At 38.4% G+C, this 72,089-nt stretch overlaps 4 protein-coding genes across 6 annotated transcripts in view; 3 read left to right on the top strand and 1 right to left on the bottom strand.

Moving 5' to 3' along the window:
- The window catches only part of LOC131314483 (transcription factor MYB3-like), a 3,288-nt gene extending 1,252 nt beyond the window's left edge, over positions 1-2,036 (bottom strand). Inside the window, exon 1 of the mRNA XM_058343127.1 lies at positions 1,510-2,036. Coding sequence (XP_058199110.1) covers positions 1,510-1,639 — 130 coding nt within the window. The 5' untranslated portion in view covers positions 1,640-2,036. The remainder of the gene's footprint in view (positions 1-1,509) is intronic.
- Positions 2,037-14,488: 12,452 nt separating this feature from the next.
- On the top strand, positions 14,489-17,793 carry LOC131313717 (peptidyl-prolyl cis-trans isomerase FKBP13, chloroplastic). 2 transcript variants are annotated; one of them, XM_058342177.1, is made up of 5 exons: positions 14,489-15,393; positions 16,491-16,583; positions 17,202-17,262; positions 17,371-17,439; positions 17,533-17,793. In XM_058342177.1, exons 1-5 carry the CDS (start codon positions 14,998-15,000, stop codon positions 17,595-17,597), a joined length of 684 nt encoding a protein of 227 aa, XP_058198160.1. In that variant the 5' UTR covers positions 14,489-14,997; the 3' UTR covers positions 17,598-17,793. The 2 variants fall into 2 exon arrangements, with proteins under 2 accessions (XP_058198160.1, XP_058198161.1); XM_058342178.1 differs by lacking the exon at positions 16,491-16,583 and having other exon boundaries at positions 14,926-15,393.
- A 20,634-nt stretch (positions 17,794-38,427) lies between these two features.
- On the top strand, positions 38,428-41,564 carry LOC131313749 (uncharacterized). The gene is made up of 2 exons (XM_058342246.1): positions 38,428-38,840; positions 41,131-41,564. The coding sequence occupies exons 1-2, from the start codon at positions 38,609-38,611 to the stop codon at positions 41,271-41,273; spliced, it is 375 nt and encodes a 124-aa protein (XP_058198229.1). The 5' UTR covers positions 38,428-38,608; the 3' UTR covers positions 41,274-41,564.
- A 3,613-nt stretch (positions 41,565-45,177) lies between these two features.
- On the top strand, positions 45,178-56,073 carry LOC131313558 (protein PLASTID TRANSCRIPTIONALLY ACTIVE 14). Of its 2 annotated transcripts, XM_058341930.1 has the most exons (13): positions 45,178-45,432; positions 45,824-46,015; positions 46,383-46,520; positions 46,705-46,830; positions 46,955-47,083; positions 47,744-47,833; positions 47,929-48,079; positions 52,072-52,181; positions 53,068-53,139; positions 54,002-54,107; positions 54,217-54,414; positions 55,473-55,515; positions 55,648-56,073. In XM_058341930.1, exons 1-13 carry the CDS (start codon positions 45,376-45,378, stop codon positions 55,724-55,726), a joined length of 1,491 nt encoding a protein of 496 aa, XP_058197913.1. In that variant the 5' UTR covers positions 45,178-45,375; the 3' UTR covers positions 55,727-56,073. The 2 variants fall into 2 exon arrangements, with proteins under 2 accessions (XP_058197913.1, XP_058197914.1); XM_058341931.1 differs by lacking the exon at positions 46,383-46,520 and having other exon boundaries at positions 45,183-45,432.
- The last annotated feature ends 16,016 nt before the right edge of the window (positions 56,074-72,089 follow it).

Raw genomic sequence — 72,089 nt, 5'->3', positions numbered from 1 at the left:
GATCCTGAAAATGATGGTATTAGTGCTTAATTTGGAGACTGGTGTTTTTTTTTTATCAGATTGGAGACTGGTGTTTGATGAGCACTGTACATCAATGATCAAGCCATGCTTGGTGAAGATCCAAGAGTATTAATGTAGCAACAGGGCAACGCTCAAACATTTCGTATTTTTCCTCGTCATGAATAGTAAGAGCATTCCAACCCATCTCTCACATAATTTTCATTTTAGAGACTCAAAATAATATAAGCTTAGAGAATACAAATATACAATATTACCAACTCCAATCCACATTCTCCCTTTTAATCTCTAAATCTTCTCTCCCAAATTTTCTTCCAATTCTTTAAGTTTTAAATTTTAATCAACTAAATTCATATTAGACTCATTTTAAAGGTATTGTAGATATCTTCTCAATGGTACCAGTTTTTTAAGAATCGGATCTAGAATGTTGAGTTATATGTGTTTTACAAATATTTAACAAAACGTTAGAAGGATATTGTTGGCATCACAATTGGATATCAAAAGATAAAAGAGGTAAAATGGTGATTTTGGGGAAAAAAGGAGAAGAAGAAGAAGCAAGAAAGAAAGAAATGGAGATGGGTCTCCATTTAGTGGAAGAGCTTCCATATATGGAGAATGAGAATTGAGTCTCCAAAACTGATCCAAATGGAGTTGGTTTGGAGTCACAAAATTCTTCAAAATGGAGTTTTGGTTCTCCAGAAGGAAGATATAGAGATGGGTTGGAGGTGCTCTAAAACAACTATAACAACCGTGGAAATAGTCTAAGCCCATCATAGGTGATCACTACGTTTGATATAGGCCGGGTTTTCGAGTGTTTGTTTTTCTGATTTCTTATTGTGTTTTTTTTGTTTTGGGTTGCACATTTCTAACCATAAGTAGTTATGGAATTGGTGGTGGTTGTAGTTGCGGTACTGGTGGGTACTGACGGTGGCAAAGCATTTATATATATAGAATGTGATTTTAAAGGTATCCACGATAAATTAGCAAAAAAAATGATCGGAAAGGATTTCATCCGAGCAGTTTTTGTTTGAACCGTTAAATAAAAAACAAACAAAAATTACTTGGATAAAGCCCTTCTCGGTCATTTTTTTTGCTGATTTGGCTCAACTACACATAAAATCACGTTTTGAACACATTGAGCGGCTCAGATCATCAAAATTTGATTGAAAAAGAGAGGTCCGCATTTTATTAAGTTAAAATGGTCCTTACGAGAAGTAGACTGATATATATATATACACACACACACACAAAAGCTGTGGTGATGTTGGTAAGGCGCTGATCATATATATATATATATATATATATATATATATATTTATGTCCCATAATGTGTGGAAAAATCATTTTCCTCCTTCAATTAGCTACTTTCAATTGATGAATAGAGCATTTAGGAAACATATAGTATTAATTCCCACCGAAACAAATTAGAAAGAATGAATAGGAGGGGAGAGAGAGAGAGAGAGAGAGAGAGAGAGATTAATTGCAATTAACCTGCTAGTTTAGGAACAGAACTCCAACAGCCATGGCCATGGGTGGTGATGTGTTTGACGAGCCTCTCATCTTCTTCAGGAGACCACAACCCTCTCTTCACTTTTTGTTTGCTGCAGCAATGATGTCCCATCTCATCACTACTCAACTCCCCCAACTCATTCTCTCTCTATATATAATTGTGTCCTGGATCCTAATACTGGCTTTCTTTTCTTTTTCCCTAGCCTTTCTCCAACTAAACATAGAAAAGTACTAGTATTCCTCTTCTACGTACACAAGTCTTTCTAAGTTTTCTGCTTTTTCTCTACTTGTGACATAGATGAAGTGTACTTTATTTTATTGAGAGAGAGAGAGAGATGTGCTGGAATTTTAACTTGGGGTTTACTACTCATGAGAGAGGACCACAGGGGTCTCATTGAGTGTTTTGGCAGCTTCCAACATTGTCCTCAACCATTGCTCTAGCTCAACTTCATTGACACTCTTCTTTAATCAAAGAAAAGAAATCCACATCACAGATTTTGGACACAAAATATATATTTGTATACGACCCTTCAACAAGTAACATTCTTGTATCATTTGGGAGGAAAAGATTTGTTTAAGACAGACAAATCAAAGAATCCAACTAATTGAAAACAAGATTTTCCACACATGTGGACCCATTCCAAGTAGGAAATGGTCTTCTATAACACTTCACATCAGGAGAGAGTCATGAGACTGTACTTGCTGTAAAAGAGTAACGAGGACACCACCTTATACTCCGGTCCAAATCCAATTAAGGAGTCTTCGTCGCTTGGATACACTGCATGCATTTCTGTGTTGTCTGTACATACATACATACATACATACATATATATATATATATATATATGTATATATATATATATATATATATATGTACACACACTCGGGATCCAATGAGGGATCCCTCACGGCCTTACCGTGCGGGACTCCCCTTTTCCGGTCGAATTACGACGATCCGAGCCGCTCAAAGTGTGCAGAACATGATTTTAAAGGTACCCGTGAGAAATCAGCAAAAAAAATGATCGGGAAGCGTTTGATTCAAGCAGTTTTGTACTGAACCGTTCAATAAAAAACTGCTCAAATCAAGCCCTTCCCGGTTATTTTTTTTGCAGATTTTTGAACAGTACCCTTAAAATCATGTTCTGAACACATTGAGCGGCTCGGATCATCGAAATCTGATCGGGAGAGGCGAGAAATGGAAGGTCCACATATAAGATCCTCATTTTAAGATCCTTACTTGAAGATTTTTGTATGTATGTATATATATATATATATATATATATATATATATATAGATATGCATCTACATAAATTAAATACTACTTTTTTATAACCCAAGTATCTGAAGCAACTTAATTATCAATTATTGACTAATTTTAGGAGACCAATCTCACGGTTCAGCGGGGCTCCTTCTCCACCTCCCCTCCCCTCCCCCCTCTCATTTGTTTTTTCCTCTCGATCTCCCTCCTCATCCTTCTCTCCCCCCACCTGCTTTCTCCTCACTCTCATGTTCGTGTCTGCGGGTTGGGTTTGAGATCAGTGTGGTCTCCCTCTTGTGGTGGGTCGTCTGTCGCCGTGTGGTATCTCCGACTTGTCCTTTTTCTTGAAGTCTACAAATTTGGCGAGTAGGAGTTGGCAGTGTGGCTAATAATGATATCTGATCATATGGGGGAAATGATATCATTAAGGGTGGAAAATGGATGCTAACAAAAGGAAGGTCAGGGAAGACCTAATGATTTTGCACAATAATCCACATCATTTGTCGTTCGGTCTTGCTATTGTTTGCCCATTGAGCTGATGATAAGCACACTAGAAGACAAGAAAAGTACGTATTTTTGTGTTCTTTTTACAATCTTTAATACACATTTACACACTTATTATTGTCAGTTCATTGAGCTGATTTTAGAATTTTTCTTTGTTTAATTACTTACACCCAAACGGGATCGATGAATTATTATCATGGTAGGAATTTGTTGTTTTTATTTCTAAAATGTGTACTGACGCATGTTCTAGCTATATAGATTAGTATTTTTCTGTATGCAAATCCTTAATAATGTAGGAGTAATTCATTCTCCTACACCTCTCTCTCTCTCTCTCTCTCTCTCTCTCCAAATAGTCATTCATAGTATATATATATATAGACACACACATACATGCATGTATACTTATTTATTGAGGCAGATCACATGAAATATATACATTTTTTTTTCTAAAATGGTAGAAGATTTCATTTATATAAAAACGCATACAATCAAAGACTATCTCAAACAAAGACAGTTACAGGAGGTCAATATTATAAGTATATAACTTCAAAATCTCACAACAGCAACATCTCCTAAACAAAAGCAACCCGTCATTGAGAATGGCCGGCAAACCTTCGCAGCCACAATGGACACAAAAATCAAGCAACAGGCGGATTCCAGGAACCACAGAACGAAACCACATCAAAACCTACAGATATATTATTAGACCCAAATTTGGAGAGATAAGAAATATATATATATATATATATATATATATATATATATACACACACATATTGATCGAGAAGGGTGGCATATACTCCTACGTATTATATGATGTTTACTTTACTTCACTCAACGGTTGCTTGGGAGAGTCAATTTCTTGGTGTCAACGAAGTTCGTGATGATTGGGTGTGTCTCCTTTCATCATTTTCACTGTCCCATTACCAAGTTTTTTCTTTTCTCTTACAGCACCAACACTACTACTTTTTACAGAATTTTCTATCAGGTCCTCTTTGCTCCTCCTTTTTGTTTCTTTGGAGGAAATCTCGTGGAAAAGCAAAATCCACACACATAATGAATCAAACAAATCAGTCCATAACCAAATCATTGCCAAATGTCAATTTGATTTTCCCTCGCCGATTATCACGCGCTGGGATGGATGGATGATTATTAGTAGTAATTTTTATTCTCTTATACACATGACTGTTGATTTTCTAATTGGTAATGTTAATTACTTTATCCCACATTGCTCATCTAAATCATCCAAACTTAATTAATAAAATCTAGGGGTTACTCCATTTATTGCCAATTAATTATAGATTGGAATCCTCCAAGAAATCACTACAAAAAAAATCACATTGGGTGACGAATGAAAATCGTCACAAATTGCTTGTTTTTTGTCACAAATAATATAGGTGACGAAAAAAAATTTGTCGACTAAAGGTTGTCGAGGATTCCTACCTGGTGACGAAATCTATTTTTCGTCACCTATAGTGTCTTTTGATGACAAAATACTTCGTCATCAAAAAGTGAATAATTAGTGACGAAATTTTTTTCCTCGCTTATTGTGCTTTTTGATGACGAAATTTTTTGTCATAAATTATTCCTTTTGGCGACGAAAAAATTCGTCACTGATGAGTCTCATCGGTGACGAAAATTTTCGTTGCAAAAGACGTTTTCATATGGGAAAAAAAAAATCATTCTTTCTTGCTCCTGCTAGGTTTCGAACCCAAGTCTCTTGAGTTTTGTCGCGCAAGCTTTAACCAACTGCACCACACACACTTTTCAATAAATATTTGAAATATCTAATATATAACATATATGTTTAACATTAAAATATATTTTGAATGCAATTTTGAACCTTTAAACATTAAAATTAGTAATTTTGATAAACATGAAAGTTGTAGGCAATTGAGTTATTGTTCAAACACAATTTGAATTATCTCAATCGGAGTTTTTAGTAAAGAGTTATGTTCGAAATACATTTAGTGACAAAGCGCAATTAATAAATTTCGTCACGAAAGGTACCCATTTGATGACGAAATATATTTTTCGTCCCTGAAAGCGTTAAAATGGTGACGAAATTATTTTTCGTCACCAAAGTTAAGCATTTGGTGACGAAAAAAATATTTCGTTACTAAATTGGTCTCATTTAGTGACGAAATATATTTTTTGTCACCAAATGATTATCTTTGGCGACAAAAAATAATTTCGTCACCTTTTTTAAGCTTTTGGTGACGAAAAATGTATTTCGTCGCCAAATGGGTACTTTTGGTGACGAAAATATTTTTTTCGTCGCTAAACATGTATAATTGGTGACAAAATTATTTCGTCACGGAAGTTGTCAAAACGGTGACAAATTTATTTTTTCGTTGCCAAATATACTCATTTAGTGACAAAATTAAATTTCGTCGCCACTTTTTCGTCACCAATTTTCATTTTTCTTATAGTGAATCTAACATATGGCTTGGTGCTAGCTAGATAAATGACTTGACCTCTGAATTATTCAAATACATTGTTTGCAAGCTTTATGATTTTTAAAATACTATGTTTGAGAATGGATTGCATGAGATAATTTGATCTCAAATGAGCTTTAATTGAACTAATTTTTGGTCATAGCTTAATTTTGTATTTTGTTAGATACCCCTGGACGCATCAAGTAGTAGCCTGTAGTTTGTTCGAGTTTGGTTTGAAAACTTAATGGTACTTCAGAATATTTTGCAATTTTGATTTTTTTTAGGAACGACCCAGTATATCTTCGTCGAATTTTCAAGGAGCGAACATGAGCTCATTACTCGAGTAAATTTGTTCATTTACCAATCTTACCAGTAGCATTACTTTTACCACTTTTTCAACATGCTACAGGTGCATATGGATGTGTACATATTCGGACACACACGTGTCCAGATCGAACACTCAGATGTGTGTGGACTACACATGCATCAATTGTCTAGGACCCACGTGCATCGATCGGACAATTCTAGATACATGTGTGTCTAAATTTGTGTACATCCATCTTTGGCAATAGCAATATTACATGCTCTCTTTACTTTCATGTCCGAATTTCTATGTATCCGCTCGAGTGTATAGATCGATAGTATCAACATGAATTTAGCTTCACCTCTCCACTGTCTTATTATATATCCTTATTATATACTCCATATTTTAAGGGTTTTGATTGATTGATTTGCTTAGACATGTTAAAACTTGTATATGGATCTAATTTCAAAGGTTGAATATTTAATGCTATCATTGGCCGTGGATGAATTACATTGTTACAGTAATTAATATAGTAGGAGTAATTAATATTGTTATCCGCATGCTACCATAGAATATACACTACTATGAAGGCCCGTTGAATTGACACAGGAGGATTAATTGGACTATAAATTTAAGGAGGATTGGACTGTAAATCTAATTAAGGAGCCACCATCAGAATGGTGTGATTCTTCAATTGATAGAAAAAAATATTCTTCTATTGAAAAAACTAATCCCGCAAGATACTAAGATAAGTCCAATAACCTGAGGATGTGACATTAATTAGTAATCCTCTCTCATTATGAATGAATTACATATTTTATGACTATTCCTTCCGTTCATAATTGTTACTCCACTATAAGAAGTTGTGTAACTTTCGGATAATAAAAATAAAATAGTTCCGTTAGTAATTTTAAATTTTTTTCTCATTAGTTTCAATTAATTAATGATTGAGATCTTTAATTCAGTTTTAAATATTCTAAAAATCATGTACAAGATTATTTTATTTTTTGATTCGAAATTAAATTGTCCAGACTTTTCGTAGTGAGCTAACAATTTGGAACAGATGGTGTATTTAATTTTTCCATTCAGTTAAATCTAGCCTAAAGAGAAACTCGATCACTTGTATTGATAATCCTCACTCTATAAGTCCTGTTGACTAATAGTCGGATCAAGGGGCATAGGTTAAAAATAGATGCAGTACTATCCTTTTATTACCTAAAACTTTTGCAAAATTTCTCTGTTTCTTTCTCTCTCCATTATTATTTCTTTTTTGGCTCGGTGTTCTCTCGATCTCCATTATTATTCCTTAATTATCTTTATAGTCTGGGCCATGTCACTGTTGTTTTACAGGCCATAGTGGTAATAATATGCACAAGAGACTTGCATGATTTATCAAGTTTGTCAAAAATCACTTTGATTGACAGATTGTGTCCATCCATTCGCATCTTTCTGTTTGACTATTTTTTTCCTAGGGAATGAGTTTGGTTACCAAATAAGGATAGGTATCCTTCAACATCTGTGGCTTAAATTGAAGCATGCATGCCCTGTGAAACGCCACACGTACGTAGATCACTGGCCCATAACTTCTTAGAACCTGATAACACGATTCAAAGTGTTTAAGTCCCAAATTTTTTTAAGAGCAAAAAAGGATTTTAGTAATCTTTAAAAATAAATTACAAAGATTAAAAAGACCCTAAGCTCAGTCATCATGACCGAGCAAGAGCCTGCCGACAAAGAAGGCATCCTATCACTTCGGCGCGCAATCATATGCCATCCACGACCCACATCGGGGGGGGGGGGGGGGGGGGGGGGGCGGAGAAACAACCCAAGGTTTGCTGGGAGTCGACAAAGACATAAAACCACCACTACCAAAATCCAACCAAGGCAAACACTCCCAAAAGAAACACCTTCCACTTCCAAGATGACTAAGGATCAATCATCATGCTAAGCCTACATATTGGCCATTTCGTCATCTTACTAATAGCATCTTACGTACCCATGTAGACTTTCGATGTATTTGGAGTGTTAAAATTTCCCCCACTTTTATGGTCTCACGTCCTCGTGAGATTGGGCATTAATTTGAGTCACCATGCATGGTATTTAACGATCGAGCCTTTTTCCTGGTGGTCATACAAAGTCCCAAACCCCACTCGATCATGTACGTACATAGTTACTCTGATACCACCAAATAACTTGTCATAACCTAGCAAAAATACCCAAAAAATTTAAGTTTTTTTTTTTTTTTTGACATGGCCAAAAAATTTAAGTTGAAGTTACTAATAGCATCTTATGTAATTCACAAGGCCTTCTTTTTTGTGTGGATGGGTTTTTACACCATAACCTACTCACATCTGTGTCACTGACTCACCGGCTTGGCAAATGCTCAGAAGTATTGAATGTACGTAGTTTCTTTCACTATGATTGTTCTCATCATGTAATTATGTAGAGGATTAATGATATCGACTTTTTAAAATTTTATTACCCTATCTATATATAGTTTACGTGGCAGAATAGTATTATTATTTTGTGTTGACTAATATTCAATTCCTTAGTGATAATTTTCAAGCAAAAGACTAAAACAATTGAGTAGTACCCACCCCAATAGGAGTGTAAGATATATAGCTAGCTGTGAAATCGAATTAAGTTAATTCATCTAGAAGGGTGGAAGTTAAAGTCCTTATTGAGGCTTAACCCTTCCCAGGGGGTGAGATAGTGAGGTAGATTGTGTTAAAGAAGAAAGTCTCATAATATAATCATGATCAAATACGGTTCCCCCTATATATTAATGCTGCCGACGTTTCCATGATTATCTCTTTTACCATCTTTTTATTCTTCATTCAAAAAGCTACAAGCTTGATTATCCCCACTTATGATCAATCTCTCTCTCTCTCTCTCTCTCTCTCTCTCTCTCTCTCTCTCTCATAATGTTCATGTCATGAGATAACTTGAGTGCATAGGCTTTTTTCCGGAATACATTCAATATTCACTTGATTTTTGTTCGTACTTGTCTCCAATTGCGTATTATATATACCTCTAAATTAATGCATTTATGTAATTATATGACCACCATATGGGAGGAGTTCTCCTCAAGCTCTTCTATCTTGTCATAATTAACAATTTATAGTATGTATATATATAATTAAAAGTCCTACACGTGACACATCACAATGCATGTAATTTACTTCCTCTCGCTTTAGTTTTTTCCAAATTCTTAAAAAAGCTGAACATATGTCTTTTTAGAACTCAGGATCTCCGATCCAATTTACATGACTTACCTTGAATAAAACATAATTAAAGACCCAACAAAGAGCTGTCCCTAACTTTTTAGGGGCTTAAAACAAAAATTAAAAATGTGGCAGTTTTTTTTTTTGGACTATTATAAGGGGTAAAAAAAATAAGAGGGCCCTCTAAAATTCAAAAAAATAAAATAAAGCGGCCGCCACAACACAAGCTTTAGCTTAGAATCGGCTCGAACCCAACCCCGCCTCCTTCTAGAAGCTAGTGAGGAGTTCAATTAAGGCCTGAACAAAGTCATGGATAAATTGACCCCATAAATTTTAATTAAGAGCATTTGGGAGGTTTTGAACCTAAGATATTAGGAGAAAACAAATCTATATGTCCCAAGTCTTCGACCTAAAGCTTGGGACATACTATATATATATATTATTTTCCTTTCCTTTCCTTTTTATTTTTATGGGATGATGCCCTAGAAAGATGGAGAGCAATATATATGTGTATATGAAACACATGTACAGTGGCCTTCAATTGGACATGGAAATGACTGAATTCCTGCACATAGCTAATTCTTCGATTCATCCCACTCATTCTGATTTTGACATATATGCATAGATCGAGTGAGTTGGCAATCTAAGTGATTATGTCTTGTGAAAATTAGTATTTTTTAGAACCTCAATAGAAAACTTACGGCTCATATCCCCAACAATCTGCCACATTTTTTTACCCCGATCGAAAACAACCAATTAACTCTAGCCTTTAATTTGAGAATATATATGTGTGTGTGTGGACGAGCCAGGAAGTTTCCTTACAATTTGGATTGCAGCGTCGCAGGAATTAATTCCTGCTGCCTCAGACATGGCTATCTCCTGGAGTAGCTGTGAAATATTCCACGTGTCCCCAAAAAACAGTTGAAATTAAGTTCAGCATAACTTTTACTCCTTTCGAATTTTCTTAAATTGATTCTCTGGTCCCGGCCAGGATGATTTGTCTCTAACCGGACCAGGAAGAGAAATAGCACGTAAAATTATCGAACAACCTGAGGTGTAGATAGATTTCGTGCACATGGTACGTAAAACAGATTTAACGAGTGAGACATGATGACACACTTTTGTTATATCATTGTGAAAAAAGAAATGGCCCCATTCAAATAATTAAGTTGCGGTTTTTAAATTGTACAGGCCACCTGGTGCTCCGAAATTAATTACCTACTAATTTTTTTCCTATGGCATGCAAATGGGAGAAATGGAGAGGGCTTTATTTTAACTAAAATAAAGATCTCCTCATTTGAAGATGATTGTGTGTGTGTGTGTGTATATATTAATCTGTAATGTACGTGCAATGTTCTTTTTCTTTTTATGAGCAATGTACAATATATATATATATATATATACAGTAAGCTTCTAATAAGGGCGCCCTTACCGTATTACGGTAAGGGCTTCCCCTTTTCTTCTCTTTTCCGACCAAATTTTGATGATCCGAGCTGCTCAATGTGTTCAGAACGTGATTTTAAGGGTACCCGCGAGAAATCAGCAAAAAAAATGACCGGAAAGGGCTTGATTTGAGCAATTTTTATTTGAACCGTTCGATAAAATACAAACAAAAACTGCTCGGATCAAGCCCTTTTCGGTCTTTTTTTTTGCTAATTTCTCGCGAGTACCCTTAAAATCACGTTCTGAACACATTGAGCGGCTCGGATCATCACAAATTGGTCGGGAAAGGGACGTCCTTACCGTAATACGGTAAGGGCGCCCTTATTAGAAGTTTTGTATATATATATATATATTTATGTTCATTAATTAAATTAGCGAAGGAGGGATTACTTGAGTTAGAATATATATATATATATATATTTTTTTTTATGTTCATTAATTAAATTAGCGAAGGAGGGATTACTTGAGTTAGAAGGTTTTATATGGAGTATCTTTCATGTAGCGTATTGAATATGGCATTGGGTTTTTTTTAACACTTTGTTCTTACTTGTCTAACTGAATTACTCCTAACTAATTAAATGGTAGTACTCCACCTGACAATGATATATATATATATATATATATATATATATATAACAAAACCAGAATATAATTAAATGGAGTCGATCGGGTCATTTTCTGCCATTTTAGGAGTATTTAATTTGTCCTGTTGTGATCAACAAGTGTGTCTGTTTTTCTTTCTTCTCCCTCCGCATGCACGATGCAATTGTACGGATCACGTGCATGCTACCCTGCTCGATCTTGCGCGCAATTTTGTGTATATATATAATATATATGAGGAGAATAATTTTGTCAACATTACCCTCCCTAATATTTATTATCGTGCTTAATCTACACATACAAGTACGGCAAATTAAAGGGTGTGTAAGTGTGTCACTACCTTTTCTTTTCTTTTTCTTTTTTGTTCATTCGTGTTGTCCTTATCTTCACATTAAAAGGAAATGGTTTTCACGCTCTTCTTTTATCAGCTGGCTTGTACTTATTATTATTTTTATGTTTTTTTATTAAAAATACCGATTATTCTTACTTCTTAATTCGCTTTTCACCTATGCGTGAAAACTAATTATGTTATGTTACGTGAATAAAGACAAGAAAAAAGTGTAAATTTATATAAGAAAATGATAAGTACGAAAATCATTTGAACAAATATTGTTGAAACCGGTCGGAAAGCAATTTACCATGTAAATCCAACAATTACTACATATATAGGTATAGTCCATGGGATTAGACAAAGGGAATGGCACTTTACCATGGATTGGGAAGAATCCGGGGTGCACTACAACACCCTGTGGACACATACAGGTCATTGATCTTGATAATGAATGGTTAAAATATTATGACCGATAAGAATCATATATGGTCATAATTGATTTTTAATGTGGACCATTAGATTGATGAGATCGACGGTTGTGTGCTGCACTACACGGGATGCACTATAGCACCCTAGATCCCTTTACCATAGGTTTCATCCAAATTAAGCCAATCAAGTCTTGACAAGTGTAGATTTCTTGTGGTAGATCAAAACTTGGGCTGGCAATCAAAGCTTTTAATTAGAGAGAGATGATCATGTCTTGTGAGAATGATTAAATTTGCATTTCAAGCAAAATAAATTACAGCTCATGGCCCCAATATGTAGGTTAATGCCAATGCATGAATTGCATGGCGTACGGCCCTTGAGAGCTATACTAGCTAATTAAGTTACAAACCTAACTAAAACTGAAAAATTTAAGCTTGGTTTTTACTAGAAACAGACAGTCACATATAATTAATATAAGAAATATCTATGTTTTGAGCAAAGACAACTGTAGGCTGTGGGCTTACAAGTTTTACAAGATGATCAACTCCAATATTGTTTAATGTAGAAAACAAAAAGATATTGTCTGAATCCAACAACGTAAGAGATACTACTATTTTAGGAGGTGAAGTGTGCAAGTGAATATTGAAATTTGATCACGGTAATAAAACCTCTCTCTCTCTCTCTCTCTCTCTCTCTCTCTCTCTCTCTCTCTCTCTCTCTCTCTCTCTCTCTCTCTCTCTCCACACATATATATATAGGGGCTGGTTCTATTCACCCAAAAATTGACACAAGTGTAAGACCTATTTTGGAGTCCCACGCAAATGACGAAAACCGTTCAATTTGTTTAAAATGTATTTTAAAGATTTCTCGTAAAAAATCAACTCCAGATGTAAACTCCACACAAATGATCATATATATATATATATATATATATATATATATATATATATATATACAGTCATTTTCAAATAAGGTGGTCCTTATTTTAGTTAAAATAAGGACCTCTCCATTTCTCCCATTTTTTGTTTGAATTTTGATAATCCAAGCCGCTCAATGTGTTCAAAACGTGATTTTAAGGGTAACCGATAGGAATCGGCAAAAAAAAGACCGGAAAAGTCTTCATCTGAGCAGTTTTAATTTGAACCGTTTGATAAAAAATAAACAAAAACTGCTCGGATGAAGCCCTTCCCGATCTTTTTTTTTTTGCTGATTTCTCGCATGTACCCTTAAAATCACGCTCTGAACACATTGAGCGGCTCGGATCATCGAAATTCGATCAGAAAAGGGAGGTCCTTATTTTATTAAGTTAATATGGTCCTTAGGAGAAGGGGACTAATATATATATATATATATATGATCACAGCTATGAACACAAATGTCTGTGCACAAAACTAGAGACAGATGTATTCGCAGCCATTCAGTACTTACATGGGATTCACCCAATTAAGTTATTTTTTTGAACATTTATTACAAATGGTATAGGGTTGTGAAATTACTCGATCGGATAGGTGCATGCAATTTGGATCCTTCAGTACTAAAAATGATGATTTGGCAGGGTATTTTTCCTCTTATTATAGTATATCCTTAATTTTACCGTCCATATATGTACTTGCTTGCTTAACAACCCACAAGTAGAGGTTGGTGTACTTTCTTCTGAGATTTGCAACTGAAATTAACATGAGTTGAATTGGAAGGTTGCAGATCAAAAAAATTTGGAAGATTGGGCCAAACAAAGAAAGTGCAGTGGCCGGTTGACGACCCATCAAAAAAGCTACCACTTTAAACATGGGCTATTTTCGGCCCAAATTGTCTAGAATTAATTGGGCTCAGTTGGGTTTGACTAGCCCATCCACATTCCTAATTTATTTTGGGTTGGGGAAAATTTGTAAGGGAAAATGACGGTCAATGACGTGTTTTTGATAATTAATATCCGTAAGGATATTTTCAGTATTAACAAATGTTCATTATTAAAACACGTCCTAGGCCATTATTTTTCCAATTTGTCAATTTGTAAACTAACCAAGGTTCTGAATACTATTTTGGACAAGGTACCGATTTTTTTTTTGGAACGGTACGTACCGATACAAGTTAAATACTAGGTACCGTTTCAAATTTAGCGCCACTATTTTAATATATAGTTATAAATATATAATTTTCTGATACCATTCAATTTATCTTATGTGCGTGAAACAAAAAATAATAATTACACTTTCATAATATTATTTTAGTGTATTCGAAAATACCAATATAACTTAATTATTGAGTTCTGGCTTCCAACACACAGTATGTGATCTTTTTTTCAAAATAAAAAAACTTCCAACACAGTCAACCACGTGCACTTTTGAACGTGAGATTAAGTAAAGGGTAATTTTGTCATTGTGGAATTTAGGGCTCTCATTATTCTTCTCTACCTCATCCAGTTGGACCAGTTCCATTCTTCTTTGTTTTTTTCCCGCCGACATCTCTCTCTCATCAACAATGGAGAATAGATTTGGGTTTCTCTCTGTGATTTCGATCTGATCGATTCCTCACCCTCTCTCCTCTCCGATCAATCTTATTCTTCCACCAATAGTTTCTCAGTTGGTACTTGGTAGAGTGTCGCCGGAGACGTGGAAGACACCGTCAGCGGTGATTTTTGAAGTTAGATACAACAAATCCAATCCAGTCGGTGCAACATACCGGACGGAATCAACGGTACTTGCTTCTCGGCCGAAATTTCCCGAAATCGCCGTATTCTCCAATAAGCGCCGGTATTGAGACCGAAACGAAATCTGGAGTGTACCGGATTGTCTAAAATGGTACGTACGAAACGGTATTAACAACCTTGAAACTAACAGTTTCGTCGACCAATGTAAGTTTCAGAATCGACCCTATATCTTCTTTCTATCCATTACTACTGCTATTTCGGTGGAGAGAGAGAGAGAGAGAGAGAGAGAGAGATATGAGCACACTACCATTTTCCCTTGGGTCTTGTAATCCCAGAAAGCTCATAGTTATTAGAAATCTTCACACATCAGAAGAATCTCCAACTTCTTCTATCAAATTCTCCAGCCATATTATTCACAATGAAACAACCTTTTGTTCTGCCGTCCTCCTGAAACTGAATCAAAAAAACCCAATTGTACTTGTCAAAAGAAGAGAGGCAATTAGTGCTGGGTTATGTTCTGGGATTCTTGGTGTTATTTTACAACAATCAAAGGTTTCAGCAGCTGAAGCCAGTAGTAGTAGTACTACTACTCCATCTCCATGTGAGCTTACTCAAGCTCCTTCTGGGCTTGCCTATTGTGATAAAGTTGTTGGGTATGGACCTGAGGCTGTCAAAGGACAGTTGATTAAGGTAACTAACTCTGAATCAATCTTCCTTTATATATGCATGGGTCTGTTTGGATTGGGTCAAGAATATAAGGAGTACTTTTAAAGAATGCAATGACGAAGGTGATTGATACTCTATATAAAATGAAGCCCAAAGGGTGCCTAGCAAGCTTAGGGCCCCTTTGGCGGGCAGAGAAGGGAGGATAAGCTAACCTAGACCCATTCTTATCCGGAGTTTGGTTCCCCTTTGCAGCTTATCCGGGTGGGCCAAATTATCGGGGTGCATGCCCCTCAAATCTCTCCAAACCTTTGTGTATTCTCAGAGCAATTACGTAACACATTATATCCACTACCAAACAAACCCCTTAATTTCCATTCTTAATTAACTACTCCTCCTTTTAATATATCCACTTCTTATCCACCATTCTTCCTTATACCTCATCCACTCACCGAATGAACCATCAATCACTTATCATTAATGAGTGTCTTTGAATGGTACATTGGGTAGAAACTTGATTATTATTTATATAAAGCACATGCCCTCAAATTAACCCCTAAAATCTATGTAGCCAATTTTGCCTGCGCCTGTGTTCCTGTGTATTTTTCGTTGTTGGATCATATGAGAATTTTGAGACACTATGGTGATCCAATAGCCAAAAATGAGTCGGAACACGGTTATAGATAAATTTAGGTGCAAAGGATTTGAGCTGTCAAGTTATATGTATACCCATGACCTCAAATTTTAGGCCGGATTTCAGCCTTTGAACTAGTACTCAGAATAGTGAGACAATGTCTGCCAAAAGGTGGCCCTAACTAACCCAAAGAGGATGCATGCTAGAGCAGTTGTTTCAATCTGCCATGGGTGCCAACATGCTTTAAGCAGTTTAGAAGGATATGAAGGGCAAATAGAAGGAAAAAAGATACACACCAGCATTATGGACATTGACTTAGTTGCCTAGGGGTCCAAGTTTAGCTCAAAAGTCTTAGTTCTTTGACTGACAAAAAGAGGGTCTTTGTTTGTTGACTTTAAGCTACAGCTTGACATGATTCATATAAACTTCACATGTCTTTGAGCTATGTTTATTACTACTAGCATGACTGAATAATGAACCTTCACTGGAGGCGCATTATGTGGGGAAATTGGAGAATGGGAAGGTGTTTGACAGCAGCTACAATCGCGGGAAGCCTCTTACTTTTCACGTTGGAGTTGGGGAGGTATGTACATCTTCCCACTTGCATTTACAGATCTTATTTTCCAGGGGGTAAGAATAATGCTTTGCAACTTGTATGCCACGGACCTATACTCTGTAAAGTTGCAACATTGGCAAAACTAAAGATACCCAAGACCACATAAACACCGGTAGAAGCTAAGTAATACAGAGAGTGCCTGTCAAAAACAAATAGATCTACTAGCTCAAAATATAGTGAAAATGGAGTATTCATACGACTTATGTTTTTCTATAGTTTGTATATTTTATACCTGGTTTGGATAAGTCGTGTGTGCTTCCCTTTATTATCACAAAGAACCTTATGCGTGAAGACTTTGTATCTTTATTTAGAGTTGTATTTGTAATAGTTGGACTTATTATAGTGCTTATGAAATATATTGTTGGATTTTCTGATTATTTTAAATGTCCAGATTGATGAAATTGTCATGAACTTACTGCTAGCGATTGGGAAAAAAAAAGTAGCAAGTTGGTAATCTAAATAACAACTCTGGAATCATGTTTTATCACTTCCAATTATGAGCATCAAATGAATTTTGTTGGCTTAAGGCAAAAGCTTCAAAAACAACCAATTTTGATACTTCTTGTATGATCCATACACTCACAGGTTATAAAAGGTTGGGATCAGGGTATTCTAGGTGGAGATGGAGTTCCTCCCATGCTTGCAGGTATGAAAGTCGATATTTAAACATTCCCATCTTCCTGTTTAACTTAATACAAATATACAATCCATTTGAAGCAACAATGATTTGCTCTTCCACTTCAACTAATCGTAGGAGGAAAACGTTCGTTAAAGCTTCCTCCAGAACTCGGTTATGGAATTAGAGGAGTTGGGTGTAGAGGAGGTGAGCAATCCTGCAAAATGAAACCAGTTTTTTTTAAACTTTCTTTGATGTTATATTTCTCATGAGGGATAACTTGGCATAGTATATGTGTAGGTTCATGCATTATTCCTCCAGATTCAGTTCTGCTCTTCGATGTGGAGTTCATTGGCAAGGGATGATTGCAGTATATTTGGCCTTTCTAATGCCATAATCAGAAGAAGAAAGGGAAAAAAAAAACCTTGATTGCTCTGTCTTCTACTTCTGTTCAACTAGAAAACATTGTAAAGCTGTGTTTTCTTTGCGAGAATGTCACATTGAAGTACATATGATCACATGAAAGTACAACGGAAATAAGATACCAATTAATTGATCTCTTATAACTTTGTTCTTGGTATTTTTATTTGTTACTTCAGCTCCGGCTTCCTACGCCTTTTAGATGCATGATCAAATATCCTGAAAATATATAAATGTGGTTGGGAAAGCACGATCCGAAAGTAAAAGAAACCAAACCAAAAATATAATGGTGTGTTCAATGACTTCAATTTACTGCATGACTGATTTCACATGACCCAATCAATTATGGAACCATCAATCGATCCATCTCATATTTTTAGCTGTCACAACTAAATGACAGGATTCACTTTATTTGTAGTGAGTTTCTTACACCGCATCTGCGTGATGATATTTCAGAAATGCTATTGGTACAAACTAATATCATACCAACGGCCTACCAACGTCCCTGCCAGGCCGTCTTCAGCCTCCGGACGGCTGATCTGAGCCATCCAAAAATTCTATAAAAAAAAATCGAGTGGGCCAGCGCAGAAATCAACGGCATCTGACTTGCGTAGGTGGTCGATCTAAACACTACATTTTTTCGTATATACATGTATCTCTATAATAAAACAAAAGGCTGTGGGAACAAGTTGTTGGAATGGCTAGGATTCATTTGATCCAAGGGCTCATGTGTGTTTTCCAACTCTCTTAAGAAAGCACTCACACTCTTACAAATATATTACAAAAACACCATTAATTTGTTTTTTTTCCCTACCAATCAGCTTCTGTTTTGTTGATTAAAAATAAATAAAAATCCAATAGTCACCGCCCCATCTCTCTCTCTCTCTCTCTCTCTCTCTCTCTCTCTCTCTCTCATCAAAGCCTCTCATTTGATTGTCCAGCCACCAACAGTCATCACCCTTGCTAGTGAGTCACTCGGAACCCTGAATCCACTGTCCTCGATAACACACTCTCGCTCTTTCTCTAATATGTAGTACTTTTTCGGTTTTGATTATCCTTTTCTCTATTTTTCTTTATCTTCTCTAAAAATTTTATAGCTACCTAAAAATTGAAATAATGTTTTGAGCCACGATCAAGATTCAAATGGTAATTTCAATTTCAATTGGGGTGAGTAGTGCCGTAGGCATGGGCTAGGGTGGGTAGTGCCGTAGGCACGGATAAACACTAATATACATATATACATGAAAAATAGGATGTTTATATCAAGCACCCTACGCACATCAGATGCCATTGATTCCCGCGTGGATCCTCTCGTTTTTTTTTAATAGAATTTTTGGACTACTCGGATCGGCAGTCTAGTTCGGTATGGGGACCGTCGGTCCCTATAGCACTACTGATGATATTTATTGTGTAATGACTACATTGAATTTTTCTACAGATGCTTGAGATCTAGCTCTTGGGGTAGAGAACTTCTAGATTAATCCTATCTTGACGTTCTTTAAGGCCTCGTTTGATAACCGTGATAGATGGGTAGAATTGGTAAGGAGATGAGATTATGATTGAAATTGGTAAGGAGATGGAATTGGTAACTTGCTTGTTTGTTTAAGATCAGATTAGATGATGAGATTATTAATATCATGTTTGTTTCATGGGAGACTTAAAAATCCATCCTCATTCCTTATCCAACTTAATTATTCATCCTTCACTTTTTGAACTGTTATATTTTCATCCCTATTTTTTTTAATACCAAAAGTGCCCCTATATATATATATATATATTGAGAATTTTGGGATGAAAACTTAACACTACAAGTCCCCCCATAAATTTAGCCAATTAATTCCACCATTTAATTCCAAAAATTGTGGATCAAGATCTTCATTCCACTTCCATTTCATCCCGAAAATCTCGACCAAAATTCTCGGAAAGTTCCATTTCCTTTTTTGCACCCAAAATCATGCAAAAGCATTTTCATCCCAATCCCAATTCATCCCAAAATCCTCTGAAACTTGCATTTCCATTTTGCAGGTTTTCAAAATGGGCTTCGGGCGAGCGGCGAGAGGTGGCAGCAAGTGGCGAAGAATCCCTACTTGAGAATGCCGACGTAGATATTAATCGACCCTATCCATCCGTAACGGAAACCCTCCATCCGATCGGGCTCCAATTTTTTCTGAAAAACCCTAGACGGTATTAACCTATACCAGTCGGAAAACACAATACAGTTTGACGTCCATTGTTGCGAATCCCGGCACAGAAAAATGGCAAATGCATTCTCCTGTTCTTTTCGAATGGGGTTTTTTTCGGAGAATTCCAAAATGCCGCAAATCAATCCAGTCCTTCGTTGTTGAAGCCACCGGCAAAGAAAAAGAGGATGAAACCGACATGGCCATAATTCGTAAGTCTATCCGTTAAACACCCTTTCATTATTCGGATCCATTGTTAGGTTTTGCCTGTCGGATCTAGGGTTTGTGTAAATACTGATCTGTTTGTGCCCATTCTACTAATTTTGTTGAGATTCAATTGGGTATTCTGCTGATTAAATTACCATCTTGATTTCGTGTTTTATGGATAATGGTTTATTGTCTGGAAGCGCATCATGATGTAGATATGTCAAGTTTCCCTAATGAGGTCGGTTACTCAATTGTGCAGGTTATCTTTCATGATTTGAATGATAATATTGTGGGAGTATGTCATGTTAAGTAAATTGGTTTCTCTTGATTAGGAACGGCCATGAAACTGAAATCACGGTGGTAATTTAACCATGAAATGATAAAAATACATGTTTTGATGGTAATGTAACCATGTTTCATGAAATAATATCAAGGAAAAATAAAAAAAGTGAGCAATTTAGCATGATCAGTACATGGAAAAATGTTGTCAATTTATCATGTTATATTGACCAATGGGGGTTTGAAGGAAAAATAATCCATGTTGCTTGTAAATTGTTTACAAACCATAATGCCATTTACTTGGAAGTTGCTGGTCAATTGGTCATTGTCAAGTGATGCAAATTGCTGGTTAATTGGTCATGTTACGATTGCCAATACTAGTTTACATGAAAGTTGGTCAATGTTTAAAGGTAAGTACTCCTTAAAAGATGATCACTTTATCATGTCAGATTGGCCAATACCTATTTCTTTTTGGGGATCAATCTAACATTACAAATTTAAGCCACATAGCTGATGGCCAAAGGCGTTTTCAGCAAGAACGGTTCTGATTTGACAAAGGCGTTTTCAGCAAGAACGGTTCTGATTTGACTGTTTTACGGAGAAGAAGATAACCTCGATCGGACGGATTCGAAAACAAAGAAGAAACTGCTTTGACATTGGCAAGTCACACATTTTCTCCCTCTGAGTCCCTGTCCCCGAGTCTCAAAGAAAGAAAAAGATGAACCAAATACTTCCATGAACAATTTAACTAATTCAATGTAACACCCCGACCCAAAATTCTTACGTGGTTCGGTTTAATGTGAAGGCAATGTTGAGACCGGCACGTAAAATTATTTAGTTTTAGTCTGGAACAAAAATTGAAACCATTTCTTTTATATAATGTACACACAATAGATAATTCAATATCATAACTTGAACATATATGTATATGTACGTACAAACTTGGAAATAAAGGAAAAAAGAAAAAAAGAAAGAAAGAAAAAGAATGACACCATGCATGCTATAGTTTTGCCACCTCACTACCCTAAAACATAGCCTAGCCTAATCACTAGTAGCTTGGCTTACACCAAGGCTAAAAATAATGACAAATGTGCCTGCATGACACTAAGGGTATTAGGTGTCAAAATTAGATCAAATTAGGAACTCTATAAATAGGAATCCTATTCTTAGTACATGGCCAAAAATAGCAAAGAATTAGTACTTGTTAAGTACGGCAAAAAAAAGGAAGAAAGAAATGCTAGGTTAGTACTGAACAGTAGTAGATTAGAGTTGAATAGAGAGAAAAGAAGTACTCTACTCCAAGTCGTGCTTTACTTTTCTGTCGTTCGGAGGTTAACGAGTATACGTAACAAAGAAGTCCAAGGTGAGATACTTATACTCTAGTTACATGATTTTTCTTTATAAAAGTAGCATGATTTTATGTTGAGAAAAGATTACAATTTTTTTAGATATGCAATGGAAAAAGATATGACAAATTTTTCATGTTAAAGATTAGAAACACGTCAAACAAAGGTGATGACGCTCTAAAGTTTAAGATAGAAAATGGAAGCCGTCAGACAAATGAGATGACCTATTGATGCATCCAGACAATTGTCCCGAGTTTGGGGGACACTTAAAAAGATACCATAACACAGAAGGGAGTTATACGGACGGAAAGAATTGGGTCCTAGTGGCTAGTGTCTTGATCATTTCACACAGCAAGAGGGGTCGCTTCCCTATAGAAAGAGTAAGCTGTTGGATGAACATCATAAGATATATTATTTATTTCAGATTATGCAAGCATCTAAGTTAAGAATTCTTTCCATGGTATAAAACATGCAACTTTGGTATTTGTATCTCACACGAGCATTCGGCTTATGAAAATTAATATTTTTCACAGATAATGAAGAATAGAGATGGAGTTGCTATTGCCCTGGGACATGCTTGTTGTACTTTTGTGTAGATATTGTAAAGATGTTCTCTTTTAGAAGACTTGGGTTTTGTAATAAAACTTAATAAGTGTTTTTGAAATAAAATAATTATGTCTTTCTCAAGCTATTGTCTCCAAATTGATTTATAAAAAAAAAAGAGAGAGGCCTGGATGAGTGTTAGGACTCATCGGCCGGTCACGATGACTCGACACAAGTTCCTAGAGTCGGGGTCATGACATTCAAATCGTGTAAATTTTTGTCTACTGACCGTGAAGCAATAGCCAATGCTAATTTTGATGGTAAATTATTCATGTTTCATAAACTATCCAATATTGAGAGGTCATGAAACGGTCGTGAACAGTCATGGAATATTCCATGCTTCTTCTAACATAATGGTTTATTTACCATTATCGCAGGAGTTATGCCTCGTGATGTGGAAAGGGAAGCTAGGTTGAAACAAAGAGAAGTGGCTCTAGATGATGCAATAGTTGAGGATATGCCTCCTTCGAAGATAGTTTAGAGAAGTAGTAACGGTACAAGAACACAAGAAAATCTTGATAAGGAAGGATCCTTCAAGAGACGCACAAGATCTAAGAGTGTAGCACGAGGGGTTAAGGCAAAACATCCTCGTTCGAGGAAACCTCGAGATGAAAATAAGGGAGAAATGCGTGAGACAACGTATCGGGCAAGTTTGGATGTTATTTTCATATTTTGCATGTACCTAACTAGAGTGTCCATTAACTTTTGGATGGATACTTTTCAATTGGTATAATATAATATGTACAGGTGGTTTCATGTAGTTGTTTCACTACTATTTTGATTGGCATTCAGAATGTATTAATTTGATCGTGGGCATTTGAGATATGGGCAACTGATTATGAAATATAATTGGCTCAGGACCATGTATTGGTCAATGTTTCATGGTTAATTTACCACCAAAACTTGTAGGTAACATGATTAACAAAATTATGCAATGATTGATAATGCTGAAATGTTCATGTACGTATTCGATACATGTTGCACAGTGGAATCCCTGGAACGATTCATGATGAACAGGGCTTTGACTATCTGCTTTGTGGAATATAAATGGAACGAGAAATCAGTGGGATTTTCTTTGTTGGGAATTCGAAAATCCTCATCTCTTCCCCTGTTATATCTTACCTAATTCTATAGGTGCTTCCATATTCAACCCATCCATTCCCATAGATTTAGGAAACAGTTTTCATCTGTCCCCCTCTCGCTCTCTCTCTCTATAAATGTGTAAGTGTGTGTGTGTGTGTGTATATATATATATATATTTAATATCTATATATAAAATAGAATAAAAGGTAATAATGGTAATTTACATAATGCAAGGATGAAAACATAAACATGAAAAAATGGCGGGATGAATTCTTACATGACATGAATAAAGAGGATGGATATTTAAATATTCCTTGTTTCATTTGGGATAGAATAGGATTGGACTGGACTAATAGTATACATTTCTATTTTTGCCCCTACGCAAATCTAAAGGATAACAACATCGTGCACTGTGCATCAAAAGCAAACCAAGAAAATAATAAATAATCAAAAGCCTTTATGTATTAAAAAATATAGTTAAAAATGAAGTGCTCCAATTTTCAATTCATTTGAACCGATGCAAAATGTTGTTTTGATGATCATATTATTATGAAGGGTCATAATTAAATTTTGTCTATGAAACTCTCATAATTAATTTTCTGCCCTTTAGTTGGGACCTTATGGAGTAGAAACTTAATTATGAGAGCACTAGAGACAAAATGTAATTATGACTCTTTAGAATAATATAATCAGCAAAACAACATCATCGCAACAGTTCAAAATCGAAGCACTTAATTTTTTTAATTTATAACACAGTTTAAAAAAATTAAATGAAGTGCTCCAATTTTTAATTAGTTTGAACTAGTACGAAAATCTTTTTTTTAAATTATTTTATTCTAAATGGTCATAATTAATTTTTATTTCTAGAGCTCTTATAATCAAATATCTACTGTACAAGGATTCCAAATAAAGGGATAATTTGGTCATTATATCGTTAAGGGAGAGGATCGGATTACGAATACCATCTCCAGGAAGGTATTGGCAATACCTCCTAGTTGGGGTCTTAGCAGTCCAAACGGATTGGTAGTCCTGACCAATTTTGAAAAACAAACAAGGTACTGATAATACCCTCACTCTATGAATCCAATCCCAACCCCCTGGAGGGTTATAAAACGGGGCCTAATTTCATTTAATTTCACTATTGTCTTAGTGAAAATCATAAAAGATGTACAAAAATGAAATTATTAATTGATGTATTCGCCATAAAAGGAAGTAATACCCTTACCACATGATGCATAACACTGGTAGATTCATATGCTTTATGGTGTTTCCTTATGTAACATTTTTTGAGTAAACAGATCATTCCAACTATATTAATCCGAAAAAAATTAACTAGAATAAAAAATACAATAGCGGTGTCGGAATCCAAGCTGAGGGTGGAGAGTTCATGAAATCCAAAGTGGTAAAGCTTGTTCCTGCTGCAATAGGCCACATCAGAACTAGAAGATTGGAGCCGGATCAGCTGCACACGCTTTCACCGTCACCGTCGGAGAGCTTGAAAAATCGTCGGCTAGCATATTGGAGTCATAAGCCAAAAATGAAGGAAGATCTCCCTCTCCTTATGTAACATTATAACACAACCACCAAACTGCACAACGTTTGATAATTGATGGTGACCTCCATTTCAGATTTTCACTCTGAATTTAACTTTTATAAGTATGTAGAAAATTAGAGGCTGATCCTTCTCTTTAGATTTGGTTTGATCTAAACAGATAATTCAACTCAAAAATTCATTTATTACAAATCACTGTGGAAATACTAAACATAGTCTTTGTGGTAAAGATATAGATAAAGTACAGAGCCGACTCTTAGGCTTGACACGGATTCCAAGCATATTCTGGCTTGACTCCCACCTCTAGATTCTCTTCTGCATAAAACTGCTCGCCTTCGGGGTTTTGTGTCTCCTCTTGATTTTCTGCTAAATCTTTGGCACGGATGTCAGGCAATCCGTACCTGAGTGATAGAGTTCACCCCATAATATAATCCAACCCAACTATCCCTCTTACTTTACAGTTAACAAGCAACAGGATAATAATAATGTGAAGAAGTAAAACAATGATTTTTCACATAAATTGGTTTATTATTATCCATTAACCTATCATGTGGTCTAAGATCTCATCCGCGAGATCTTTCCTCCCCAACCGCTAGCCATGTCCCGTCCCATGAGATCACTTCCATTTGCTGTCGCAGATACACCTAAGTTATGTACCGAGTGTGCATCTCAATAATTACAACAAAAGAGTAAGCTAATCATGCCGTTACATAACTAGGCTTCGTCTATCTTATTCACCACTTCACAATCATCACTGGACTCCCGCCAGTATCAATTCATCACTGAACTCCCACCAGTTTCAATTCATCAATCATCATTGGGCTTATTTTGCTAGTTCCAAACCATCATATCCAACTCATCACATCTCAAAATTCTGTCTGTAGGCAATCCAAAAATAAAACTTTCCAATTCATCCATTACCTAGTGTCGTCTAGGTGAATTCTATTCGCATACTGTTTACACCCGTTTTTGGCACCCAGTCCTGGGCAAGTGTTAGAAGGCTATTTAATTATTTTTAATTAAATTGAGCCAAAAAATAGAGATGTATTGGAACAAAATTATTGGACCAAACCCATGTTGATTGGGCCTAATTAATTTTAGTTTGATTTGGGCTTGAGTTTGAAAGGTTTGGGCCTATGTGCAAAAAGAATTCGGATTGGCCCGTGACTTATTTAAACTTGGTAAATATTTTGTGGGCTAATCATGTTAATAGGCCATATAGATTAATTAAATGGCCCGCTACCCAAGTGGTCCATGAAAAGTGGAAGCAAAGAAAGATGTTGTCTGGCGAAAAGCCATTTGACCAAGTCAAATGGCTGGAGGTTTTTGCTACCCACGAAAGAAGGAGGAAAAATAGGCCCATTATCCCATCAATTGCCCATGATTAAATAAACACATGGGTAATTGTTATTTACCTCTAATAACTACTCATGACCCCACTAAATATGTTAGTGGGTAGTTACTCGGGACACGTGGCAACATCTGAGACCTACTCAAGACACATGTCAGCTCGTGGTGAAGGCGGGAAACTTGGCCCAGATCTGGACCAGTGCACTATTTGCCCATGATCTTTCGTAACTTCCAATAACTACCCATTATCCCATGATCTCATGAAGGGGAGGTTACAAAGGACACATGGCGCCACAAGAGGAGGACAACAAGATCCTTGCATACAGAAAATTCGAAGACTCTTGGCCTATAAATACTAGAAGACAAGAAGAAAAAAGAGTACACACACCAATCAAGCTCAACGCTTAAAAAATCGAAGTCTTCCCAGCGAAGCAATTATCTCACTTTTCTCATCGTCACTCAATTACTTCTCCAAGTAGTTCGAGTTTTATATCTCTCTTGTATCCCAACTTTATTATTACGACATAATAAAGTTATTCATATCTCTCTTGTATCCTCGACCTTATTATTACGATATAATAAAGTCATTCTACGTTGCTACTTCTTTTCCTACACGGTTAGAAAATTATTAAGTCCTCGCTCATAGAGGCAAAATCACGAACCAACACTGCAATCCAGCCCTTAGGTTTGCAGCACTATCGCCCCCACGGTTAAGAAGTCAGAAAAGGGACGCTCAGCCCTTTACGTTAGACGCGACAAGTCTTGGCACGCCCGCTCAGTCCTTAAGCCATTTCGGAGCCGAACACATACCATCCCATGTCTCTAGGGTCCAATCTAGCATTCAAATCAAATATTGGTGCAATATACAATTAATCAAAATATTAATTAAAACAAATAACAAACAATGCGATTACACAATTTTTTTATGAACGAGCCGTTGCTCTTAATCTTGTATGGCCACGATGTTAATAATAAAGTGAGAACTTTTATAAAAAAAAATTTAAAATTTTTTCTAGGCTCTCATTAATTATTTCTAAGAAATTAGATTGATTAAAAATTAATTAAATACATTAATTAGGTAAAAATATTAGAATAATTATCATGACATTAATAAGAGTCCTAAGGTCCTATGCAACATGCTTGAGTGTCAAAAGTTGGGTTCGGAGGGTCGCAGGATGATTTAAAAAAAAGATATTAACGAAAGTTGCCGAAAGTAAAATAAATAGATAGTAAATAATCTAATGAATAAAAAATATTTAGATAACAACATTTCATCCTTGGAGTGTAAGGAATCTAAAAAAAATTACTCGGACATTAATAACATGGTTTATAATGTCGTAAGAAATTTTTGTTTGGAAGCATCATGAAAATAATAGTAAATAGTTAATTAAATGAAAAAAAATGAATTTAACAAGATATCATCCTTGAGATGCAAGGAGTTTAGGAATTGTTTGGGTGTTAAAAACGTGGTTCGGAAGGTCGCAAAGATTTTTTGTTTGTAAAATCTTGAAAGATAACGAATAAGTAATTAATAAAAAAAATATGATCTTAGCAAGATATGATCTTTGAGATGTGAGGAGTCTAGAAAAAATAGTTCGCGTGTCAAAATGAGGTTTGGAAGGTCGGGAAATGGTTTTGGACCAATTTTAATGAAAATCGAATGGAGTTTGCGGTGGGAGAGCTGGCCGCAAGGTCTGACCAACTTTTGACTGGTCCTTGCGGCCCGAAGGTTGCGGGCGCAAGGTTGAGATGCAGAAACGATTTTTTTGTTGTTTCGCGATGGTTTTGATGTATGGATTCATTTGGGGCATAGGGTTAAGCGTAAAAATACTTCATATACTTAGAGGAGAGGTTGGATAGGATTATAATACCTTGGTTTAGATTGAATTGATTCAAAATCAAAACTTTGAACTTTGGAGAAGATGACTTTGGGTTCTTTGATCGGGGGACCTTGGGATCGAATTGATGGTTGTTTAGGGATGCTTTGAGTTGTAAGAAGTGTTTGGAATGGTCAATTTGGATTTCGGTTGGTTTTAGAACACAAACTCACTTTTCTCTCTCTAAAACTCCATGGTTTGAGCTTCAATTGGCCATGATTTTCTCTTGGTTCTTATTCAGCGGAGGGTGGTGGTTGTAATGGTGTGCTTGCGGGTCGAAGTGGTGGGATATTTATAGGTAAATTTTGAAAAGGTGATAAGATTAAATTTATGAAGGTTTGATCTCTTGAGCAATGAATTGGACGGGATAAGAACAATTTTGAGGCTAGGGAAGGAGCATGAGGAGGATAGGAATGAATTTACCTCGGATTATACTTGGTGGTGAAGCAAATTTTGGTTTGGAGCAAGGAGGAATGAACTTGGGTTCTCGTGGAGGTTAAGGAAATGGAGGGAGTAATTAAAGGAGAGAGATGGAGCTGTGGGAGAGGAAGAGGCTGCAGGAGAGTGAGGTGAGGGGGATGAAGAGGTGTATGCATGCATTGTGTTGGGAAAAAAAAAATATTGCATTCATGTTTCATAGTTGCATGCATATATTTTTAAAAAAATAGTATTAAGAAAGTAATAATATTATTACTAATAATACCTATAATGATATTAATGAAAAAAAAATTACGGTTGTTACAGTCTTTTTTGCCCATCAAGATTCAGCTCCCCCATCTCTCTCTCTCTACCAAACCCAGCAACACCACTTCGACACACGCCCAACACCTCTCTCTGTCTCTCTCCCTCCACGATGGAGGAGCGCCGACCATCGCTGCCATCGCTGCTTGACGGATTTCCTAGACCTAAAATAATGGGTTGCCCCAAGCGTAGGGCGGAGACCGACGCAACACAATATCCGATAAGACCGGAGTCGAATCCACAAAGACGGTAATGTGTGTTGAATAAAAACTCGGGTTGTTATAATTTAAACGGGCTCTTAGGTAGCCACTCTTTGTCGATTGATTGAAATTAATTAAAACCTAGAAATTAATTGTACTTTTCAGATAATTAAAAGGAGGTACAGTCGTAGGGTTCATAGCACTCGCAACCAGTCCGGATTAATCTGCTCCAATCGGTGTTCTTAAAACGTTCGATTTTAGTGAGAAAAAGATACCCCGAAAGATGCGAACCCTTATGGTCGCCGTTCACCCACGCGCAGCGAAGAATGAGTTTTGGACCCCCATTCCCCCGTTCACATGGGCTCCGACAATGCCCAGGTTCGTCTACGGGAAGTACTTTTCCAATCTAAAATTGTTTATTTTATTTTAAAAATAAGAGCAGTGTTCAGACTGGTCACGGCGTGCTAATCACCCCACAACTCTACCTGTACGACTACTCACTAATCATAGAATAAAATAAATGAAACCCTAACTTGAAACATGCTTGTATTGCGTGAGATTAAAAAAATAAACAAAAGATAACAACTAATTAAATACCAATGAATAATTTTAATAAAGAACATCAATTAATACGTGTTACCAAAATGCAGAGATTTGAACAAAACTTTAAAGACTTGAAAGGAAAAAGAAACAAAGCTCTGAATAAATCCTCGGCTGCTGTTCTCCGTTCCGATTTTTGCGTCCAGAAAAGATCTCGGCAGCCCCTGTTCGTTCCAGTGCTGCGGCAACAGCTTTTTTTTTTCTTTTTCTTTCGTACCAAAGCTACCTACCCCCTCAGTAGGGTAAAAAGTTGTTTTTATAGGAATTGAAAGGAAGAATCACATAGAGGCCCTTGGGTTTCATCTACTTCGCGCTTTGACCCAAAACTTTTGCTAACTTCCGTTTTTATCCAAAATCTTGAAAATCGAGCTCGAGCAACCTTTATACATAACAACAAATAATAACAATCAGTTAACAAAAATAAAAGACTAATAAATATCGATTGGAGGGCCAAAATATACACATTTTGGTACTTATCACACCTCCCTACTTACATTTTGCCAGTCCTCGAGCAAAGAGAATAAAAATAAATAAATTCTAACTATGTCACTTTCGTAGGACTCACGATTGCACTTAGCATATGCAACAAGCCTTTTAAACCCCTAGGCGATCCCCAGAGGACGAGTGGAGTCTCGTGAGGATTTACAGCAATGAACACCTACAAGCATTGTGAATACTTTTCACATGAACCCCAAAAACCTGTAAGACAGCTTAATGATATTTCAAGCAAAGAATATGAAGCCATCGCGATGAGATAATGAGCATAAACAGTTCTAGATACTATCAGGTCAGAAAAATAAGTCATGGCACCTATACTCAGCGTGTGTGTACAAGGGCTTCGGTCACTAGTGAAAAATAACCAAAAATTCTCTTCGGACCGAGTCTCAACTTTAAATCTCACCGTGTCATGCACTAAACAATGAAATCACTTGAAACAAGGTGCATAATACTCTCAATATGTGCGGGTAGATGTTATGTAAATAAAAGCAAAATACTTCCGCACATAATGACACGAAAAGAATGCTTTATACAGTGGACACACAATCTCATGAACGGAATGTCAAGTATTAGAAACTCTCTCTATCCACCAATCCACAGCCCATTGCCCCTAAGATCAAATAGGACTTTCATTTCGGTTATAACGTTAGATAAGGGAAAGTATTTCAAGATTAGGGTAAAACATTTAAGTGTCCGAGAATAGGCCAACAATAAATCATATAGGCAAATATAACAATGCGTGCCCTCTTTTTCTTTTTTTTTTCCTTTTTCTCTTTTCAACTTCGCCATATCTCTCTTCCTAACTCTTTAATACAATCTCATATTAAAAACAAATGTTTCTCATTTCCATAATGATTTAGTGTCTTCCATTTTCTCTTTTTTTCTTTTTTTTAATGGAAAAGATCACCAACAATCAAAGCTCAATTCACAATTTCACTCATCCCTTCTCAATAATTCACATTCACATCATTAGCTAACCCTTCTCAAAACACAATATAGATGGTGGAGTTCAACAAGAAAAAGGCTGTAATGCATGAGGCTCAAATTGGCTGATAGGAGATAAATGCGTGAATGAAAGAAACGAACCGGCTCAAAATAGCAAAGATGGCCTATAATCTTCTCAACGGGGCAATACAACCATGCAACTTTTCAAACCCAAGAGACACGTAGGTAATTTAAAATATTCTCAACACTCGACAACAACAAAAATAATGAGATCAACAACGAATTTGCTGTTTTGTGACAACAAGAGTTTATTTGACACCACTCCAAGAAAAGATAAGGCTCTAAACTCACATGGGCATAAGTCTCCACTAAACTAGTCATCAAGAATAATTAATTCACAGCTCACAAGCAACCAAAGCCCAAATAGACGTGAAGTGTAAATGTGCTAAAAATAAATGCCATGACAAATTCTTCGCAACAAGTTAGCAAAAAGAACTACTATGTCACCACAATATCAAAACAATGACTATCACATCACAAACTCAATCAACTAAGAGCCAATCTCAGCCTTCAAGTCTCATGCAAAAAGAATCCTACTATTTTTATTTTTTCAAATTTTTTTAACAAAATAAAGAACAAAGTGATCTCTCCCCCCAACTTGAACTATTCAATGTCCGCATTGAAAGCATGAAAAAAATAAAGATAGGACATAAATATAAAAGAGAGGATAGATATCACCTCGAAAAAAAGGGGCTAAGCAGAGTAAACTATAGATAGAGGGAGACCCCCCAACTTGGATCGAACAACCTTCAAAATGTTAGCCTCCAAAACAGCAAGAAAAATAACTAAAAGAAATAAATAAAGTAAGAAATAAAAGGAAAACAAAAAAAATCATCCACTTTCTTCATGCGAAAAATACGAGTACTACTTTTCTCCCTGGCCAAAGATTGTGGTTCCTTAGTTGTTGGAAGGACAGTATGCATAGGATTTAAAGATATCTTGAGAAGTGGTGCCATCATCTAATAGGCTGTCACTCCCTCTGGGGCTTCCAGATTCCTTACCCACCACTCCGTTTGTGAAGCAATCTCCACAGAGTTTGGACATTAAAGTCAGATGGTTCAGACAGAATTCTCGCTGCTAACTACGCTCCTGCCGTCAGACTCAACCTCCTAAGTACTACATACATAACTTCGATTAGGTGGCTATACCAGACCATTATGCTAATTTTTTTACTTTTCCAATTTCCTTTCGTTTTTTTCTTTTTTGGATTTTACTGATTAATAAGAAATAAAAGAATAAGTAAACAAGGATTGTGCCCAAAACCCAAGTCAATGATGGGTACCCCTATCGCTCGGAGCCGGGTCCACTTCTTAATGAAGAGAGTGGTACGCAAAAGCTATCCGTCGAAACTTAAGACAATGGGGCACCCAGTGGGTCAAGAACTGAGTCCCAAACAGTGCCACAGACATTCTCGATTGCAAGCATTTCTATCAAACTCTGTAATTCTGGAGAATCTAAGAATGACGCCTCCTTGGCTACCTCCAGAAGATCCTTATACAAAATATTATCGACATGCTCTTACACCAGCATGTCAATCAAACTCACCTCATACACTCCTTCATCATCCTTGACTCGGTTATCTGCATTAAACATTTTCATCTCCATTTTCAAGTCCCCAAACGATAATTGGACTTGTCCAGTTTTGCAATCCATGACAGCATTGGAGGTGGCTAAAAATGGACGGCCAAGGATCATAGGGGTCTTCTCGAAGACCTCCGGTATTGGGCATGTATCCAGGACAATGAAGTCGACTGGAAAAAGAAACTCACCCACTTGAATTAAAACATCTTCCACCACCCCTTTTGGAATTCTCATACTCCGGTCAGCCAACTGTAGCGTGACCGGTGTGGCTTTCAAATTGCCTAAGCCTAGCTTCAAGTATACTGAATAAGGGAGCAAGTTGACACTCGCCCCTAAATCCAGTAAAGCCTTATCAAATTTCTGGCCTGCGATAGTTATAGGGATGGTGGGACAACCAGGGTCTTTGCACTTGGTTGGGATATCGGCTTGGAAAATGGAGCTCACCTGCTCCGTCAGGAGCACTTTGTCCTGACTCTTAGTTTTTCGTTTTGAAGTGCACAGATCCTTCAAAACCTTTGCAAACTGAGGAATGGCATCAATGGCTTCCATCAACGAGATAGGAAATTGAACTTTCTTGAATAACTCAAGAATCTGGAAGTTCACATTGGCCTTAGGTTTCGCCACCAAGCGATTTGGATATGGAGCAACGGGTGGCGTTGGAGTCGTGGGTGCTGCATGAGTAGGCACCACCACTTTAGGAGACTTCGCGTCTTTCTCTACCTCAAGAACACTTCCTAAGTTTGGAACGACTGCTGGAATAGCTACCGGCATCGGGGGTGGCACCAATTTCTGCTTTGGGGGTAAGTTCTTGTCGATCACCTTCCCACTTCTGAGAGTGGTGATCGCCTTAGCCTCTTCCAGACTGAGATTCAGATTACTTGGGCCAGAAGAATTGCCCACATAATGAGTACCGGCGGCATTAGCTAGAGGTTGAGAAGGAAACTTTCCCTTCTCCTGCTGGACTTGTCCAACTGCCACCGTCAATTGGGTCAATTGGGTCCTTATGTCACCAATTGCCTGCTTGGTTTGCCCAGTAAAGCTAATTTGAGACTGCATGAGAGCCTTCATCATCTCATCAGTCTGTTTATCCCACGGGGGATGGTTAATGCCAAGGGGTGGTCCAAAAGATGAAGGACCAAACCCCTGCTGCTGCTGAGGGGGGTAACAAAATTGGGTCATTTGGCCTTGAGGAGGCCGGAATTGCTGAATCTGCTGCTGAGGTGGTACTTGGGGTTGCACCGGGACTTTTTGATCCCTCCAACCCAAAAGTGAGTTATGGGCCCACCCTAAATTGTAGGAATTTGAGTACGGGTCCCAATGTTGGTTAATCGCATTTACCTCAGCCTAATTGCTATGGTAGGCTTTCTTAACTATGGGAAATGCAGGGCAAGCAGTGACTGGATGCCCCAGACACTCACACAACGCGCACACCTTCTCGACTCTCACCTCGTTCACCTGTTGGACTTGCTTAAGTTTCAAGTCCTCTAATTGCTCATCCATTTTGTCCAGCTGAGACTGGACATTATGCTCTCGCACACTCGATGGAAAAACGCCAGAACCACTGGGTCCCTATGCAGCCATAGCCCTATCACTGAGGTCGGAAGGTTCCCAACTTCGGCATTTCTCGGCCAATTCGTCGAGAAAGTCCCACGTATCGTCCGGGGACTTATCTAGAAAATCCTCCTCTTTACAGAGGTACTCCATTTGTTGGACCGTAGCAACATTCAAGCCCAAATAGAAAAATAACACCAATTGGTGTTTCACGAAACCATGATGCGGTAAGGACAACAGCAAATCCTTGAACCGCTCCCAGCACCTTAAAAACGACTCGCCCTCTTTCTGGTTATACGATTGGACTTGGCGAATCAGGTACTTCGATTTACTTTCCGAGAAATATTTCTTGTAAAATAAATCTCGGACAGCAGCCCACATCCTGAGAGACTGTGGCTTCTGCATCCGCAGCCACTTATCCGCATTGTCCCTGAGCGAGGCTGGGAAAAGCTTAAGGCAAGCATTCTCCCACTGAGTAGTGGTGGCCAGGGTGCGCACCAACCCCTCGAAATGACGGATGTGCTCATACGGATCCTCATTCTCCTTCCCATAAAATAGGGGAAGGGCATTGTGCGTACCAGGTTTTATGGTGAAAGCATTACGTGCTTCCACCGTCTCGGTCGGTAGAACTATTGGACCGAGAGGAGTGGTCCTCTCAGGATGTATGTGTGCACGCATCGACATCGGTGGCTCTGCTATTGGTGGCTCAATTGTTAAATCAACGAAAAGGCCACCGATATCAAAAGAATCACCACTGAAAGACTCTCCCTCCACGATTACTCTCGGCTCTCTCTCAAAGGCTACGAGACGCCTGGTATTGTCTCTGTAGTACTTAGGCTTTAGAGGTGATTGCTTTCCTACAATGGAGGATTGCGCACCGCTACCTATAATGACTCAAACAAAACTAAAAATAAAAATAAAAATAAAATTAACTACCCGAATTCTTTAACACACGTTACCGTCTCCGGCAACGGCACCAAAAATGCTTGACGATTTCCTAGTCCTAAATTAATGGGTTGCCCCAAGCATAGGGCGGAGACCGACGCAGCATAATATCCGGTAAGTCCGAAGTCGAATCCACAAAGACGGTGATGTGTGCTGACTAAAAATTCGGATTGTTATAATTTAAATGGGCTCTTAGGTAGCCACCCCTTGTCAATTTGATGAATTAACTACAACTAACAGATAACTTCCTCAAATGAATAAAAAGAGAGGCATGGTCATAGGGAATCCAGCGCTTGCTACTCAACCAGAATCCGCTCGCTTTTTAAGGTTCTAAAAACGGTTAAATTTAGGGAGAATTGGAAACTCCGAAAGATGCGAATCCTAAGGTTGTCGGTCTCGTACACAGTGGCGAACAGGTTTTGGTCCCCTGTTCCTGCTCACATGAGTCCCGGCAATGCCTCGGATTCGTCCAACGGACGTAGTTTTCACCAACTAAATTTATTTAATTAAATTAATGTACCAAAAAAATTGCGAGACGAATACTAATTGGGTCGCAACGTACCTTTACCCAGCGACCAAACTTCAAAAAAACTATTCACTCATTATTAAAAATAAAAGGAATAAAACTCTAGAATTAATCATGCTTCTAATACTGGAGAAAGAAAATAAACGAGAGATAACAACTAATTGAATATCAATGAACAACTTTAATTGAGAACATAAATTAAAACAAGTTACTGAAATACAAGTAATTGAACAAAACATAAAAAACTTGAAAGAAAAAAACTCGAAAGAAAAATAAACAATACTCGAAACAAAGAACGGCAGCCTCGTCCTTTGTTTCTCTCTGTGGGAATCAATCCCTGTGCGCAGCTTTCTTTTTCTTTCTTTTTTCTCCAAGACTGGCCGCCCTTGTCACCAATAGGTAAGTACCTTATATAGGGATTGAAAACCTAAATTACACAAAGGCCCTTTGAATTTCATGAAATAACAAATGAATGATTCAATTTTGAATCATTTCGCATTTGAATCCCAAACTTCTTTAAAATCTTCTTTTTATTCAAAGTCTTGGACAACGGGCTCGAACAACCTATAAACAACAAAAGAACAAAATAAAAATCAATAAACCAAAATAAATGACTAACAAATGAAGTTTGGAGGGCCAAAATATGTATATTTTGGCACTTATCAATCGTCATTTCCTCTCCGGCAATATCGATGTCTCGCCGCCGCCGCCGCCACGATGGTCCTCCTCCGCCACATTACCAGCAAACATCACCAGTGAAGATCAGCAAGATCATGATCGATGACAGAAGTCTTAGACCCCTAGAATGTCGTGGTTAACAATCAGAATGAAAAAGCCAGCAATGAGCCTCTTACTGATGTAATGCTCTTCAACAAATCGCGAATTGGTGATGTTGATGGCTCGAAAATTGCAGAGGCACTGGTTAGTGCTTCTAATGTCGATGGTGATGGGGAGCCAATTCTTCCCGTTCATGCGCTGATTTCGTTGCCAGGTTTGTTCCACGACTCAACCGGGTGGCCTTGGTGAGTAAATGAAAAGGCATTTTTGTAATAAGTACTTAAAAAATAAGGATATATTTTCAAGTTTAAAAATGATGGGTTTATGAAAATAATTTTTTAATTTTTTTTTGCAGGGTTTGATAGATCTATCAAACAAAATTCATATTGCAATTTTTTTTATTTCACTAAGTCTATTATTTTTGAACTTGAAAATTACAAATAAGTACTTATGTTTTAAAAAGGTAAACCGGAACATCACCTGATGAAATAACGAAAGCTGGAAGCTGTGTTTTATTTTCTTTTGATTGATGAAAAATCATTGAAATTGATTCTCACCTAAGTCACATAGTGTGTGCGCATATTTGGCCGTGAGCTGTGAACTATGTGGTGTTTTTATATGAATTGTGTGTTGGGACTATGTGACTGTATATTTTAGTGTGTATTTGGGTTATGTAAACTGTGTGATGGGTTATAGGGGTGAAAATTTTCAACACGACACGAACACGACGCGAAATTAGTGGGTTAAGGTCAGCTATTTCTTACACGAAATACAAATATGACACAATCAGATAACATGAAAAGTTAAATAGGTCGGATTAGGGTTGAGAGAATTCTGACACACATACGAGATGACACGACACGAGAATTTATGGAAGGACATGATAACACGACACGGACATGAAGTTAGCGGGTTAAGGTCAGTTATTTCTGACATGAAACATGAATATGACACGACATGATAATACGAAAAGCTAAATAGGTTGGGTTAGGGTTGAGAAAATTCTAACATTAACACGACACGATGCCCACCCCTAATGGTTTATGTGAACTGTGTGTGTTGGGACTATGTGAACTGTGTGTTAGGGCTATGTGAACTATGTATTTTTTGTTATGTGAAGTATGTGTTGAGGCTATGTAAATTATGTATTTTAGCTTGATGTGAGGTTATGTGAATTGTGTATTTTTCAATTCACATAGCTCACTTTAAAAAAAAAATTACATAGCCTAGTTCTTATAAATAGTTCTTATAGACAATGGCATTTTTGTTTGAATCAATATGGGTTAGGACTATTTTAAAAGGGAAAATGACGATCCAAGATGTGTTTTTGATAATTAATACCTGTCAAAGACAAGCTGAGAATATTTGTTAATGCTGAAAATATCTTCAACGGGTATTAATTATTAAAATCCGTCATTGACTGTCATTTTTCCATTTTAAAAAGATTGGATATGTAGTAAACAATACTCCCTCCGTCCCATTTTCATTGTCCATTTTTGAATTATGTGTTATTTTTTAATTGCTTATATCTTTTAATTTATAATGTTTTTCATAATTTTAAAAATTTTGTATTATAGAACTAATCGAAATCTATCAAACAAGATCCATATTGCATATTTTTCAAAATTCACACTAAAAAATATAGACAAAAAATATAAAAAAGACAAACAGAATAATAGACAATAAAAATATAATTTAAAAAATATATTCAAGATTGAGATAAAACCAAAACTAAAAAAAAGAAAGACCGGCCTCTAAAACCCCCGTTTTAAAAGTACTCCAGTTGGGCCTCTTCGTTTTTATTCGGGTTATCTTTACCTTACGTCGTAACACTTCGGATATCATAATCCAAACCTTTTTTTTTTTTTTTATCAGATCATAATCCAAACCTAGAAATGTAAAATTCTCGTAACCAAACACAGTCTTTCTTCTTTTTTATCGCCCTTCCTAACCGAAAACCCTTCAATTCTCTAACCAACAAAACCCTAGGAGCACCCCCTGCGACAAGGAGCTAAATAGCCCGCGGCTGCTTCTCAGAGGCAGAAACAGAGAGAGATGGCGAAGTCGTTGAGATCGAAGAGAGAGAAGAGGCTGAAGGCTATAAGGAGAGAGATTGTGAAACCCTTATACGACAAGAAGGACGAAGCTAAGCTCGCCGCTCAAGAGGCCGCCCTTGCTGCCCCCAAGCTTCCCGTACGCCTCCACAAATCTGCGAATTCCATGGACTTGATCGCACCCGAGGCTGCCGCCAACGCCACCACCACCACCACTAGCTCTAATAACATGGGTGGGTCCTTTGCCTTGATTTCTTTTATTTCTCGATTCATGACAGAAAATTCATTGTATCAGCAGTAAATTCTTTATTCAGTATGTCCGTACCCTGACAATGTTGTTGGGTTTGTGAAGCATGATTCGGACTAATTTGCGCTTCGTCGACTATTCGGGGTTGGAATAGTCAGAGGTATTACGGTAATTGATTATGGAAACCCTTAGTTATAAATGCTTGCTATACGCAGCTGCCAATAGAATTAAGCCGATAAAACTGTGTACTCTCTCCATTGAATACACAGTGAAAACTGGTGTGCGCTCAAAGTCCTGCGTTCTTTAGTTCTTGCTTAATTTTTATCCACGCATTGTGTATTTGTTGGTTTGACCGATTTCTCAACAAGTGTTACACCAAGGGGTCCTGTGAGCATGTTATATGGGGATTTGCTGATAAGAGAAAGGTGGTTTCGGGGTTTGGGCAATTTAGGCGGTATTGTATTGGTTTAGTTCTTCTTCTTTTCTTTTCTTTTTTGAAATTGTGGTTTGGGAAATGGATGTGCCATTGGGTTGAGTAAAATGGTTAAGGAAAAAGGGATTGGTGGGGAGTTTTAATCTTTGAGAACTCGATGCCATTGCTGCTCTCAACATGTTTTGGGAGGTGATTAGATTCTCATGTGAATTTCAGGTTTACTCGATGAGATTGCAATTTCTCCTGGCGTGATTGAAATTTGTAACTGTCATGTCTCTAACCCAAGTATCAACCCAGTCTACCCAGATGACAACATCATTTTTTGTAAGGTAGAAATAGGATACCTATATGTTCAAATAGACCTTGGATGGGTTAAGGGTCTTTTCCTTTATTGGCATTCGAGAGGTGTAGGAACAGTGTTCTAAAAGGCAGCCTAGGTGCTAGGCAGCGGGTTGCCACCACGATTTTCCCCTAGGCAGTTTGTTTAGGCGTTCGGGGAGGTTCGGTGGCCGCCTAGGCGGGGTTAGGTGGGGCTAGGCAAGCACCTAGGGTATGGACTCTCTAAAAAAAAACTTAATTGCAAGGCGGCGCCTAGGCGCTACGAGGTGGGTCACCGCCCAACTAGCGCCTTTTAGAACACCGAGTAGGAAAAAGTAGGGGTGCACATGGTCCGGATTGGTCCGGTTTTCTAGAAAACCAATAACCGGACCGTTTCAAACTGTTCTAGAAAATTGGGAACCAGAACCTAACCATTATATGCATGGAACCTAACCAGAACCAAACCGCAAGACCGGTCCAGTTTTGGTTTGGTTCCGGTTCTATCCAATAAGCATCCAAACATTTATTCACAAAATATGAACTCATAAAATTAAAGTAATAGGAAGATAATCTGCTGGAATAAGAAATGATGCAAGAAAATAAAAACTATCCTAATAAATGAAATTTCATCACTAAATAAATTAAGTTTAGTAAGGAAAAGATTAACCTACCAAATTCAAATACATATTTAATTACACACATATGTATATCTATATTTATCTTAGTTTTAAACGGTCCGTTCGGTTCTAACCACGGTTCATTAATTGAGAACTAGTAACCGAACCAAAATTAACGGTTCTTATTTTTTTGGAACCATAACCTGACCGTAGAACCGGACCAAATAGGACGGTTCGGTCCGGATAGGACCGGTTTTACGGTTCGGACGGTTTTCTTGGACACCCCTGGGAAAAAGTTTGGGTTCCAGCTAGTCTTTAAGGTGGAGCATCAAAATGGAGCACAATTGCAAGACTTTTGCTGGGAAGGAAGTGTCTCTCTTTCAAGTTGAAGTTTGTGTAGTAGGTTATCAAGAAGTATGGGAAATGTTATACTCTTATGTACAGGAGTTTCAAGCTTTTTTTTTTTTTTCCTCGTTGTGTTTATTTATACAATATTTGATTCGGATTATCTTCTAAACTTTACTATGGATGGGTGTTATGAGAAAAGAAATTGGATTGGTTTCTGTTTTACACTACAGTACATAAACACTAACCCGCACGTGCAAGCATCCATGTGTTAACTCTAAGAAGAAATACTAGTAGTGTGAGACATCGTAAGGTAATCAAACTAAGTCACTAAGGAGATCTGGAAGCTATTTCTTCTGGTCTTGCATGCCTCTGGTATGTTTATTTTTAACATTTTAATCTTTGTTTCCTTTGTAGTATTTACTAATCATGTGTTTCTGTTTGACTTAGCAACTTAACATAATTTATGGGAATCTGCGTTGACTTCTCATTTTTGCCATGTGCTTTCAAACATTCGTTACTATAAAGACGAACTGTAGTTCCTTACACCTCTTTTTAAACAGATATGGAGATGGCGGAGGACAGTCAGAGCATGCAGTCCTTAAAACCTGTTGCTAAAATAGGAAAGAGGATGAGAAAGAAAATCAAGATGGCTAAAAGGAACTATCGTGGTAAGGGCAAGATCAGGAAGAAGCACAACGTTTAACCGCGTAAAGCAATAATTGCTGGCATTGACTTATCCTCTGTCCTATAGCTGTTAGCTTGGTGACAGCAACATTTTGTTACGAGTCCCTGGCAGTTATGAGTCCCATGCTTGGTCTAGTTCTGTTAGTTTTTCTGTTGTCATGTCAGTTATATGTCGGTTGGCCTATATCTTAGGCTTTTCAAATCTCAGAGTTGCCATGTGGGCTTTTACTGCTTTAGGTTTATGGTTTCAAAACAGCAGTGTATGATGTTCTCTAATGCTATTACATCCCTTCTACTCTTTCTTGTTACAGAATAAGTTGTTATATTTGCTTGTCAGCTTATAGATATACGGATCTGAGAAAAACACATGAAGCACTGGCAAACTCAGATTTTCTGAAGCATTGGCAAACTAAGATTTTCTGAAAACTTTAAAGTTTTATATTGGGCATAGCATGAGCATCTTCCGTAATTGGAGGTTAGGCTTGATTGTTTCTTTGATGGGGACTTCCTTCTTTTAGTTCCTTGTTTTCGTCTGGAGGCCTTTGTGTTGAGCTGGTGGTATGGAAGTAGTTTTGCATGGTTGGGCTTTCTCAGATAAACACACAAGATGCATCAATCCGGCAAAGATAATGCGTTGATCACAAAATTCTTGAAGTATTGTCCGATTGTGGAGATAAGGAAAAAGCCCATTAAGTTTGAGTCAAAGTCGCCATCATTGAATGTCACCAGACTCACCACCTTCATCTACCTGTACTTAGGTTAGGGAGCTGTGATATGGACACAGATATCCGAACATATAGCTGAACAGCTCGACGTACATGAACTCCACATGAAGCATGTAGGACTCATACACATCAAAAGTCTGAACACATCCTTCTCCGGATATTTGTGTTCCTATCATTTTCCATACTCTTGCAGCATATGATTAGGGCAGTCAAATCAGGGTATGGTATATAGTTCAAATCAATTCACACCATTTCAACTATTCCGAAACAGATGGTCAGTTGCATTCACTTGTTTCAACTGCAGCAGGATGAATTGAAAGGGAAACTAGATGTGTACTTCTTGCGGGAGGAAAAACTAGCAGACATGTGAACCAGGGAAACAGCTAAATTTAATTCACACCTTGTTTTATGTGTGGCTTTTCTTTTTTTTTCTTTTTTCTGGATTATGAAGTTGTGTTTCCTTGATCCACAAATTCAAGTAATAAATTCCTAGATCCACAAATTCATGATGTAAATACATTCTTATAGAAAAGTACAAAGGAATTTTCTTCTTCAAACAGATAGATAGGATTCATCGGGGAGCACGGGCGACTCCTTGTATACTCATGAAATTCAATGAAAAACATTTTTAGACTAATAAGGGAAAGTGACGGCCAATGACGTGTTATGGTGCCGAAATTTGGGATTGAAAAATAAAAACCTCCCGTCCCGCAAAAGAACCGGCAGAGATCTTGATCAACATTTCCTAAAATGTCACCATTCAATACCTCTTAGCCCCGCTGATTTCGGCATTCAGTCCCTACAATTTTTGCAGAGATCTTGATCAACATTCCATTTGTAACCGACACACCATCCATTTGTAATTTGGGCTCTCTGTTTTCCTAAAACCATAATAAGCGAAAAACTAGACGAGTCCGTCCTCCATTGGTGCAAACTCCGGCGAAGAACGACTCATCCATTCCTCGTTCAGTCCTTCATATCAAAAGCAACAACCTCTCGCCGCTCTTCGCTGCCACTCTATTTCTCTTCTCGCGATATGTTCTCGTTCAGTCCTTCATATCTAATATCTAATATCTAATGTTTTTGTGTACTCTCAACTCAGTTATTAAGGAGATGGGGAATAGTTGTTTACCCTCCCATGTTAATGGATTGTTATGAGGGATGAAGTTTTCAGGAGAGTTGAAAGCGGTAAGATTTAGGTGAAATTACAATTTGATTTCCTTTCCGGGCAAGCGGAGTATGTCTGGATGAGTTATGGTTTGCGAAGAGGACAGTGGTTGTGAAATGGTTTACTCACCAGAAATTCCAATGATCATGCGGTTTGCCACTTGCATTGTCATCTTTGTTTTAATGCAAACAATCATGAAAATTTTATGATTTTCATGATAGTTATAGTCCTGATTTTTAGTCTCAGTTCTCATGGTCTGCAATTGTTAACTAAAGACCCAATTTGATCAAAATCTTGATCTGTAATGGAAACATCCACACCAATCCTCCACTCTCTATCCTCTCTCCCTTAATCGAGACCACTATCGTCGCCCAACTCATCCGGCCCACCGTTGCCGTCAACTCCATCGTCGCCGACCGGCACAGTCAAACCCATCATCAACTGTTAATTGTAAGAATTGTATAATTTTTGTACTACAAATTGAAGTGAAGAAATTGGGTTTCTTGATTTTCACCCCTGTTTTTATCCTCTGTTCTCACTACACTTATGATTCATGGTAAATTATTAACATCATGTACCATGAAATGAGTTTGTTTGTAAACTTTGTAAGAATTAAACTTGAAATGTTGAAATCGACATGGTAATTTAACCATGAAATACTGATCATGATTCATGATAATACCTGTTTTGATGGTAATTTAACCATGTTTCATGGAATAAGATCAATTAAAAATGTGACCTTTTTGGATAATACGTGAGCATTTTAACATGATTCATGCAAAAATATGGTCAATTTATCATGTTAATTTCATAAAACATGGTCACTTTTATCATGTCTGATTGGTCAATACCTATAATTCACAAAGCTGATAGCCAAAGGCCTATTCATCATGAACATTAATTTAATTTTTTCCAGGATTCTAACAATGTGGGATGACTCGAACAGACATTTCATGGTGATGGTGCTAGTGATTTAGCATGAGAGGGAAAAAAATAATAAAATTTGTTTCATAGTAAATGATACAAATAATTTATCATGAAACTAAAACCATCATAAGTGCAATGGTTATTAAATTTCATACGTGGGACCTTATATACCGGGTTAAACTTAAGATAACCTCCGCACTAAATGGAACGAGAAATCAGTGGGATTTGTTTGTTAGATATTTGAAATTTTGAAAATCCTCCTCTCTTCCCCTCTTATATCTTGTTTAATATGTTTCCATATTCATCCAAATCCCACTAATTTAGGAAACAATAAAAGTCCCTCCTTCCCTCCCCCCCCCTCTCTCTCTCTCTCTCTCTCTCTCTCTGTGTGTGTGTGTAAAATAATATAAAGGATAATAATGGTAATTTACATAATGTACGGATGAAAATATAAGCATAAAAAGTAAGAGGGATGAAGTCTTACATGATATGAATAAAGAGGATGATTATTTAAATTTTCTTTGAATAATTCAATCAATGAAAAGCCATGCTTTCTAAAATTTTTCCCACCTTTCTCTTTTCCATTGGGAGGTGTTTCCACAGTAACATTTATAGAGCAGGCGTGCGAGCGTAAAAGTGATTTTTAAAATATTATAAAATTATCAAAGTCAACAGAGCATGAGTTATGTGAATGAGTTAGAGTGGAAATCAATTGATAAAATGCGTTAAATTTTTATGCTTAGTTTTGATTGCTTTTTGAAAAAAAATTATCAATTCAAAAAATATTCATTACCCCTACTTTCAATCATTACCCACTTTTATCTCTAATCATTATTCTCATTTTTTTCGATCTCTCTCTAATCATTACTCTCATTTCTATCTCCGCTCATAATTCTACAATTTTTTTTACAAACTCATCCAAACACAATATTAATATTTTTTCAATAGAAACGAGATATTAAAATGTAGGAGTACAAAAGTTTTTAGTGTTTTTTTTTGGGTGGAAACGGGGCCTGGAGTAGCAGGAGATTTAATTAATTAATTATTATGATTTTGATCCGAGCAGGAGATTTAATAGCTAAATTACGAATATCACGATTTTCAATGTTTTTCAGTGAGAGGATAGCGTTTTTCCCCCCTTTTCGACTGCAACTCTCACCTCTCCTGCTTCGCTTTTGCCTCTTCCTTCCGACCTCTCCCTTTTCGCAAGCAATCCCAGCCAGATAACACCCAATAAAACCATTTGAAACATCACTCCTCACACCTTTGAATTACAATACGCACGCATACATTTACTTGTAATGGCTTCCGCCGTTCTTCTCCAGCTACCCGCCCATCTTTTCTTCTCCGATCTCCAGGTACCTCTCTCTCTCTCTCTCTCTCTCTCTCTCTCTCTCTCTCTCTCTCTCTCTCTCTCTGCATACATACATAGAGATATAGATGCTTGTTTTTGGGTTGTGGGTGAATTGTGCAAACTTGCAATTCTGAACTTTGCTGCAATTCTTTGGGTTGAGGGATTTCTAGAGAAAATCAAAGAAATGGAGATAAAAAATAACATGTTTAGATGACCAAAGGGATGAGAAATGGTGGAGAGAAAGTAAGAATAGGTGAGAGTACACTTTCCCTCAATTTCTTTTATTCTCTCTTGAAATCTCCCAATCCAAAGGGGGTGTTTAAGAGCCCATTTTGTTTCTTTTCTGTTCTCACCTACTTGAGAAATGTAATCTTTTCTTTTCATTTCTCTCCTAGTTATCCAAAGGGGCTTTTAGTGCTTCCGGGCATGGATGGAGATTATCAGGAGGGTCCATTATCACGAATGGCACCGGCGAAAGCAAGAGAATTCGACCCATCCGAGCTTCCTCGGCTGTTACAAACCTTCCTTCTCCTCCTGTTGCTTCAGCCCGTCTCTCTCAGCCTCCCCCGGAGCCCGATGATTCTGAGGTAAAATTACCTTAAAACCCATTTACCCCAATCATCCCCCAGTTTCCACGTTTCTCTTTTCAAAGAAGCTTTAGTACTTATTAATTGCGTTCACTCAATCCTTGTTCATAAATAAACTCGTGTTCCTTATATTCATGTACCAGTTAAGAAATAGAGAGGAATTCCACTTGGATTTGTTACAACTGAATTACAATATCTTTCTTATCTAACGTGTGACTATTTTCTAAGCTATTCTGGATTTAACTGATATGGACAGCTGCAGTGAGCCATTGTCATCATTTGCCTATTTATGTGTCTTGAGGAATACCCTTTGAATTGCAATTGAACTTAAAAAGAAAAAAAATTGTTTGGGATTTTTGCTCAACAGTTGGAGCCAGCCGACCCCGATTTCTATAGGATAGGATATGTTCAAAGTGTTAGAGCTTATGGAATCGAATTCAAGGAAGGACCCGATGGCTTTGGAGTCTACGCATCAAAGGATATTGAGGCAACTCGTCGCGCTAGGGTCAGTTGCTCGCTTATTGAAGTTCATTGAATTTTACTTATCACGGTTCATGTCATTGGTTTTAGTTTTGTCTACATTGTGATTTTGTTTTATTCCAAATTACAGTGATTGTAGAAATTTCAATAGAATTGCAATTGACCTCTTTGCTTGCATTATAATGTCGTCTTTTCTGCTTACCTGACAGGTGATCATGGAAGTTCCATTAGAATTGATGTTAACAATAAGTAAGGAGTTCCCGTGGATGTTTTTCCCTGATATAATACCTATTGGTCATCCCATATTTGATATCATTAACTCAACTAATCCAAAGGTACCGTATATCCACTCATCGCAAACTTATTTTCATGAGTTTTTCAAACATATTATTAGAGCTACATTACTCTCTTCTTTTTTTTCCCATTTCGTCTCTTACAATTTGAACTTTCCTGTGGCAGACAGATTGGGACCTTAGGTTAGCATGTCTTCTTTTATTTGCACTCGACCTACAAGGTAACTTTTGGCAGTTATATGGTGACTTTTTGCCAAGCGCTGATGAATGCACTAGCTTGCTCCTGGCTACGGAGGTGCATGTAACTTTTGTATACTATTCATTCTATAGTTCTGTCATTCAGAATTTGAGTTCTAGTTTATTTCATCAACATGGGCGGCTTTACTAGTGCTTGAGGGGGTTCAAGCGAATCCCTTGGGTTCAAAAAATGTACTAAAATTTTGTAAAATTTTCAATATAATTTGATTTTTCTTTGGTACTGTCTCTGGGTCATTCGTGCATAGCCAATGTAACTGAAAATCTACTTAAATTTGTAACTACATAGATAGTATATGACAACAAAACAAGATAAATCAAGGTCAATTTATTATTAATCAAATAAAAAACTTTATTTAAGATAGAGTTTTCCATCACAAAAATTTTCTGTACAATTTTGTCACCGCTAAACCGAAATCCTGAAGCTGTCCTTGTTCATCAATATGGTAAGTATCCATGGCAAGGAATGCCATGCATTGGTTATTGTACCACTATTTTTCACCGTTCTTTTTTTCCAATTATTTAGATTCGGGACTTGAGACATATATCATTCGAATCTAGGATTGTAGCCCATATTTAACTTTTTTATTATCAAATGACATAAATGGCTCATCCCGTTGAGTCCTGATGAATACCTTTGAAGTGCTTGCCCAGTACTGCCTAAGAACTCCCATTCTCTATTTTTGTTTATAACTTTTAGGAGGACCTTTTGGAGCTACACGACCATAAACTTGCTTCAACTATGAGGGAACAGCAGCGACGAGCCTTGGAATTTTGGCAAAAGAATTGGGTATGAGCAACCTGTTTAACCTATTTCATACGTTGTTACTAATTTTACTTTTGCAATCTGTGACTCACTAGTTTGGCATATCGTCTGTATGTCAGCACTCTGTTGTACCTCTTAAAATAATGCGCCTTGCTCGCGAACCAGAGAGATTCCTTTGGGCAGTGGGTATGGCACAATCTCGATGCATTAACTTCAAACCGAGGATTGGTGCACTAATTAAAGATAGAAACATGTTAATCCCTTATGCCGGTGAGCTTCTTCAACTAAATTTGTGTCGTTTAATGTCGAGTATTGTTTCTACAAGATAATTTTTACCATAGTTAGGCCTGGATAAATGATCAATATTAAATCTATTTCTTATTTTGTAAGATCTTACTTCTACAATTGAATTTGAGTTTCCCCCTAAGTTTACTTGCATTGAGATGATTCAGCTATAATATATTGATCGAGTGAAATGGACTTCGATGACAACCACTTTCATGTGGTATGGGCTGAAAAAGTTACGAAAAGACATTTCCACAAATGAAGGGAAGTGGTCCCCTAGGTAACGAAACTTGGTGGTACAAAGAAGAAGTCCAAAATTAATCAAAACAATTAAGAGATTGTTACAAATTCCTCTGATTCTTAAACAAGGCTGACTATATTTCTTGCATATTCCTATTTATCTCAATTCGCTCCAGTTTAGTAGGATTTAAGTCCAGTGGATGTTTTGTTAATGCTGTTTATGAAACCAGACAAATAGAGAGGAGAAACAAACAGAGAGGAGAAACTGGTATGTGTTATTTATACTTAGCTGATTACAAAGCTGGGTTAAATAACCCTAGGAATGATACAAACCAAACCAAATCAAACCGAGCCTTACGTCCAAATCATTTGGGGTCAGCTACGTGAATCCGTTTCCTCCATTGGACTCTGTCAAGTGCCACTTGTTCACACAGACCCATTATACTCATATCTTTGCGCACTACAGCATCTAATGTCAATTTAGGTCTACCCCTCCCCGTAATATTGCTACCTAGAGCTATCCTATCCGCTCTCTTAACTACTGCATCTTCTGGTCTACGGTAGATATGCCCAAACCACTTTAGCCTATTTTCCCTCAACTTCTCCTGTATAGGTGCTACACCTACTATCTCACGAACTGTTTCATTTCTAATCTTGTCTCGTCTAGTCTTACCACACATCCACCTCAACATTCTCATTTCTGCTATACTCATTTTGCTCACATGGTTCTTAATAGGCCAACATTCTGTCCTATAAAGCATCGCTGATCTTATGGCAGTTCCATAGAATTTTCCCTTCAATTTTGTAGGTACCATCTTGTCACATAGTACACCAGTAGCGCTTCTCCACTTGAGCCACCCCACTTGGATCCTATGGATCACATCATCAGCAATCTCTCAATCTCTACTAATAATTGAGCCTAAATACCTAAAATGATCACTCTTTGGTATCTCCTGGTCTTGGATCATCACTATTTCTTCATGCGCACTACTGGTACCACTAAACTTGCACACCATATACTCAGTTTTACTCCTACTTATCCGAAAACCCTTTGACTCTAATGCTTCTCTCCAAATTTCTAGTTTCGTATTAACACCTCTAGCGGTTTCGTCTATGAGGACAATGTCATCTGCAAACATCATACACCATGGAATATCCTCTTGAAATTGTCTAGTCAATTCATCCATAACTAAGGCAAAGAGGTATGGGCTCAGGGCTGACCCTTGATGCAATCCTACGGTGATAGGAAATTCACTCGTTTCCCCTACTGGCGATCTAATGGTAGTGACGGCACCTTCATACATGTCCCTAATCACCTCGATATACCCTTTGGTCACTCCTTTTCTCTCCAGAACCCACCATATGATGTCCCTAGGCACCCTATCATAAGCCTTTTCTAAGTCTATGAAAACCATATGGAGATTCTTCTTCTTTGCTCTGTATTTTTCTACCAATCTCCTTAATAGGTAGATAGCTTCCATGGTTGATCTTCCTGACATGAACCCAAACTGTTTCTCTGACACCGTAGTCACCATCCTCAAGCGATGTTCAATAACTCTTTCCTACAACTTCATCGTATGGCTCATCAATTTAATACCTCTATAGTTGTTGCAGCTTTGAATATCCCCTTTATTCTTATAGATAGGTACTAAGGTGCTCTTTCTCCATTCGTCGGGCATCTTCCTAGTCATAATAATCTTGTTGAACAACTTCGTCAACCAAGTCACCCCCAAGTCACCTAGACTTTTCCACACTTCAATAGGGATACCATCTGGTCCTAGGGCCTTACCCGGTTTCATCCTTTTCAAAGCTTTAACCACTTCGAACTTTTGTATTCTTTGATAAAACTCATATTCTATGTTCTCGCCAGGTACATACACTTCCTCCCCACCAAAGCCTCCTTCATGTTTCTCGATTAACAACTTATCGAAATACGACTTCCATCTATCCTTGATTGCCTCGTTTTTCACCAACACCACCGAATCAATATCTTTTATACACTTAACTTGAGAAACGTCTCTAACTTTCCTTTCTCGTAGCTTAGCAAGTTTATAAATAATCTTTTCTCCATCTTTACTATCGAGTCTAGCGTAGAAATTCTCATAGGCTTTCAATTTAGCATCCATAACGGCTTTCTTAGCTTCCTTGCTAGCTTGCTTATAGCCCTGAAAATTTTTCACATTCCGGTCCTTTTGCCACTTTTTAAAGCACTCCTTCTTTGCTTTTACCATGGTTTGAACCTCGTCATTCCACCACCATGTCTCCTTAGAAATTGGACATTTTCCCTTCGACTCGCCAAGAACTTCTTTTGATATTCTTCTAATACCGTCAGCTATCGTATTCCACATATTGTCACTATCGCCTTCCACTCCCCACCGCACTTCTTGAGACATTCTATTCTTGAATACCTCTAGTTTCGCCCCTCTTAGGTCCCACCATTTAGTTCGTGGGCATCTAGTTTCCTTTCTCCTTCTATTATTCTCCTTGAGACAAATATCTAACACCAAAAGTCTATGTTGTGCTACTAGACACTCTCCGGGAATAACCTTACAATCTTTACATGTCAAGCGGTCTGCTCCTTGAGCAAGAAAATAGTCGATTTGGCTTCTATTGGCTCCACTCTTAAAGGTAATTAAATGCTCATCTCGCTTCCTATAGAGAGTATTCCCAGCTATAAGGTCAAAAGCTACCGCGAAATCTAAAATCCTCCTACCACCTTCGTTAAGGTCACCAAATCCAAAGCCACCATGTACCTTCTCATACCCTTACTTATGCACTCCCACATGACCATTGAGATCGCCTCCTATAAATAGCTTCTCCCCAAAAGGTATTCCTTGAACCACGTCATCCATTTGCTCCCAGAATTGCTCTTTAATAAGATCATCCAAGCCTACTTGGGGTGCGTAAGCACTAATAATATTAACTATACTCTCTCCGATCACAAGCTTAACTAAAATAATCTGATCTCCTTTTCTCGTTACCGTAACTACCGAATCTTTCAGGTGTTTATCTACTACGATACCTACCCTATTTTTATGTCTATCCTTACCCGTATAGTAAAGCTTATAACCTGTGTCCTCTATCTCCCTAGCTTTCTCCCCTACCCACTTAGTCTCCTGAAGGCAAACTATACTAATCCTCCTCCTAAGCATGGTGTCAACTAGCTCCCTAGTCTTACCCGTTAATGTCCCTATATTCCAAGTTGCTAAACGAATCCTATAGTCCTGGGCTAGCTTCTTTACCCGCGCTCGTCCAGGCACGCGCGAGAACCCTTGCTCACTTATCACCACACCTGGGCGCCGGTGTGGCACCCCTTGCTCATTTTTCGAAGCACCCGAAGGTAGGCACAACGCGTCGCTTAAAGGGAACGCCCTAGCATGTCTCGTAATCATATTTGGATTCATGTCATAAAGATCTGACGGGTTTTTTTTACGTGCTGGCTGTCAGCTACCTAACGCACAACCCTCTTCCTTTATCCGGGCTTGGGACGGGTTGGGAAATAAAGATAAGACTCTAAGCACGAACTAGGTGGAGTTTAAATAACCCTAGGAATGATAAAAAATTTTTTTGGTAAACCTAATCAAACCTAATCTGCGCCCTAAATAATATGATATGATTACGCCTAATCTTTGCCATAAATGGAGAGATACACTATGATATGATTGTGGTATGCCGGTATGATACAGAGATTACATTCCATTCACAGTTTATTGAATAGACTTAATCCTATTTCGCAGACATGCTAAACCATTCATTTCAGCCAAATTGTTTTTTCCATTGGCGTTTTAAGGACCGCATGCTTGAGGTGATGATAAATGCTGGACAACGGGTTGGAAAAGGAGAAGAGGTGCACCTTTTTGTGATCATTTTATGCATCTATTATGTAATGGGTGGACTGTGTGGTAAAAATATATTCTGCTTGTAAATCCATTTCGTCATGCTAGAGTTACCTTCCTGAATTAGATGAATTAAGCCTTGCTACAATATAGGAAAAATTTCCTATACATAGTTCTTCACAATAAGGGAAGGCCAATACCATCCAAGGCTATTCATATAAAATACTTGTGACAAGTTATAGTTGGACTAACCAGAAAAAGTTAACATGGATATTGTAATGGTATTGAAGTTTGTGATTTTTGATCCATGAACTAAAGCTGTGTTTATGATGATATTAAATATTCTCTCTTTGAGTAAAGTGGCCAAAAAATTTCTCTGGTCAATAAAATCAGGAGGTTATCCTCCTTTCGTTCCTTTGATAAGTCCTTGTTTATGCTGCTTTGATATTGTCATAATTTTCAGTAGCGAATTTCCTGTCTCAATAGATTTGACAGTTGCTGATTTATAATGAGCTGTCCGCAAGCGATGCTACGCATATAGGAAAGTTTGATTTCTCTCTCTTAAATCCATCTGTATTTATGCTGCTACCTCTCAATTTGATTCTACTTCTAGCTCATTTTGATGCTAAGAACATTTGATTGATATTCCGATGAAAAATTTAGTCCTTAATGGATGTAAATTGTTATCTTTTACCTCTCAGCTTGATCAGAAGTTGCACTTTCTGTAAGACTTGTTATTTTCTCGTTCAAAGTCTTGTTATTTTCTTGCATATGTTTGTACTGCACAAATGAGAGTTCATTGTGATTGTGTATGTAATGATAATATATGGCTGACCTTCATTAGTGTTGTTTACCTCATGGAGATAATATACTAACAGTTTCGGAGTAGTAATGCAGCTAACAGTCAATTACATGAGTTCACAGAAGAACGACATGTTCATGCAAAGATATGGATTTTCATCGCCGGTGGTAATTTCCTCTCAGCTCATGTCTTTGCTAGAAAGAACGATATTCAATTTTATATTGTTTTATGAAATAACTACCATAGAGCAATGCTTTCGTGTAGCTTCTTATTTTGAATATATGGTGGTCAGAGACAGATGTTAATTAGTTATGTTGATGTTGGGTTGTGAAGATATTCACATGTATGGATGAACCACATAGGCATACATATGACATTCATTTGGAGAGAGAAATGGCTTTTACCTAGTTTTTTAAAGATGAGGAGACAAGACTAGGTTACATGGTAATCCTCCCTCCAATAACTGCTTTTACTGGTGAACTTGTATCATATGATGAGATAGTCTTTTCCATTTTTCCAGATAATAAGCAACCATATACGACCTGTGAACCTGCATCACTTAGCCCCACTTGTGTGGGTAGTGGTTACTGGTTACTGATTGGGTCCTATCAGGGATCTTCTTAGCAAATGATTATGAGATCAGATGAGATTGATCATATCTCTTAAGATTTATCTGGAATAGTGGAATTTCTTAAAACGGAATCTCATAGTAAACAAGCATCTTACGTTCCTATCATGTTAACTTTCTAGGTTAGAAACTGTAATGGGAGGGAATTTGTTGCGCTATTAAAAATTATTGTTTAATCAGTGTCTAGTTTAGATCAATTAATTTCCTCAATTCAGCCACAATAATAGATATGTGTAATATCTTTTGGTGTGTTGCCTTTAGTCGTCTTTTGTTGAGTTAATGGAAAGAAAGAAGCAGCCGAAGAACTTATCTATTGGAATTTTAGAGACTCGTCTTATGCTTATTATCAGTCATATTTCTTGTAATTAACACTGCTGTAATCTTGTTTTTGTAAAATGTAGAACCCCTGGGAGGTGATCCAGTTCTCTGGCGACGCAAAGATTCATCTGGATTCCTTCTTGTCAGTCTTCAATATATCTGGTCTTCCCGGGGAATATTACCATAACAGTATGGTCATATGAATTTTCTGTTCATAAATGTGGTCTACTAGTGCTTATCTGACATTCCTCACTAACCAGGTTTAGATTTATTGTCAATCTGCTTATAACTTAAACAGGTCAGTTAGGGAGTGATGCTGAGGGCTTCATTGACGGAGCAGTGCTAGCAGCGGTGAGGACATTGCCCACTTGGTCGGACGGGGCTGTGCCTCCGATCCCAAGTGCTGAAAGGAAAGCGGTGAAGGAGTTACAGGAAGAATGCAGGCAGAGGCTTACAGAATTCCCCACTACTGCTGAGCAAGACATGCATATCCTAGGTAATATATCAAAGAGGTGCTGGCTAGTACCCCAAACCTTCATCATCCTCTCAGAGGTTTTTGACAGAGTTGGTCTCATTGAATTGTTTTGCGGTTATCGTGGGGCATTGTAATTCACCTATTCTTCTTAAGCATGGATATGCTCACTAGGGTCTGTTTTGAGCATCAGGAATTAAAGAATTTCCTTCCTTTTTATGTTTGGTTCCTACTTCAAGAGTAAAAAGGAAAAATAAACAAGAGAAATTATTTGGAAACTTTTTTTCTTCATCAGAGCTCCCTTCATTTCCGTTCACTCTTTCTAATTCCTCTTTTCTTTTTCTTTGTTAGTTCACTCTTTCTAATTCCCCTTTTCTTTTCCTTTGTTAGTTCACTTTTTTTTATTTATATTCTCTCATCTTTCCCTTCACAGCTAAAGAAACCTGAAGGGAAAGTCTACAATACACACCCCTTAAAATGGCGTACCATATGCACCTATTTTGTGGTTCATTCATAACATTTTTGAGTGTTTCGTAACTTTTGTTCTAGAATTCATAACTTTTCAGTAGTACGATTCGTAACATTTTCATTATGATTCATAACATTTTGGTGTATCTCGTAACCTTTTTACGATTCGTAACTTTTTAACAATACGATTCGTAATATTTTCTCTGAAATTCATAATATTTTGGGGGTGCATATGATACACACCCAAATAATGGATGTGTATTGTAGTCTTTCCCAAGAAACTATGGTTGTTTTTCTTCTCATTCTCTTTCCTTTTCTTTGCAAACTTGCATACTGAAAAATAATTTACTTTTTCTAAGAGTTTTTCCTTAATGTTTTTTCGCTTTCCTTTCTCTTTCTTTCCACAAGTTCCAAACGCATCAGAGATTTTGCCTGGAGGTTTGTTATTTGCTGGCGGCTAAGAATTTGCTTTCTTCCTTTCAGTGGTGTTGCACTCTCTTGAAACCCTAAGGCCTCAACACACCATTACTTACTCGTGTTTGAATCTAATCAGATCTCTATTGAGAAACTTTAGATTCTTTGGTTTTTATTTTTGGTATTATTTTTGCCAACAGACTCTATGCCAGAAGCTAGGAGGACACTTGAAGCTGCAATCAAGTACGTATCCTACCCTCTTCTGCTGATCTGCTCAACTAAACCCCACCCATAAGCTGCTTGTTCCAGAGCTTCGTAATGCAGTGAGAATTAATTTAAGGCGTGATATACTAATTGCAATGTTCATATTTTCAGGTATAGATTACACAGGAAAAGTTTCATAGAGAAAGTCATCCGGGCATTGGATATTTATCGGGACCGGATATTGTTCTAATCACCTCGGAAGTCCCAGACGATTCTGGTTAAATTGCCAAAACAGGCACTGTGTTTTAAGTATACATGGGCAATTGGAGTAACTCCTCCATGTTTTATCTTGCGAAACTCATATGTGGAGTAACTGGTTATGTTCGAGTATGGGATAGTGCAGTTAGGTAATTTTGTCATTTCTTCGGAATTTCATTTCATCATTCATTTTGCTAATGCCCGTTTGTTGAACAAGGTATGTTTCAGCACAAGGAATTGGCCTCTGGATGATAGCTTACGTAGGATTGTTGAAAAAGCTGAATCTTTGCTGGGAAATTAGAGAAACTTAAGTAATTAAGAAGAAAACTGCAAGAAAAATGGTACCGTGCGTATTTATTTATTTATTGATTGTTAGTTTGTTCTTTATCCAAGAAAATCAAATGAGAATTTTGTGTTTTTTTTTTTGTTTTTTTTGCTTTAGACATATTGTTGAGGAGACTTTTGTGTAAGCTAGTTTATCACGCTCGACGCATGTGGAAATATTTATTGAGTGTAAATTTCATCCACATTGGGTGGAAAACCTGGGTTTCCCACCACCATCAATTGTGGACCCCACCGTGCATATACTATAGTAATCTGAATTGTTAATCTTATAAGGCTCGCAAAGTAGTACATTTTTACAAAAAATCAGATTCATTGGACATGGATAGGTATATAAAAAATTGAAGTTTGGTTTAAAAATTGACGGTAGATAAGTTTAAAGTTAAACTATCCATAGTCGTCTATTTTATAAACTAGAGTAAGATTTAATTTTTAATATACCTATCGATATCTAATAAATACTATGATTTTTTTGTGTGAATGTACTACTATGCGAGCCTTACAAGATGGATGGTTCAGATTATTGAAAAAAAATACACGGCGGGGCCCGCAACGTGGTGGAAACCATGGAATTTCCACCTAAGGTGGAAAGAATTTTTTCTCAATATTTATATGAAATTTGATGAAATAGTTTGTTGAGCACAATCGACAAGTAAAGTATATGGTCAAATATAAAGATCCGTTTGATTAGCGAGATAATGATAAAAAATGTAAAAAAAAAAAAAAAAAAAAGCACTTAACAAGAAAGTCCTCGAAATTGGTAGAAAACAAATTTGCCCATACAATCTTCTGAAGTGCGGTAAAATGTCAACTCTCTGATTTTGTATTATTAGGTGAGTAAATTTCCTTTGTCAGTTACTACAAGGAACCAACTAGTCATTGGTGTCCTTAACGGCATAAACCCAACTTGAACGTTGGGTATTGCCTAAAAGCCTCAAATGGAACTGATCAATTATTTCCTTCTATTAATACAGTGATTGCATGCTATTACTCCTCTCTTGGTATGTATAGGAGATAGCTTGAGACAAAAAGTCATCGACTTTACAGCTACGTAATACATTTGTGTGAGATTATAAAATAGTAACAGAGAGCCATCTATCTTTATCAATTTCATTGGGTCAGGGAAATTGAATATTTCAAATTATATTCTTGAGTGCGGTTCATGCACTATATTCGATTTGAACATACGGGTGGTTCTCGATTCGCGTGGAAAGTTTTAGCTGCACACAAAACTTTTCAGAGATTATTGCATCTTGGAATGGAGCACCGATCTCTACCTGGTGCATGAGGGGGCGTTTCTTCTCTTAGGACGGTGCGACACACGTGCTTCAATCCACAAGCTTTTATACACCCTATTTCTCTTTATTGCATTATTATTATTGCTTCTTGTTGTGTTTTTTTACAGAAATTATACAGTAGTTATACAATTTTTGCTACATAGTTCAACATTTTAGAAGAAAGACATGCTTGAAACTTGACATGATGTGTACATGTTTATAGGACAGGATATATGGCTTAATATTGCAAATATGTAAGGGCTGATATAGCTAAAATTTTGATATATAGTTCCTTCAGGAAAAAAAGGGATAGTAACCAATAAATATTTTTGTCCGTGGCCTTATTATGGTTGGAAAAAAAAGAAGAAGAAGCTAAACGTGCACTTCTTCCTGTATCACTTCCTAAACTTATGGTTAGATGTTTTATAATATTGCAAACTGCATTGCATGTACTAATTTCTACTAGTCACATTAGCATAACTCACTGACTACTCACATATGATATGCTTCCTGAGAAGACTTATAATAAATATATATCTGTAACGCCCCGATATTTTAAACGAATATCGACAGTATTAGTTATTATTTTTCAAAAAAGATTTCTTTAGTCAACCAAATATACACGGATGTTCCAACATGGATTTCTTTATTTCAACCCAAATTGAAAATACTACGCATTTATTCAAGTGATAGGTCCACTATAGATATTTCATAAGCCCACAAGTCCACCTAATAGTTTTGTAAAGCCACAAGTCCACACAACCTAAACCCTAGGGTACCCTATGAAAGTGCCTAAAATCCTAAACCCTATGAAAGTGCCTAAGCCATTAAAACTCTATAATAGAAAAGTACACCTTAAAACCTATAAAAATGCCTAAACCCTCGGGTACTAGATTACCCTACCCTAGGGTACCCTATCCTATAATAAAAAAGTACACCCTAAAATCTTATGAAAGTGTCTAAACCCTAGGGTACCCTAAAATAGATTAAGACCTTACAAAATTAATAGGTGGACTTGTGGGCTTATGAAGTTCACATAATGGACCTAAGACTAATTTTCTATTTATTCAAATAGAAACATTTGTCTGACAAGCATTGAGCCGACTTCTACTAGAAGATACTGACTCAATTAAAAAATATATATACTTATTTAACCTAAACAAAATATGACATTTTATTGAAGTAACTCCAGAGCTACTCTAGTCTTGATACAAATCTCAAGCATACTTGTTCTCCGCCCTTGATATTCCTCCTGTGTCAAAGTGTTCCACTATTTAATCCTGCACCCTCTGGCAAATTGATCGTCGAAACAACTGATTTACCAGAATACAAACGTATCCGTGAGTGACAATTCACCCAGTAGAATAATCCAACCCAACTACCCTTTTTACTTTACAACTAGCAAGTAAACAATATAATATTGATGTGAAAGAGGAAAACAAAAATTTCACACATAAACCAATTTATTACTATCCATTAGCCTGACTTGTGATCTAAGATCTCATCCGCAAGATCCTTCCTCTCCAACCGCTAGTCATGCCCTGTCTCATGAGGTCACTTCCTTTTGCTGTCGCGGATTACATCTAAGTTATGTACCAAGCGTGCATCCTTCTCATTACAAATAAAGGGAAAGCTTATCATGCCATGACATAACTAGGGTTCGCCTATCTTAACCACCACTTTACCATCACTACTGGACTCCCACCAGTTTGGAGACTGGGCCCCTATTAGCACCCATCTCAATCCAAATCATCACTAGACTTCCCATCAGTTTAGAGACTGGACCCCTTTTAGCACCCATCTCAATTCACATCTCAAAATCCGCCTGCAGGCAATCCAGATCATAACTTGACAACTTTCCAGTTTATCCTTTACCTAGCAACGTCTAGGTGAATTCTATATGCAAACCAACCCATGTCTCTAAGTCCAGTCTAGCACGTATATTCATGAATCGAAACAACGATCAATAAGATACAATTCATTGAAACAACAAGAATATGATGATATCAAATAAAATTACATAACATTTTATGAGTGGACTGTTGCCCTTAATCTTGTATGGCACAAACATTAGCGGTTTGGATAATCGTTATTTTAAGTAAAACATAACCAAAAGTGTAATAATTAGAAAATAAATAATTTAATAAATAAAATATGCTGAGATTAGTAAAATCTTATCTTAAGAATACAAAGAGTCTAAAAAAAATTATCTGGGCATTTAATAATGTTATTCGTAAGGTCACAGAGTTGTTTCGATTGAAAATCTTATTATAAAAAAATATAAATAGATATTTAAATATTTTTTTATATTAACAAGATATCATCTTTGAGATGCAAGGAGTCTAGGAAAAATAGTTCGGGTGTCAAAAATCATGTTTGGAGAGTTGAAAAATGAATTTCAGAGTAAACTGGTCGAATCGCAAGATTTGACTGAGTTGACCTTGTGGACTGCAAGGTTTGAGACTTGGTTCTTGCGGCTCGGAAACCCGAAGGTTGCGGCCGCAAAGTCGTGACTAGTTTTTGAAATTTTTTGTTTCTCCACGGGTTTGATGCATGAGACCTCATGGGGCTATGAGTTAGGTTTAAAAACGCTTAAATATTCTTAGAAAGGAGTTAGATAGGATTATAATACATTGAATTGTTTGAATTGATTCCAAAACCAAAAACTTCGAATTGGGGAAGATGATTTCAGGTTTGGCCGTGGGGGAACCTTGGGATTGAATTGAGGCTTGCTTGGTGATGCTCTGAGTTGTAGGAAGTGATTGGTGTGGTCTAATTGAGTTTCGGTTGGGTCTAGATACAAAACCCACTTTTCTCTTTCTCTCTTTCTCTCGTAAAACTCTATGGATTGGAGCTCGGTTTTCTTCTGTTTCTTTCTTCTATCCGGACTGGTGAAGTGTGGGGGGTGTTGTGGTGTGCTCGTAGGTCAGTGGGGGGAGGTTTATATAGGTGAATTTGAGAGAAGTTGGATAAGATCGCATTAATGAAGATTGAGTTCTTTGGATTTGGAATGGACGAAATAGGGATAGGTTTGGGGTCAGAGAGGAAGCATAAGGTGGAGAAGAATGAATGTAAATTCGAATTTTTGCGGGGTATGAAGGAATTTTCCGGTTTGCTTGGGGGGGGGGGGGGGGGGCGAAGAAAGAAGGAGAGAGAGTGAGATGAAGAGCTGTGGGAGAGGGATAGAGAGAGATGCATGCATGCATGCATGCATGTGTGTGTGTGTGTATGTGTGTATATATATATATATATATATATATATATATATATATATATATATATATAGTTATTTTCAAATAAGGAGGTCCTTATTTTCCTCCCCATTTCTCCCATTTTCCAATTGAATTTCGATGATCCGATCCACTCAATGTGTTCAGAACGTGATTTTAGGGGTACCCGCGAGAAATTGGCAAAAAAAATGACCGGGAAGGGCTTGATTTGAGCAGTTTTTATTTGAACCGTTTGATAAAAACATAACAAAAACTACTCGGATGAAGCCCTTCCCGGTTTTTTTTTTTGCTGATTTCTCGCGGATACCCTTAAAATCACGTTATGAATACATTGAACAGCTCGGATCATCAAAATTTGATCGGAAAATGGAGGTCCTTATTTTATTAAAATAAGGTGGTCCTTAGGAGAAGGGGACTATATATATATATATATATATATATATATATACACACATATACCAGTCCACTTCTCGTAAGGACTACCTTAACTTAATAAAATACGGACCTCCCTTTTCCAATCGAATTTCAATGATCCGAACCACTCAATGCGTTCAGAACGTGATTTTAAAGATAACCAACGATAAATCAGCAAAAAAAATGACTGGGAAGATCTTCATCCGAGCAGTTTTTTTGTTTTTTTATTGAATGGTTCAAACAAAAGCTGCTCGGATGAAGCCTTTCCCGGTCTTTTTTTTTTGCTGATTTCTCGCGGTTACCCTTAAAATCACGTTCTGTACACATTGAGCGGCTCAAATCATCGAAATTTGATAAGAAAATGAGAGAAATTGGGAGGTTCTTATTTTAATTAAAATAAGAACCTCCTCATTTGAAAATGACTGTATACACATATATTATGTAAAAATAATAATTAAAACCTAATATGAATTCTATTAATAATATTAATGCTATTATTAATACTATTATTATTTAAAAAAACTAGGGTCGTTACAATATCGTTTGCCAATGTGAGAGAAAAATAAATAATAAGAAATTTACAAAGTGGGGGAATAGCCTGCAGGTTGTGCATGATGGAAATTTGGGATTGGGAAACGCTGTAGTGCGTTGTGTAGTGTGGCATTATAGCTGTCCAAAAGTGTTTTCAACGGTTCAAATTAAAAACAAACTCTTCCTTAGAGAAGTTTGTTTTTAACTATTTCTTGGAAAAATTTATTTTTAATCTGAATTGTTAGTTGATGAAATTGACGACTGTGGACCGCCCTACAGCCGCACTGCATGGGGTGCTCTACAGCACCCCCGGATTAGGAAATTTGATGCATATGGTACGTTGTTTGGGAAATTAGTTGAAATGTGGAGGTTGGCTTTCTATAAGTAATAATGATGGTTCAAAACGGAGATCAGTGAGACATGAACTTTTAATTGGTGTGTCATAAGAAAAATAGGCTTCTTATAGCTAAGATTTGATATACTAAAGTATTATGAAATAAATACAGATAAGGTTAGCGTGTAGGCTCATAAATCACTAAGGTATTTGGGACTGAAGCCTTTAAGTTTGTCATTATAGTGGACACCCAATCTTTGTGATTGGAGATCCTATGAAGAAGGTTCAATATATGGGTAACAACATAACTGTATATAGATTGACTAGAAAAATCATGATATTTATTTATGCTGAGAGATAATACCCTAGTCCCATTCCTTTGGTGATAGTGATCTTTAATTATTGTGACGATTGAGGAAGAGCTTAACTCTCAATCCAAGGCAAGTATTCTATGGGGGATCGGTCATAGATAAATCTAAAAGTCTCACCTACGTAATTTCTCACAAAGAACAAATTCTTGGGTTTTCTTTGTAATCTTCCCCCTCCCCACATACTCTCTTAAATGAGAGCTTCTCTCTTTAGAATGAGAGTCTTGCCCTAAGTGGTGCCTATCTTGCCTTCTTTCTATCGTTTCTCCACCGTCTTCTTTCCTTTTCTTCCCTCTATCCTTTTCCTCTCCAACTCTTCTCCTCTCTCATATTTCTTTCTTTCACTCTATCACCCTCTTTTCTATTTTCTCCTTCAGTTCCTCCTTTCTTCTTCCAATCCTATCTCCTCTTTTCCGCTGAAACATTTCTCCTGTTGATTAGTTGCCCGTCAATGGTTGATTTTAATTTCTTAGATCTCAAAGAGGGATTTGAAGAAACAAGGGAAGTTGGTAGGGTTTGCTTGGTAGGGAAAGTGATGGGTACCAAGACTTTCAACGCCACAACTGTTCTTAATATACTCATTGCGGCTTGGAAGACCCAAGCCCCATTCTCGGTGGTTCCCTAGAGCAACAATATCTTTCTCCTCAAGTTTGAGGATCCAGAAGACAGGAACTCGGTGATTCAGGAGGGGCCTTGGTCTATTATGAACAATCTCATGGTTTTGAAGCAGTTACAGGATGGAGTGGGTGTTTTTGAAATGGCTTTTTTGAGGTGTCCATTCTGGGTCCAGATTCACGGGCTACCTATAGAGAAGATGACTCGGGCTAACGCAGAAATTATAAGTAACCGTTTTGAGAAACTTCTGGCCTTCAAAACTTCTCTTGATAATGTCCTTCTCGCTCAAAATTTTCTTCAGGTCAGAGTGGAGATTAACATTAATCTACCTATTCCCAAGGGGTTTTGGCTTCGAAGGAAATCCCCTGAGAATAAGGATTTATGGATTTCTTACAAGTATGAAAAGCTTCAAGATTACTGTTGTACTTGTGGGAGGATTGACCATGATAATAAGAGCTACAGATTCGTTCCTAGGGTTGAAGGCCTAAACCCAATCTATGGCCAGGATCTAAGGACGGGAAAGGCTAAGAGAGTTACCATCCCGGTTGAAATCATCAGAAAAGAAGTGGATGAAGTTGAGAGGAGGGTGGAGGCCCTGCTCAAATGGTGGCCGAAATTGCAGAGTGGTGGAGATGGCGCGCATGAAGTGGATAGGGTTGTTCAGCGCGTGAGATGTCCAGAGGAGGGCCAGAATCAGCGTACATCTGAGGGGGTGGGGGTGCCACACTCCAATCCACGTATTAGTGTACGGCTTGAGACAGGTGTCATGTTCCCTGGGGTAATAGGTATTTCTTTGAATATTCCTTCGTTGAGTAGCCCCCAAGTTTCAATTTATCATAATGTTGCTAATTTGACTCCTGCGGGGTCGGGTATGTGGGCTCCCTGACCGGCGCGCGCTCGAGAGTCGCCACTTGGATTTTTGAGATGGATGATCTGAGAAATCAAGAACACATTTGAGAAAGGCTTTTGGTCTAGCGAAAACGTCGAGGCTTTGGGTTCGGGAGCCACGTTACGAACGGGGAAGGTTTTGTTGAAAAAGCACCTCATTCGCCCGGTGTAAACCGGTCTCTACTAAACATTTTCAAAGGGAAAAATTTCATACATCTCTTGAAAAATGGAACTCTTTAATAAACAAATAAAAGGGGTAGGGATATAGAAAAATATATCACGTTGACGTGTACGTGGTGCTTACTGTACAGAAATGATAAGTATGATGCCCAAAAGAAAAGAAGAAAGAACTATTCAACAAACTGCCTGGACTATGGCCACCCATCATACGACATACTATAATGCCGCGCACGGCATCACAATATGCCGTGCGGGGTACTCGTCTTATTACTAGACTGTCATTAGCATCCAGAACATCGCATGGCATATTGTAAACCACGTGCGCCGTTTTTCAGAAACATCAGAAAGTATACAAACACTAGATCGTCTCGGAATAGTACCATTTCTTCAAGCCTTGAACATAAAACAACTTTTGACGTACTTAATCGCTTGAGATGATTAAGAAAACCTTGTTTATAAGATAAAACATGGCTTGTAGAAATGGTATTGTTCTGAGAGCGCTAATGACAAACATATCAGCAACAAAAACAAGCTTGACGAAGGATGTTCATGACCCAGACAGTTTGAAGAAGAAGGCAGCAGCTAACAAAAGGCCGTGCACTTGAACATATTACGCCGTGCGACGCATCAAAGCGCCACGCGACATGGTATCTCCGGCACAATGGCTATTTTATTTTCTGGAAATGATTTTAAAGTCAAAACTTAACCAAAAGGGGTTAAGCCTGACGGCAGGAAAGCCCCCTCAGGGCCAGGACAGAGCCTAGCCCAAGGAAACTTGGTTTTTACCTTTGATCTTGAGCTTGAATGGGGACGGACGATGAGAAATGATAGCGGACGATGAATAATGTGGGTGGATGAGATCGGGTGAGAAAAGACTGGTGTGGGTGTGTGTGGTGGTTGGGTGTTTTGGTGGATGAGGTCTCAAAGTTAGTAAGAGACTAACTTTGATGGTGAGAAAAATGGAGTGAAGTGCTTAAAGAATGTCTTTTGGGAATAACATTCTCAAGGCTTGGAAGTAGAGAGTGGGTGTAGAGGCAAGAAGAGAGAGAAAGGTTATGAAAACCAGCCCCCTTTTTCCTTGAGTGGAGGGGTGTATTTATAGGCAAGAGCCAAGGATTTTGAATTCAAATGGTGAAGGCATTTTCTGGGCAGGCCAGAAGTGCTTTTTCAGCTAAGCCACTTTTGTAGCTGTGGCTCAAGCAAGCATGGCCGACAGCTTTCTGAGTCAGCCGAAACTTTACCCAAAATGCCGTGCGGTTAACCTCATGACCTCGTACGGCGTAATAAGTTTTATTACACCGCGCGGTGTAAAAGTGTTCCGTGCGGTATTCTAGGTTCAGTCTAGGGCTTTTAGGCTTTTGATTTTAAGTTTATCTGGGCTCTTTTGGGGCTGAGGTAGTCCTTTATTCAAGCTCGCCAAGGTACCGTTTCCTTTATTTCATCATCGGGGCGTTCAAAGATCCTCCAAGGTCCGGATTGGGGTGTCTACAGTAGTCCCTTTTTAACGTAACTCAAACACCATTGATTGGTGCGAGTGACGCTTAAAGAATAGGCATCCCAATCCGTTGCTCCAAGGTCTTTAAACGGAGACAAAAATGCATGAAAACCGTAATGCAAGCAAATGACGATGGTGGTTGTGCTCGTGGAGCTGCTTATGTACCTTGTGTGCAGGGATCAGACCAACGTAGTTCAATCGGGATAATGCAAGCAAAATGAGTCCCAGAGGACAAATTGCTAAATCATGCAATAAACTTGAGAAGATTGAGTGCCTGTAGTGCTGTATGTTGCAAAAATTCGTGAAACGAATCCTCAGGGGAGTAAAAATTTGAGACAAGTCTTCGAAAGACGAAATTTTTGAGATGAGCCCGACCCTCGAAGGGCAAAAAATTTGAGACGAGTCCTCAGGGGGCGAAATTTTTGAAAATTTGAGACGAGACGAGCCCTCAGGGGAAAAAAAAAATCGAGACGGGCCCTCTGGGGGAAAATATCGAGACGGACCCTCAGGGGGCAAGATTTTGAAAATTCGAGACTAGACAAGCTCTCAGGGGGCAAGATTTTGGAAATTCGAGACGAAACGAGCCCTTAGGGGGAAAATATTCGAGACGTACCCTCAAGGAGCAAGATTTTGAAAATTCGAGACGAGACGAGCCCTTAGGGGGAAAATATTCGAGACGGACCCTTAGGGGGCAAAATTTTGAAAATTCGAGACGAGACGAGCCCTCAGGGGGAAAATATTTGAGACGGACCCTCGGGGGGCAAAATTTTGAAAATTTGAGACAGGGCCCTAGAAGGGCAAAAGTTCGAGACAAGCCTTCAGGGAGCAAGATTTTGAAAATTCGAGATGAGCCCTCGAAGAGCGAAAATTCGGGATGAGAATACTGCGAGCTCCAAGGGACGGAAAATCACGATAAACCTCGGAGGTTGAAAAATTTTAAGAAGCCCCGGAGGACGATTGCAGCAAAAAACTTGCATACGACGAGTCCCCAGGGGACAAAAGATTCTACGAGTCCCGGAGGACAAAAATTAGAGAAGCCTTTAATCAAAGCACAACATTCTAGTAAATTTTTCTGTAAAACGGCTGGAATATTTGATTCCTTAGGGGATACTGGTAGCTGGGTTGAACAATTTCCGAGAGAAGGGATTTAATAATGCAAAGACAGAATGCCGTGCGGCTCAGCACTGCAACACGTGGCGTTTCAACTTCCCATGCAACTCTTCAATTTTCGAGAACAGTCGGCTGGTTTAAGGGCACCCATCAATGCAGGCGTGCCCGTTCGTCGGCTTCATCGTCTTTATAAGGGTGGTGGTGCCTCATTCCATGCACCATCACCAAAATCTTCTTAAGTCTCTTCATTTTCTTTCTTTCACCACTTTTCAAGAATAGGTCACATGGCGGACAACAATCTTATTGCGCGCGTGATCTCCCTTTAGGCCGAAATGGCCTTCAACCGAGAGGAGATCGAGCAACTCAACACACAGATCGCAAGGCTATTTTCCACCATTCGTACTCTCCGCCGTGCAGTTTCTAACCTCAAGGATTTCGCTTTCGATCAACTGGATGACAAGCATGACCCAGAGTACGTGCCGGGGCGCAAGTCAGATGATACCGCTGAGGATCCTGAGGGGAATCCAAACGATTTCGATAACCGTTCGGATGGAGCGAATGATGCGTTCGGCGAGGGGAGCGACTGAGGATGAAGAAGAAGGGGCAATAGGATTTTTTCTGTTTTCTTTTGTTTTTCTTTCTTTTTTTTGAATGAATGTAATGAAAATCCCGAGGGTCACCTCGGGTTTTATGAAATGAAATAAAAAGTCCCCTTATCCTTCCTATTCGTCTGTTTGTCTGCTTTCTACGAATGCGAATAATTCCAAACAACACATCCTCGAATGTCAAGAACTGTTCTCAGAATCCGAACTGTCGAAATAACCCAGAACATCGCGCGTAGCTTATGGAGGGGTGCATGGCATGACAGCCGAGTGGAATGGTGGCCGGCTATGGCTAGGGCACGGAGAGTTCGGGTGCAATGGCACCGAGGGGCGAAAACGAGGCGACGGGTCAATCGGATGTCGCGGTTGGTTTGGAGGAGAGGGCCATGGAGGCCCATGGTGGTGGTGGTTCAGATCGCGCAGAGGAGGAGACAGAGGCCTCTCCCATGAGAGAGCCTCGGGCCGACTTGGGGAAGGACCCCATTGTTGCGGGGGAGCAGGTGGAGGAGCGGGAGACACGGACTATGTTTGTTGGTAGTGGTGCGGGTGCGGGGTCATCGCCCCATGTAGGTTTGGGCTATTACTTAGAGGCGGCATCTCTGGAGGACCTAGTTGAGACCTTACGAGGAGTTCTTGGGCTAGCAGAGGCCTTACTTGAGTCTCATGAGAGGGAGCTCCAGACCGAGTTTGAGGCTGGGGTTACTAGAGAGCCACGGGCTGAGGAGGAGACTGAGGGCGGTGTGGTCCCTCGGAGGAGTGTGGTGGACGAGGCGATTGCGGCTCTTGGAAGCCGAAAAGCTTATGCTGAGGCGATGATGGCTCTTGGAAGCCTGAGTGCTTACGACGAGGCGGCTTGCGTGCCTCTCCGACACGTAGTGGTGCATTCACTTTTGGATGCCTACCAGCCCGAGAGGACTGCTTATGACGAGTCCTTGGTTCTGCGAAACCTTCAGCGGCACCTGTCTCTGCGACGAGCCGAGGTATATATTTATATTTGCATTTCAATACAACGTATAATGCTTTTCCATTCTTTGCTTTGAATCATTGTCCCTATTTTTTGAATCTTGACATTTATTGCAACAAGTGGTGGGAATTTCGTGCTACGGCGGTGCGGCCAATGTGCTGAAGTTTTGGGAAAGGCTCCCGGAGGCCTTGAGGGAGATGGTGAGGGAGGTGGGCTTTGGGGAGTTTGTGAGGATACTGACAAGGGCGAGCAACGATCACCAGGTGGTGAGGGCCCTTGCTGAGAGGTGGTGGGACACGACAAACTCGTTCCGCTTCTCTTTCTGTGAGATGACGGTGACGCCTTTGGACTTTGTGGTGATCACCGGGCTGAGGGTTGGAGATGACCCCATCCCCTTCGATGCTGTGACAGGGAGGGACGTGGAGTTCTAGCGACTTCTCTTGGGGTACGTGCTGAGGACGGAGAACGAGGATGCTCAGTACGCCCAGTTTTTAGAGTTTTGGACAAAGCCTCCGGTGGGGATAGTTCAGGAGGAGTAGATGGTACGGTGCTTTCTCTTGTACATGCTCGGTGCATCCTTGTTTCCCAACAGGCGCAATCGAGTTCACTTGTCTTTTCTACCGGCTCTGCGTCATATCGAGGAGATAGCCTGCTTTGACTGGGGTGGCGCGGCCTTGGGAACGTGTTACGCGTTCTTGGGTTTTCTTTCCCGAGGAATGGGAAAGAGCCTTGGCGGTTACTGGCGAGTTTGGGAGGTATGCCTTGAAACTTTGCTTTTTATTGTTAGCTTTCCATTCATCCATCGTATGCTTTGTGCTAACTCTTAATGCTTTGATTTGCAGCTTTGGACGTACGAGGTACTAGACATGTACCCTCACACGACGTCGTGCCCTGACGACATGATACTCCCATGGGCTCTCCGTTGGTCGAAATAGTACCGAGGAGTAAAGAAGGGGAAAGGCGACTTGAACGCCTATCGATTGTATGTGGACGAGTTGCGCCCTGATCGGGTATCCATATTTCTTTTAATTGCTCAATTCATGCCTTTTGTCAGTATACTAACATCTTTCCCTTTCGACTGCAGGTGCACTGGCATATCTGGGATCGGTTCAACATCCCATACGTGGCTCAGAGCAGAGAGGTGACGAGGGGGAGAGTGCTGTTTGAGTCCCTTTACGGCTGGGAGTGGTACCTGGGTGATCGGGTATCACGTCAGTCGTTAAGGCTGGACGCTTTTCGAGTCCCTGGGCTAATTCCTCCATTTGTGCAGAGGACGACCTAGTACACGCTGGAGGAGGTCGAGCGATTCACACGGCCCGATCCTGAGTTGGAGCCATTCTTTCAGGCAGGCGCTGATTATGTCGAATACCAGGCTCAATACTTGATGCAAAGCTTTGGGATACGTGCTGCTTGGGAGACGGCGCAACAGACGCGGGGTGGTAGAGGTGGTAGAGGAGGAATAGAGGAAGAGGAGATGAGAGAAGAGGTGGTACAGGCCGCGGTGACAGTGTGGGTCAGAGTGGGGCTAGGTTGCCTGCGTTTTCCTGGACGGTGGATGTGGTGACCACTCAGGGAGTCCTTGGCTTAGTGGAGGTGCCACGTCCTATAGTTGAGCCTCCAGAGGTCCTTGCTCAGGTATAACTTGCTTTTATTCCCTTCGCATGTTTGTTATTATCACTGCACGTTCTAATTATCCCTTGCATTACGTAGGTGACTCCAGAGTATGCCAAGGAGATGGCAGCGCCCATGATGGGCCTGGAGCAGCTCGTGCGGTAGTATGCCATGGGCCACTCCTCGCTAGTACTGACTCGCGTTGGAGGGACGATGGTAAACCCTTTGAATCTCTACTACTTACCTTTACTCTTATTCGAGTTTATGATGCGAATGCTATGTGAATGTCATGCTATTGCAGGTTAGAGGAGAGGCTTCACGAGGACTTCACCGGAAGTCAGTTCGCATGCCAAAGCAGCAGGCTTCTTCTGCTGGCTCTCGGCCATCGAAAAGGCCACGACATTCCGGTGGCTCTGAGGAGGAGCCTATTGCTGTCTCGGACGAGACCGAAGAGTCTACAGACATTGACCTGGAGGACACCTCAGGGAGTACCGTACCCAGGGTCACTCGCACTCAGGAGGTCATTAGCTCCGAGGCAGAGGAGGAGGTTTTTGGGGAAGACGAGGAGGAGGGTGAGGACGAGGACGAGGACGAGGATGAGGACGAGGATGAGGATGAGGATTGAGTTTTCTCTTTTTCTTTTTGCCTTTTGATTGAGCCTGCGTGCTTCTTTTTGTAGGGTGCCTGTTTACCCTTAGTAGATAGGATTCATCAGGCTTGCAAGCCTCATTTTACTATGTACTTCGACTCATGGATGCCCATGAATTTATGCATAGAAATCATTCTTTCAATGTCTTTGTTATTCAATTCCTTTTATTGCTGCTGTATAAAGAAAGTTGAGCAACATTTACCGGAATGTGCAACTAATCAATGATCACAAAAAATGAGCCCGCTGCAGGGTTTGAAACATATGGACAAAAGAAGAGAAATCAAAGAGATAATTGAACAAACTTTGAAAGATTAATGCTTTATCCAAGAATTTACACCAACACCTTTGTCATGGGCTTGAATACAACAATGACAACTTTAACGCGTGACTTGGAAGTTTAACCTTATACTAGGAATATGCTTGAAAATTAGGAAAAAGTTGACTTTAAAAGGTGATAACTTCAAATTTTGACCGGGGACTTGAACCGGAACTTGGACCAAGTCACTACTGACCATTGTGATCTGTATGACTCAAAGGAACGATTTGAAACAGCCCAAAACGTGATTTCACGTCTCATCGCGGCCTAAGAATGGTATTTTATTAACTTTTTGTACTTTGACCTTGAATCTTGAGAGTTGACCCGAAGCAAAACATCCATGAAGTCCTAAATACTTATTAGAATGTGTTCTGGTGGTAGGGGATGCCCCAAGATGCTTCAAATCCATTCCATACCCTTGCTGTCAAAAATTGCAGAAATGCAAACGTAGTATGCCGTGCGTTTCTTCAAAATGCCGTGCGTTGTGTTTCTAAGTTTCACGGGGTACCAACACTACATCGTGCCGATTTCTTGAATTTGATATGCCGCGCGTGGCTCCATTACGCCGTGCGTGGTTGTTTTCCTGACAGTCTGCATTTTGTTATTTCCCAAGGCAAATTGCACGATGGTTGAGGTTTGACCTGTGTAATGGTATTTTTGAGCCAATGCATGTCTGCAACGTGCTTCCATGTTATGACCAAGCCTTTTCCTATGCAAGACTCATGGAAAATTTACACTTTTTAAATCCAAAGCTCCTTGAAAATTGAAGTTGTTTTCTCCACCCTTCCTATAAATTCAGGCCCTCAACTTCAAATTCTTGCCATCCCACTTAACTCTTATTCTTCTAAAGCTTTGTCTTCCTCCTAATGGCCCTTTCGCTCACCATTTCACTCCGCCCATGGTTAGTCTCAATGGAAGGTGTCGATTGGCTCAATTTTTGGGCTCATGGCCTGTATTCCATGAGGTACCTTCGCAACATCCGTCTTTGCCCTGAGCTTTTGAGGGCCGCCGCGAGCCTTTGGGATCTCGAGGTCCACGTGTTCCGTTTTGGCGAGCAAGAGCTTTGTCCTACCATGGAGGAGTTTTGTGCTTACCTCGGCGGCTTCGGCTTGAGAGAAGTCATTATCCCTTCTGTACATGAGAGCATCCATAAGGTCTTGGCCACAATCCTTGGGTTGAGTATCGGTGATGGCCGCTACTTAGTTAGTGATGGCCATCTCAACATAACGCAACTTATCGAGATGTTTTCCCCTCCTGGTGATCTTGCGGACATAACCTACAAAACTCGGCGCATGACTGCCCTTTGCATGTGCTTGCTTGCGGCCTATCTTTTAGTGCCCTCTGTTGGCCATGCTAGCTCGGCATTGGTCAGTATTGCCGTTCAAATTGAAGCTCGAATGGACATGATTCCCATGGTTTTGGCTGAGAC

This window comes from Rhododendron vialii, chromosome 13a (assembly GCF_030253575.1).
Source record: "Rhododendron vialii isolate Sample 1 chromosome 13a, ASM3025357v1".
In the NCBI taxonomy this organism is placed as follows: Eukaryota; Viridiplantae; Streptophyta; class Magnoliopsida; order Ericales; family Ericaceae; genus Rhododendron; species Rhododendron vialii.
The sequence above is the reverse complement of the archived record's forward strand: the minus strand, read 5'-3'. Positions and strand labels throughout refer to the sequence as shown.

Bases quoted from the DNA above. Each gene is read 5' to 3' on its own strand.
- LOC131313717 (XM_058342177.1), top strand. From the start codon at position 14,998: ATGAGCACACTACCATTTTCCCTTGGGTCTTGTAATCCCAGAAAGCTC. The intron at 16,584-17,201 runs GTATGTACATCT...ATACACTCACAG, and splicing joins TTCACGTTGGAGTTGGGGAG to GTTATAAAAGGTTGGGATCA. The intron at 17,440-17,532 runs GTGAGCAATCCT...GTATATGTGTAG, and splicing joins AGGAGTTGGGTGTAGAGGAG to GTTCATGCATTATTCCTCCA.
- LOC131313749 (XM_058342246.1), top strand. From the start codon at position 38,609: ATGGCGAAGTCGTTGAGATCGAAGAGAGAGAAGAGGCTGAAGGCTATA. The intron at 38,841-41,130 runs GTGGGTCCTTTG...CTTTTTAAACAG, and splicing joins CACTAGCTCTAATAACATGG to ATATGGAGATGGCGGAGGAC.
- LOC131313558 (XM_058341930.1), top strand. From the start codon at position 45,376: ATGGCTTCCGCCGTTCTTCTCCAGCTACCCGCCCATCTTTTCTTCTCC. The intron at 46,016-46,382 runs GTAAAATTACCT...TTTGCTCAACAG, and splicing joins CGGAGCCCGATGATTCTGAG to TTGGAGCCAGCCGACCCCGA. The intron at 54,415-55,472 runs GTAATATATCAA...TTTTGCCAACAG, and splicing joins GCAAGACATGCATATCCTAG to ACTCTATGCCAGAAGCTAGG.